Below are 72,089 nucleotides of genomic sequence, written 5' to 3' on the forward strand. Positions count from 1 at the left end.
GCAAGTAGACTCTACGAGTGCTACCAAACTGTCATTTTTAACGGTATTAACCGGAAGGCTCGACACCTATCCGCGCGGTTTTCTGGTCTTTCACCAAGGACACTCAAGCCAACTTATCAAATCATCTACACCCCCTATCCGGACTTACCACCGTATTTACCCCATACACATTGCCATAGTTCTTAATGCACATCACTTTCTTTCATGAAATAAATATCATTAATCAAAATTTACAATGCAAAAATAATAATTTAATGCATATGCAATGCAGCGATTTTCCATAACTCATAACATTTCCCATTTCCAAGTCTCTACAACAATGCCAACAGTCATATTTTCCATTTTCTCTTTTCATTACTCTTTCCCATGATAATCATGTGTCTTCAATACACAACATCAATTTCTCATCAATTTAATCCTTTCAAGCCACATATGAGGTTTTCAAATACTAACCTCCACCATTCAACATTCTCACCATCCATTATGTACAACAATTACCATTTCTCAATTAAATATTTTTCATGCATCTAACAACAACTTAAAGAAAATAATTCCTCCATTTAGCATAAGTAAATAAGTTATTCCGTAGATTTTTCATGTTATCAAAAAGTCCCAATTTTCTAGGTTTTCACAAAAACCCTAACATTGCTCACCTCTTTTATAAAATCTCATCCTACACTTCAATCCCAACTCAAGTTGTCCAAAATTTCAAGAAAATCTCTAAATGAACACAAGATAGAGTTTGTTTTATAAAATCACCAACCTCTTGAGCCACAAACCCATTTTCGAAATTTTCAAGGAGAGTTACAAAACCAACTAAAAACTTATATAAATATATGTATAACTCAAAGTAAAACCCTCTAGGATTTATAAAAGAGTTGAGGAACAACCCACATTTAAAACTCTCTACATTTTTGAAACACAAGATTGAAATCAACAAGGAACTAGAAGAAAACTCTTAAAACCATCATCAAATAGCAAAACTTGTATATATAACTCAAGAATGTCCCTACCTCAAGCTTAGAAGAGGAGATGAGCAAAAGGTTGTAACTCCAAAGTTGACAAAACCAACTTTTACTTGGATCAAAGTGAAGCTCTTGACGAGATCTACAATCTTTCTCAAAGGAGCTTGGCGAGGAGATGCCTCCAAGTGAGTAGATCTAAGGATCTTTGAGCAAAAAGTGATTTTGGAGAGGGTAAATGGGTTTCACGGCTTGGGGAAAGAAAAAGAGGGGAAAAAGTAAAGAAAAGGTTAGGTGAGGGACCTATTTATAGTACTAGGTCAACAAGAAATAAAGTCTCAAAGTCAACCGAAAAGACCAAGTCAAAATCCCCAAAAAGTTGAGCCAAAATCGGACGAAAATTTAAAAAAAAAATCTGCAGGGGTCGACCCTTTCAACACAGGGGTCGACCCTATGAAGAAGCTTATGTTTGACAGCATGCAAGAGGGTCGACCCTCTCCCAAACTGGTGTCTACCCAAATTTCCAGCAAGCAAACTTCAAAAACAAAGGGTAGACACTTCCCAGACTGGTGTCTACCCCAATTTCCAGCAAGCAAACTTCAGAAACAAAGGGTAGACACTTCCCAGACTGGTGTTGACCCTTGTGACCAGCAACAAAAGACGGTATCGACACCTCCAAAACCGGTGTCAACCCAGAACAAAATTTTAAGTTTCCAAACAACTTTTCAATGTAAACAAGCGTGAATGAGCAATCCCAACAAGTTTAAATCAATTTGTACTCCCCCAAAACTAAGGTACAACTACACCAAAGATTCCTAAAATAAAATAAAGGATTCAAATTTACTTCCCAAAAGGTTTTAAAGGACACGAGTGCTGCATGTTTTGTCATTAATTGTATATTCTAAATTCACAATAAGAAATAAATGTCACAGTTTAATTGGTAAAGAAGAAAAAAATAGAATAAATTAAAAAAAATTATATTTATGATAAAATAAAAATAAATTTTGCTTTATAAATTTTTTTAATTTTATTTTATTCTATGTTAAAGTTTGTCATAAAACTAAACATACTTTATAGAAATAAAACAATATCTATATTTTGATAAAATTGTTAAAATCGGTCAAAAGATCAACCAACTTACATAAAAATTAATTACTTAAAACTTTTAAATTTTATTTTATTTTATTTTAAAATTTAAACTGTTTTCAATTGACATATGCACAACATTACAATATTAAATGCGAGCATATATTTACTTTATATAAGTGAAACAACTTTCTTTTTCCTTCTTTTTCCTAATGTGAAATTATGTGAAATAAAAATTAACAATTGTTTGGGCGGGAAGTTTATTTTGAATCATATAATATCAGTCATTTAATCTTTAATTAGGTCAATCTTTAGTTTTTTTCTGAATCAAACAAATCTAACCAATATATTTTGATAAAACCACTATGATCACGATTAAATCAACGAATCAGTCAAACCGAAAATAGTTCAGCCTAATCGGCTAGGTCAAAAGACCAACCAATTTATATAAAAATTAAACAATTAAAACTTCTAAATGTTATTTTAATTTTAAAATTTAAATTGTCTTGAATTGAAGCATGCACAACACTACAATCTTAAATGGGAGCATAAGGTTTACTTTTATATAAGTGAAACAACTCACCTTTTCCTTCTTTTCCCGGTGTGAGATTATAAAATAAAAGTTAACAATTGTTTGGGCTAGAGGTTTATTTTTAATCAAGTGATCTTAGTCGTTCAATCTTTAATCAAATCAATCTTTAGTTTATTTCGAATCAAACAAATCTAATCAATATATTTTGATAAAACTGCAAAAATCGCGATTAAACCAACGAATTAGTCATGTAACACTTCATATTATTTGGACTAGTGGGATTGCTCTTGACACTCTTATTATTGTACTTGGAGCCTCTTTTATTCATTTTAGGGTATTGATTGGGGTGGTATCATAATGGTAAAGTAAGATTGAACCAAAAATATGATTCGGATAATGGTCCTATGAGCATTCTTCACTCTTTTACCTTTTTCTCTTTTCATACTTTGAATCTAGATGTGAGGCTAGAACCATTGAAAATCTTGTTTCCGGGGCTTCGATTTGGACACAAGAACGACCTAAAATAGAGTCCGAACAAGAGAGTTATACCCGTTTGAAATTTGAGTACATGTGCTAGAAGCAAATCCACTTAAGCGAACTTTTGACCGCTCGAGCGGTCTGTGCGGGATTCTGAGATTCTGGGAGCTTAACATCACCACTCAAGCCAAGCTTTGACTGCTCGAGTGGTTTGTTTGAAGTCAGGCACTTTTAAAGTCACTTTTTGGCTCAAACTTTTCATTCTTTCTTCATGTCTTCTCTCCCTCTCCTCAATACCCGAAATCCTAGATCTCTAAACCTTGATTTCATTTATTTTTCACCAAGAATACAACATAGATCTTGCATTAAAGATGAAGAACAAGTGAAGATTAACATTTTGACCGATTGAATTTTGAATTTTTCAAAGGAATCTCTTGATCTAGCTTCTCTACTTTTATCTTTGAGGTAGGATTACTTTTAATCTTGTATCTCTTTATTTTGAGGATGTTTATGTGGTGCTATTATGACATTGATGCTATAATTTAATGTTTGAGTTTACAAAATTGAATTTTGTTTCAAAAGTGAAATTTTCTCTACATTTTCTTAAGATTTCAATTAATGGCTATGGATTATGATGATTTTAGTTGGGAAATAGCATTTAACATGATTTAGGGGTAAAATCCCTAAATTTATGAAAACTTTAGTTGTTAAATTTGGGGAAAAGATGAAATTGATTTTTAATTCTTTAAAATTGATGAATGAATTATGATATTTTGAATATGTATTGATTGCGACTTGTCAAATTGGAACCTCTTGAGATTTTTTTTTTTTCCTTGAATTATGAATATTGTTACTCATTACTCCATTAAATTACTTGAGTGGTGTACATTACCCTTTGCCTAAAGAATGTATAAATATTTGAAAATCTTGGAAATGTTGTTTAAATGGGTGGTGGTAAATAACATGTGAGTCTGGGTGGGGAGTCGGTTTTTGGAAAGAGTTGTGTGTTGTTGGTACCCGTGCAAGGAAAATTTTAGGTGTCCAATTGCCCTGTCTTGAGCTTATTGCCGGACGAATGTGGGAAAGTGTTTTGGGGTGTCTACTGGTCCCGCCATATTGTAGTCGGTAAAAGTGGGAAAACGGATAATTTTGGGTGCCCAGTCCCTAGCATATTAATAGCTGGCAAATGTAGAGATATTTGGATATAAACTTATGTATATGTATGTATTGGAACTCTCCTTAAGGGCTTCATGGTGTATTTACCCCCGGTGTTGAAATGTGATTTTTTCATGAAAATTATAATATCTAAGTTTCGTTGCTTAAACCTTTAACATGAGTCCAATAAGAAAATGTTTTAGTTGTGATAATGCCATATGGATTTTTGAATAATTAGATACTTTGTTAAAAATATTTCTATTGGGCATCTAACTCATTCCTAGCTAACGATTTCAGGAATCGGTGATGTGCAACCACTCCTATGAGAAGGGAGTGGACTCTTTTGTTTTGTTGGGGCACGAAGGCTCATGGATGTGTTATGTGGCAACTCCGAGCATATGTGTTTTGGAACCACATGTCCATTTTGTTGTAACAAGGCCTTGCCTTGATGTTTGTATGCCATTAAGGCATATTATTTTTATCCTTTAGTTTCTTGAACTATGTTAATGTTGTTGTAACTAAGACAAGAATCTGAAAATTTGTAATATTTGATACATGTAGTTCAATGGAAAATAGGGCTTTTGGGATTAATGTTATTGTTTGGTATGGTAAGATTTTCGGATTAATCATGTTTTGAGTAATGTATTAATTTAATTAATTATGGGCGTTATAAGTCGAATAAAAAATGATTCAGCCTAATCAGTTAGGTCAAAAGACCAACCAACTTACACAAAAGTTAATTAATTAAAACTTTCAAATTTTATTTTAAAATTTAAATTGTCTTGAATTACAACATGCACAACACTACAATATTAAATGTATGTGGGATTATAAAATAAATCATAGACTAATAAGAGTTTTTATTTTAAAATTTAAACTGTTTTGAACTGAACTATGCACAATACTATAATATTAAATTGGAGTATAAGATTTACTTTATATAAGTTAAACAACTCACTTTTTTCTTCTTCTCCTGATGTGGGATTACAAAATAAATCATAGACTAATTAGAGTTTTATTTTTATATGGTAAATGGAAGTTAGCCAATAAAGATTTTTTTAATTGTTTAAAATTAAGAAAATCAATATGAGAAATTGCGGTTAAGCCGTTGAATCAGTCAAACCGAAAATGGTTTAGCATAATCAGTAGGTCAAAAGACCAGCCAACTTATATAAAAATTACTTAATTAAAACTTTTAAATGTTATTTTAATTTTAAAATTTAAATTATCTTGAATTGAAGCATGTATAACAGTACAATATTAAATGGGAGCATAAGATTCACTTTATATAAGTGAAATAACTCGCTTATATTAATCGGAGCATAAGGTTCACTTTACATAAGTGAAACAACTCACTTTTTCATTCTTTTTGCGATGTGAGATTATAAAATAAAATTTTAAAATTTTTTGGACAGAAAGTTTATTTCTAATCAATCAATCTTAGTCGTTTAATCATTAATCAAATCAATCTTTAGTTTATTTTGAATCAAACAAATCTAACTAATATATTTTGATAAAACTGTTAAAATTGTGGTTAAACCAATGAATCAATCAAACCAAAAATGATTGAGCCTAATCAGCTAGGTCAAGAAACCAATCAACTTATACAAAAATTAATTAATTAAAACTTTTAAATTTTATTTTAAAATTTAAACTATATTGAATTGAAACATGCACAGTACTACAATATTAAATAGGAGTATAAGATTCATTTTATATTAGTGAAACAACTTACTTTTTCCTTCTTTTCCTAATGTGGGATTATCAAATAAATCATAGACTAATTAGAGTTTTATTTTTATATGGTTAAATGGAAGGTAGCCAATGGAGATTTTTTAATTGTTTAAAATTAAGAAAATTAGTATAAGATATTGAAACTCTTACAATGCTCCTCACTAAAACCCTTTTTACTCATATAATATATATAGATAGATAGATTTTATAAAACAAATTCATAAATGTGAAACGTTTTAAATGTATGTAAATTGAGTAGATATAAACTAAAAACAAAGTGTTAAAATTTTCAAAACTTTCATAAAAAATATAAAATATAAAACACAGAGTGAAATAGATTAGACACGTCTAAAAATTATATTTAGATTAGGTATATAAAAAAAAGTAAACAAATTTGATTACAATATTGCAAAAAAAAAAAAATTTGACTACAAGATAAAATAAAATAAAAACACAAGACCCAAAAAGACTCAAAAATTAGTTTTGAAAACTCATAATCAAACAAGTTTTAAATTTTCAAATTTCTAAAAACTATTTCAAACTATACAACTCAAAAATTAGTTTTGAAAACTCATAACAAAACAATTTTTGAATTTTCAAAACTTTTTTCACAAAATGAGGGTGCGTTTGGTTAAATTTTTGAATCAAATTTTCAAAATCCAAAACCCAAAACCTATTTGGTTTAGGGTTTTTTGAAATCTCATTCTAAAACCCAAAACCTATTTGGTTTTGAAAACTCATTGCAAAACCTAAAACTTATTTGGTTTAGGATTTTCACAAAATTGATTTTGTTTTGTTTTCAAGTATTGGCTGAATCATTTTTTATATTTTAGATGTATATGATCTAGATAGACTTAAACAGTAAACAAAATATATAAAATATTAAAATTGCATTAATTTTTAAATTGGGCCTTTTTGTTTTTGTATATTTCTCATTATTCAGTAATTTTATTAAAAGTTACATTTAAATATGAAACATTTTAAATATATGTAAATTAAGCAAATATAAAACGAGAAAAGAAATGTTAAATTTTTAAAACGTTCATAAAAAATAAAAATAAAAATATGGTAATAGATTAGCTTAGATATATCTAAAATATAAATTTAGATTAGATTAGATATATCCAAAATATAAATTTAGATTAGGTATATGAAAGAAGTAAGCAAATTTCATTATAATATTACAAAAACATTTTAACTATAAGAGAACACAATCCAAAAAAAACTCAAAAACTAATTTTGAAAATTCATAACCAAATAAATTTTAAAATTTCTAATTTCTAAAAACTATTTTCAAAATATATAATTCAAAATTAATTAAAAAACTCATAATCAAAGTTAATTTTTTTTTTTAAATTTTGAAAACTATGTTCACAAATTTTCCTTCCAAAATTCAGTCTCAAAACTAAACAAAGGCAGCCCTAATCGCTCACAGAACCTATTGCCTCTCTCTCTCTCTCTCTCTCTCTCTCTCTCTCTCTCTCTCATTGTGCAATGTGTGGATTATCTCACATATCTACAGCGGAAGAGGAAGCAGCGATGGTGTGATTGTAGGCAGGTATGGTGTTTTGGACTCTGATAACAGTTTATTCCTCTTAACCAATGTCTTTTAAAATGTTAATTCGGAAATGGTGATGAGAATTGACTTTTTTCGATCCAATTTCTTGGAATTCTTATACAAGTGTATGTTTGGAAAGTAAAAAGCTACTTGTAAAGAAACGCTTACATTCCCCTGATCTTTTTAATCCTTTTACAATCAACCTTTCACATTAAGTCTAAAAACACAAAACTAATCTCACAAACCATAAATAGAATAATCTGAGAGTGAAATTGTCTTTTTCATAATGAGCTCTACAATATGATATGTATGGTGAAAATTATTTTATATGATTAATTCTCTGATGACTCTATGTTAGTAGTGTTGTTGATTTTTTTTATTATTTTATAGTCACTTACATTGTTTGGAACCAACCATCATTACAAATCCCTCATCATCTTTTTGTATCCTTAGATTTCTTTTTTCCCTTCTTGTTTATATGATATTTTTAAGGTTTTGTGTGTGATTTTGGGGAGTGGGGAGGAGGCTGGTGCTGTGGGTAGGAGAAGAGGAAATAGTGATAAGATGACTTCATCATACATAAACAAGAGGGGCAAAATAAGAAATGATGTAAAATAATTTGATCACTTAGCTAACTCTGTTAGTGTATTTAACTGTCAACTAACTAAAGGGGTAAATTGAAATGTAAAAGTGAACCTCTAGGCAGATTAATGTCATTTTAAAAACCTTCGGGTTCTGTGATTTTATCAAACCTCAGGAGAGGTTTGTGTAATTTATTCAAGAATTTATAGATTCAAAGTGTAGACCATGCTAAAATAAATAGACAAATAAAATTGTGAAAATTGAAGACTAAATTTGTAGTACCTATTTTAAATTGATAGTTTATTCAATTCATTAATCAGTTGGTGATGAAGAAATGAAATTGTAAAGAGATATGGATGCTACTTCATGTTTTTACTACAGGTAGATGTGTTCCAATTAAGAAAATTAATTACTATTAGTAGTTTGTTTGATACATAAAGAAAGGGTTTGCATCAATAACTACAATTCTAGAAAACATTTTGATGCTCAATATCGAAAATCACAACCAATTGAATCTCAACATAAATAACCAAAAGATTCAAAACAATTGACAAGGACTATTTGACGAAGCCCACATGGAAACATTACAAAATAACATCTAATAAACACAGACCATGACAAGCAACAACTTATCATTCACCAACCCCAAAATGTTTGGCTTAGTGGGAGGAGAAAACAACCAAAGGGCTTACCACCCAAGAGGTCGCAAGTTCGAATCTCACGAAAGCCAAACATCCTAAACCTTGGGGTCATTGGAGATTTTCCTAGTCGTTAACTTTAGGGTCACGGGATTAGACCAAGTACGTGTAAGTTGGCCCAGACACCCAGATATTTAAAAATATATATATATTAAAAAAAAAACACCTTATCTTCCACCATCAATTGGACAAATGATATGGTTTGCCATGCTATCATAAGCTGCTGAATTGCTTCTACTATCTAAAGAATTTGTATCAAAAATGAAAATATCTTTTGATAAAAGATCTTGAGTACAGAGTTTACTATTTATACAAGATTTGTGTTTGTTATGTAGCTATCTTATATCTAAATATGTAACAGAAAACAGTTATAACAGACTTGATACAACTCAACCAACTGAACTGAGCCTATCTAATTACAATGCTTGAGCTTTATTTGTTCAACTTGTTTGGCCTCAGCTTGTGTGGCTATGTCTGTTATCTCATCAGGCCCCCGCAAGTGAAGAGGGAAGGCACGAACCATGAGCTTGTGCTGAAGATAAGCAAAGCGAGTAGAGGAAAGAGGCTTAGTGAAGATATCAACAAGTTGGTCAGAAGAACCAACATGTTTGACAACAAGTTTCTTGGAAACAACCTGTTCACGCACATAATGATAATCCATAGCAATATGTTTTGTGCGGGCATGGAAAACAGGATTTGAGGCCAAGCTGATCGCTAAAAGATTATTGCAGCAAAGCGTAGGCACACTAGAAGGTAGATGTAACTCAGTAAGAAGCATTTGAAGCCAAGTCAGTTCAGAAGCAGCCTGAGCAAGAGCTCTGTATTCTACTTCAGTGGAGGAACGAGAGACAGTGCTCTGCTTATTAGCAACCGAAGATACAAGATTTGAACCGAGAAAAACACAATACCCAGTGGTAGATTTGCAATCATGCACACTACCAGTCCAATCTGCATCCGAAAAGGCATGAAGATCCAATGAACCAACAGTAAAAATAAGGCCATAATGCAGAGTACCATGAAGATAACATAGAAACCTCTTGACAAGATTAAAGTGAGCCACAGTTAGAGCATGCATAAATTGACACACATGATTGACAACAAATGCAATGTCAGGTCTGATAATGGTTAGATATTGTAAACCACCCACCTAAAGCAGGCTGAGCAAAGAGAGTGGAAAGATCAAGAGAAGAGGAAGGCTTAGTAGCCATAGGAGAAGGATAAGATTTACAGTTTGTCATGCCAACTTTGACAAGTATTTCAGAGGCATACTAGTGTTGAGACAAAAACAGACCATCTGAAGTAGGTAACACAGATATACTAAGAAAATAAGAAATAGGACCCAGTTCCTTCATGGAAAATACAGAATGCATATGGGTGATAAGCTTGGCAGTTTGAGCAGAGTCACTCCTAATAATAAGAATGTCATCCACATACACCAACAACAGAATGATTGAAGAAGAAGAGTTATGAATGAATAAAGATGAATCACAACGACTGTTAATAAAGCCAGAAGTGAGTAAAAATGACGAAAAAGTGGAGTACCATGCACGTAGAGCCTGTTTAAGACCATAAAAAGCTTTTTTTAATTTACACACATAGGAAGGATAAGTGGAATCTGCAAAACCAGGTGGTTGTTCCATAAACACTTCTTCATCAAGAATGCCATGAAGAAAGGCATTTGAGATATCCAATTGCTTAATTGGCCAGTTGAAGTGAAGAGCAACACTAAGAAAAATATGGATAGTAGATTGTTTAGCCACAAGGTTGAAAGTTTCATGATAATCAATGCCTTCCTCTTGAAGATATCCCTTAGCAACCAATCGAGCTTTATGGCGAGCAACAGAGCCATCAGAATTTTTCTTAAGACGAAAAACCCATTTACAACCAATAACATGTTTGTGACTAGGAGGAGGAACCAAAACCCAAGTCTTTTGGCGTTTAAGAGCTTGAAATTCTTCAAACATAACAGCAACCCAAGTAGGGATAGTAAGAGCCTCAGACCATGTGGAAGGTTCAATCAGAAAAGAATCAGGAGAAGAAGAAACAGTCAAATGAATGGGAAGATTATGTTTAGACCGAGTGACCATGGGATGAGTGTTAAGAGAAGAAACTAAAGGAGCATAAGCACTTAAATCAATGTGAACAGAATCAATAAGAAGGGAGGAGTGTGAAAGATCAGCAACTAAAGTGATAGGAGCAGTTGTAGGCACAGTAGAAGGAGGATCAAGAACAGTAAGAGCAGTGGCAGGAAGAACCAGAGTAGCAGCACCAGCTGGAGAGATAGGAGCAGTAGAAGATACAGTAGTAGCAGGAATAACATGAGCAGTGGTATGAATAGACACAGGAGCAGCTGTAGCCAGACAAAAAGTAGAAGGCCTAGGACTAAGAGCAGAGGAGTGAGACAAAGAGGATGGGCTGGAATGAGGTGGCCAAAAGAAATCATGAAGTTGAGATAAAGAATGAACAGTAGTGGGAGGTAGAGAAGAGTGAGAGACAAAAGAAAAAACAGTCTCATCAAAGATAACATGCCTAGAAAGAAGGACGTTTCCGAAAATAGGATCAAAACACCTATAACCCTTAATGGAATGATGATAGCCAGTAAACACACATGGCACAGACCTGGGTTGGAATTTATGGGAAGTGTAAGGTTTGAGCCAAGGAAAATATCGACAACCAAAACTTTTGAGAAAACCAAAATCAGGAGATTAATGAAACAACATCTCAAATGGAGTCTTATCATGTAATTTGGAACTAGGTAATCAATTGATAAGAAACACAGAAGTGGCTAAAGCATCAAACCAAAAGAAGAATGGTAGGGCTGATTGATGAATAAGAGCAATAGTAGTAGTAATTAAATGTCTATGTTTGCGCTCAGCTACTCCATTCTGAGGAGGAGTATGAGGACATGAGAGTTGATGAATAACACCATGGTTTTTAAGAAATTGCTCAAATTGAGTGCCAGTAAACTCACCACCACCATCAGTGCGAAACACTTTAAGTTAGTGTCAAATTGAGTCTCAACAAACACTTTAAACTCTTGATATTTGGAAAACACTTCACTTTTATTACACATAGGATATACCCAAGTAAACTTGCTAAACTTATAGCGACCCCGGTCTTTTCCCATTTAATTATTGTATCCGGACTGTTCCGTAGATTCTGTCATTGTATAATGGTTGTTGTTGTTATTCCTTATTTTCTCTTTTGGAATTATAGGATGTGTTGGGCAGGTTTGTTCAGGTTGGTTGGGTTTAGGAACCAAGTGTTGTTGTCTAGAATTTTGGTTATTCGCTCGAGCGAGGAGTTTGTCGCTCGAGCGAGATGTTGTTTTGGTTCTTCGCTCGAGCCGGGGGTTTGGTAGCTCGAGCGAGAGTTTGCGTCTGGGTTGGACCTGTAGCTTTGCATTCTTGGCTCGAGCGAGCTTTTCTTCGCTCGAGCGAGTTAGTTTGTTCTTCGCTCGAGCAATAGTTCCTTCGCTCGAGCGTGAGTCTGGTTTCATACCTGAGGGTTTGAGTTCTTCGCTCGATCGAGCTTTCTTTCGCTCGAGCGAGCTTTTGGGTTGTTGGCTCGAGCAAGGCTTCCTTGGCTCGAGCGTAGATTCTCTGTGTCTGGTCGCTCGAGCGACCAAGTCTTCGCTCGAGCGAGCCTGTCCAGTTTAAATACACAGCAGCGGGATTTGATCAGTCTTTTTCATATTCTTTTGATTCAAAACCCCAGGTTCGACCTCTCTCTCTCCCTACTCACCTTCTCTCTTAGGTTTGATCTGTTTAGAGAGTGTTTCAACCCTAGTTGCTTTATTAAAAAGATAGAGGGAGTCAAGAGCTTTCATTTAATCTGAGCATTTGGCAATTTGGAGCATTTTGGTCTTTGGGCACTCATCTCTGTCTTCACCATTTGGGTTGTTTTCTCTGAGGTAGGGATTTCCTACTCCATTTTATAGGTTATGTTCTAAGTTTTGGTATTTTAATATGTTGGGACTACTTTGGTAAATTTTGGGAAAAACCCTAATTGAATTATTGAATTGATTTGTATAAGTAATTCATGGAATTGGGAAAAGATGGTTAAATTCATGGAACTGGGGAATTCATTGATTAAATGGCATAATTGGATAATTTGAATCATTTGTCTATTGAATTGTGGACATAGTTATTTTCAGTTTAGAAATAACTGTTTTGGGCTATCGGTGGAGGATAGTCGTGATTGTTGTAGACATTGCATGTGGATTAGGAATAACTGGAACTAATCACATTGGTTAAGTCATTAATTTTGACTAGGGCATTGATACAGAAAATACATGTATTGGTTGAGCATTGCATTTGCATTCATTGTTTTGTGTGTGGGAGGAGATAGGGGATGTACTCCATGGTTTAGGGGAAGATAGGGGATGGACCTCTAAACCGGATTTTGTTTGGGAGGAGATAGGGGATGGACTCCATTAGCATCACTTTTATGTGTGCTTATTTGTATAGAAGTGTTTAATTGATACAGCACTAAAATGTGTATCAATCTGGAAGTATGAAGTGTTTGATTTGAGCATGAGTCTCATTTGTTTGTTGATATTGGAAGGATGTGAATATGATATATGTGATTCACTGTTGTAAGTTTGGCCAGGTTCTGAGCCATGTTGATAAAATTGGAAAGTAAAACGTATCTTAGACAATAGTGTCATGAGACTGTAAGATGAAGTAATTGATTATCTTGGTTAACCATCTGTTGAATGCTATTGCTTTATTCATTGCTTATATGTGGTTTAGTATATTTCTACTGGGCTGTGGCTCACCCTTTATGGGAACATCATTTTCAGGTTCAGAGGATAAGCTACCTCCAAGGACTTAGCTTGGAAGGACTTGGATTCCGAAGACTATTTTTCTGTTGTTTGCTTTTATTTGTTAGTACATGTAAAAACACAAGCCTAGGGCTTTTCTTGTATTGAGTTAGAACTCGTATTTTTGTATCCAAGTGTTGGCTTGGAAAGATGTAAGCCTGTAGGGCATTTTATTCGATTATTTAGTAGTACTCTGATGAATGAATTAATAAAATGTCTTCTTTAAATAATGCATGTCAATGATATATAATGGGTTATTTTTGAGGGCGTTACAACTTGGTATCAGAGCATACCGGGTTTGAATACTTTGGGTACGTGGGAAGTGATTAGTATCACATTGGGTTCGTCTCGTTTTGATAGAGACTTAGTGTAATGTTATATGCTTATGTGATAACATGTTTATGTGATTATGTGGGTATGGAATGTAGTTTCTAGGATGTTGATTGGACCCTTGAGTTTCTAGTAGTCTTGTTGGAAAGGCACTTGATCACTACTGCTTCCAACCGGAACTATAGTAACGCATTGGGACTATCATTATCCGGGAATGAAATTCGTAGGTGCTTATGTGATTATGTGCTTACGTGGATTGAATTATTGTTGTCCATTGTATTAGGACGCGAGTGTTTAGCTTCGGCACATTTATTAATGTGCTAATGTCTTTGTTTCCTTTATTAGGATGTCAGGACGAGGACGAGGACGCGGTAGGCGTGGTAGGCCGGGTAGGCAGGAGGTGCCTGTGCTAGAGGAGATTCCGGCAGTTCAAGAGGGAATTGGCCAGGCCAATGTGGCCGAGCCAGTAGGCCAGCAGGCTATGGGCGCTCTAGCCCGAGAGATAGCAGGGGCATTCAGGGAGTCAGTAGGCATTCTCAGAGCTGAGAATCAAGCTCAGGCTGTTATTGCTGATGCAGGACCTTCCTTTCTGAAGAGGGAGTTCTTCCGGTCTAATCCGGATGAATTTGTGGGCGATCCTAAAGAGCCACTTAAGGCAGATGAATGGCTCGAACAGACAACGAAGACGTTTGAGATGCTTGGCATCGAAGACGAGGGGTTGAAAGTGACCTTGGCATCTTTCCAGTTGAAGGGGGATGCGGGTCAATGGTGGAAGTTTACTAAGGGGCGTATAGGAGGTACGTGGGAGGCTTTTGTGAATGCATTCCAGGAGAAGTTTTTATCTCCGGCAGTCAGGGAGAAGCTGCGAGACCAGTTTTGTCAGCTTAAGTAGGCGAGTTCTTCAGTGGCCGAGTTTGAGGCTGCATTTACTAGTTTGTCTAGGTTTGCACCTGAGTTGGTGGCGTCTGAGGAACGCCGTTGTATTGAGTTTGAGAAGAAGTTGAGGCGTGGCCTCAAGCTGAGAGTTGGGGGAACTATGATTCGGGATTATGGGCGTATGGTTGATGCTGCAGCCCATATGGAGATCATGATGCAGGAGGAGGAGGAAGGGCAGAAGGGCTCCAAGAGGAGTCAGGATAGTCAGAGTGATGGTAGGAGACAGAAGGGTTTTAATCCCCAACAGTCTCAGGGTAGCTTTGCTAGATCGACTTTTCCTGTACCGAGTGCTAGTTCGGGGAAAGGCAGTCTGGGAGACATTACATGTTTCAAGTGTGGCCAGCTGGGCCACAAGTCTCCAGTTTGTCCTCAGAGGGGAGGAGTTCAGAGAGCAGCATCATCTTCGGCTCGATCTCAGAGCCAGAGTCAAGGTAGAGGTCAGTCACTCTCGTGTTATCAGTGTGGTCAGCCAGGGCACATGAAGAGGTATTGCCCACAGTTGGGTGGCACACCTGGTGCATCTGGTTTGAGGCCGATTCAGGGTCAGCAGCCAGCTCAGTCGGGTCAGGCCTCGAGGGCTAATCAGGGGGCTTCATCGTCCCAGACAGTGCAGCAATCTTATGCTCCTAGGGGAGAGCAGGTTGATCAGAGGTCGTCTGGGCGCGTGTACGCTGTTACCGCGCAGGATCTTGTACCGACTCCATCAGTTGTGAGAGGTACCTTCTTGTTTTGCAACTCGGTTGCTAATGTTTTGATTGATACGGGTGCATCTCATTCCTTTGTGTCTGCTGCATTTGCATCTGTTTTGGAATTGGAGTTAGCACAGTTAGCATCTCCTATATGTGTAGTGTCACCTCTTGGGGGTGAATTGATTTTGAAACAAGGTGTTAGGGGTTGTGATATAGAGGTTGATTATCATAGAATCCCATTTTCCTTTGTCGTTATGCCTATGAGGGGTTTCGATGTTATTTTGGGTATGGACTGGTTATCGTCATACCGGGCAGTTATTGATTGCTATCGCCAGAGGGTCACTTGTTGTACCGTGAGCGGAGAGTATTTTCATTTTCTGGGGGACCGGGTTGGTGATGTGTTGCCACCGGGGTATGTTCCGCGAGGAAGGAGTGAGCTTAGTGGGCTACTTGCTAACCTTTTGATTAGTGAGGATAATGAGACTCAGATTGTATTGCCAAGGGTGGTTTGTGAGTACTCGGATGTCTTTCCCGAGGATCTTGTTGGTTTGCCACCGCATCGGGAGATTGAGTTCTCTATTGACCTAGTGCCTGACACGGCGCCGATTTCCATGGCACCTTATCGTTTTGCCCCAGCCGAGTTAGTTGAGTTGAAGATCCAACTCCAGGAGTTGCTAGATAAGGGCTTTATACGTCCTAGCGTTTCGCCGTGGGGAGCACCGGCCCTCTTTGTTAAAAAGAAAGGTGGTGCTTTGAGACTTTGTATAGATTATCGAAAGTTGAATCGGGCTACGGTCAAGAATAAGTACCCTATGCCCCGTATAGATGACCTGTTTGACCAGTTGAAGGGTTCCCGTTGTTTCTCTAAGATAGACTTGAGATCGGGTTACCACCAGTTGAGGGTCAGGGAAGAGGATATTTCGAAGACGGCATTCCGTACGCGGTATGGCCATTATGAGTTTCTGGTGATGCCATTCGGACTCACCAATGCACCGGCAGTCTTTATGGACTTGATGAACCGGATCTTCCGGGAATTCTTGGATCGGTTTGTAGTCGTTTTTGTGGACGACATCCTTATCTATTCGCCTTCTGAGGAGGAGCACGAGGCACACTTGAGGGTGGTGCTTGAGTTACTTAGAGCCCATAGGCTGTATGCCAAGTTTGGGAAGTGTGAGTTCTGGCTGAGAGAAGTCAAATTCTTAGGCCATGTGGTATCCGGTGAAGGAGTGTCTGTTGATACATCCAAGGTAGAGGCAGTGCAGGATTGGGCACAGCCTAAGAGTGTATTTGAGATCCGCAGTTTTCTGGGATTAGCTGGGTATTACCGTCGGTTTGTGAAAGATTTCTCCAGGTTAGCATCACCGTTGACTAGACTGACTCGGAAGGGAGTCAAATTTGTATGGAGTGAGACTTGTGAAAAGTCGTTTCAGGAGTTGAAAGTTAGACTGACTACCGCTCCAGTATTGATTATTCCAGAGAGAGGAGTGGGTTATGCAGTCTATTGTGACGCCTCACGAGAGGGTCTGGGTTGTGTACTAATGCAAGAAGGGAAAGTAGTTGCCTATGGTTCACGTCAGTTGAAAATTCACGAGCAAAATTACCCTACACATGATTTAGAGTTAGCAGCTGTGATTTTTGCCTTGAAGATTTGGAGGCATTATCTTTATGGTGAGAGGTTCGAGGTGTTCTCGGATCATAAGAGTCTGAAGTATTTGTTTACACAGAAAGACTTGAACTTGAGGCAGAGAAGGTGGATGGAATTTATAGAGGATTATGACTTTGAGTTGCATTATCATCCGGGAAAGGCCAATGTGGTGGCCGATGCCCTTAGCAGGAAACCTGTTGGTGACATAGCTAGTATTGCCATCCGAGAATGGGAGATGTTGGGTGCACTTGGGGAGTTTGATTTACATCTGGGCGAATCCGTTGAGGCTGCGGCCTTGTTTTCTGTTATTGCACAGCCTTCACTTGTGACTCGAGTGTTAGAGGCTCAGAGAGGTGACTTTGAGGTAGAATCTCTCCGTGAGAAGATTTCCGGTGGGAAGGTTGAGAAGGGTTTGATGGTATTTTCCGACCTGAGTGTGAGATACCGTGACCGTCTGTTTGTGCCGGAGTCTTGCCGAGAGGAGGTACTCCGAGAGTTTCATCATTCACGCCTTGCGGTGCATCCGGGAGGCACTAAGATGTATCGGGATTTGGGTCGCCAGTTTTGGTGGCGGGGTATGAAGAGAGATGTGGCAGCTTTCGTATCTAAGTGCCTTACTTGCCAGCAAGTGAAGGCCGAGCATCAGAGGCCAGCGGGTTTGTTGCAACCCTTGCCTATTGCCGAGTGGAAGTGGGAGCATGTCACTATGGACTTCGTTGTAGGTCTTCCGAGGACTCAGCGGGGTAGTGATGCTATTTGGGTGGTTGTAGACCGGTTGACTAAGTCGGCGCACTTTATTTCTATGCGCGTGAGAGATTCGGTAGATCATCTTGCCGACTTGTATATTCGGGACATAGTGAGATTGCACGGGGTCCCAGTGACGATCGTCTCAGATAGAGATCCTCGTTTTACTGCCAGGTTGTGGCAGAGTTTGCAGAGTGCCTTAGGCACTAGGTTGACCTTTAGTACGGCTTATCATCCTCAGACTGACGGACAGTCCGAGCGTACTATTCAGATACTTGAGGATATGCTTCGGGGTTGTGTTCTAGACTTTAGTGGGTCGTGGGAGAGGCACTTACCGTTGGTGGAGTATGCCTACAACAACAGTTTCCAGTCTAGTATCGGTATGGCACCATTTGAGGCCTTGTATGGCCGACCGTGTAGATCTCCTGTGTGTTGGGCCGAGGTGGGTGATGCACCTCTGTTGGGTCCAGAGTTGGTGAGGGAAACGACGGAGAAATTTGAGCTTATCCGTAAGAGGCTTGTTACAGCACAGAGTCGTCAGAAATCGTACGCCGACCGTAGGAGGAGACCTTTGGTGTTTGAGGTGGGTGATCATGTCTTTCTGAAGATATCACCTAGACGGGGTTTGATGAGGTTTGGGAAGAGTGGGAAGTTGTCCCCTCGATTCATTGGTCCGTTTGAGATCCTTGAGAGGATTGGCGAGGCTGCTTATCGTTTAGCTTTGCCGCCGCAGTTGTCCGGAGTACATGACGTGTTTCATGTGAGTACGCTTCGGAAGTATGAGCCGGATCCATCACATGTGTTGGATTGGACCGATTTAGTAGTTGATGAGGATGTTTCATATGAGGAGAGACCGATTCGAGTCTTGGATAGGCGGGATCAAGTTTTGCGAGGCAAGACCATCCCTTTGGTCAAAGTTTTGTGGAAACACCACGGAATGGAGGAAGCCACTTGGGAATGTGAATTGGAAGTCCGCGAGAAATATCCGGACATGTTTGTTGATTTGTAATCTTATAATTAGATTCTGTTATATTGTTGAACTTAAGAGCTTTACATATGTCTTAAGTTGTAAAACATTGAGTATGTTTTGGTAAATGGGTGTATCTTGAAACTTGTTTCATTATAGAAAGATTAGTGTAACATTGTATATGTTGATTACATTGTTGGATGTGGTATATATATCATGCAGTTGAATATGATATGGAAATTGTTAACATTGAAAGGAATAATGCATAATAGTGGTGCAGGTTGAAATATATGTTGTTTTATATATATTGTGGGATGCCTCTTGATAAAGAGATAAAGTGACCAGTATTAGGTCAAGTTGTTTATTATTGTTATATACTATCTTAGGGTATTGAGAAAAAAAAAAAAAAAAACCTGTTTTCAAATTTGTGCCTAATTTCGGGGACGAAATTCTTTGAAGGGGGGGAGGTTATAGCGACCCCGGTCTTTTCCCATTTAATTATTGTATCCGGACTGTTCCGTAGATTCTGTCATTGTATAATGGTTGTTGTTGTTATTCCTTATTTTCTCTTTTGGAATTATAGGATGTGTTGGGCAGGTTTGTTCAGGTTGGTTGGGTTTAGGAACCAAGTGTTATTGTCCAGAATTTTGGTTATTCGCTCGAGCGAGGAGTTTGTCGCTCGAGCGAGATGTTGTTTTGGTTCTTCGCTCGAGCCGGGGGTTTGGTAGCTCGAGCGAGAGTTTGCGTCTGGGTTGGACCTGTAGCTTTGCATTCTTGGCTCGAGCGAGCTTTTCTTCGCTCGAGCGAGTTAGTTTGTTCTTCGCTCGAGCAATAGTTCCTTCGCTCGAGCGTGAGTCTGGTTTCATACCTGAGGGTTTGAGTTCTTCGCTCGATCGAGCTTTCTTTCGCTCGAGCGAGCTTTTGGGTTGTTGGCTCGAGCAAGGCTTCCTTGGCTCGAGCGTAGATTCTCTGTGTCTGGTCGCTCGAGCGACCAAGTCTTCGCTCGAGCGAGCCTGTCCAGTTTAAATACACAGCAGCGGGATTTGATCAGTCTTTTTCATATTCTTTTGATTCAAAACCCCAGGTTCGACCTCTCTCTCTCCCTACTCACCTTCTCTCTTAGGTTTGATCTGTTTAGAGAGTGTTTCAACCCTAGTTGCTTTATTAAAAAGATAGAGGGAGTCAAGAGCTTTCATTTAATCTGAGCATTTGGCAATTTGGAGCATTTTGGTCTTTGGGCACTCATCTCTGTCTTCACCATTTGGGTTGTTTTCTCTGAGGTAGGGATTTCCTACTCCATTTTATAGGTTATGTTCTAAGTTTTGGTATTTTAATATGTTGGGACTACTTTGGTAAATTTTGGGAAAAACCCTAATTGAATTATTGAATTGATTTGTATAAGTAATTCATGGAATTGGGAAAAGATGGTTAAATTCATGGAACTGGGGAATTCATTGATTAAATGGCATAATTGGATAATTTGAATCATTTGTCTATTGAATTGTGGACATAGTTATTTTCAGTTTAGAAATAACTGTTTTGGGCTATCGGTGGAGGATAGTCGTGATTGTTGTAGACATTGCATGTGGATTAGGAATAACTGGAACTAATCACATTGGTTAAGTCATTAATTTTGACTAGGGCATTGATACAGAAAATATGTGTATTGGTTGAGCATTGCATTTGCATACATTGTTTTGTGTGTGGGAGGAGATAGGGGATGTACTCCACGGTTTAGGGGAAGATAGGGGATGGACCTCTAAACCGGATTTTGTTTGGGAGGAGATAGGGGATGGACTCCATTAGCATCACTTTTATGTGTGCTTATTTGTATAGAAGTGTTTAATTGATACAGCACTAAAATGTGTATCAATCTAGAAGTATGAAGTGTTTGATTTGAGCATGAGTCTCATTTGTTTGTTGATATTGGAAGGATGTGAATATGATATATGTGATTCACTGTTGTAAGTTTGGCCAGGTTCTGAGCCATGTTGATAAAATTGGAAAGTAAAACGTATCTTAGACAATAGTGTCATGAGACTGTAAGATGAAGTAATTGATTATCTTGGTTAACCATCTGTTGAATGCTATTGCTTTATTCATTGCTTATATGTGGTTTAGTATATTTCTACTGGGCTGTGGCTCACCCTTTATGGGAACATCATTTTCAGGTTCAGAGGATAAGCTACCTCCAAGGACTTAGCTTGGAAGGACTTGGATTCCGAAGACTATTTTTCTGTTGTTTGCTTTTATTTGTTAGTACATGTAAAAACACAAGCCTAGGGCTTTTCTTGTATTGAGTTAGAACTCGTATTTTTGTATCCAAGTGTTGGCTTGGAAAGATGTAAGCCTGTAGGGCATTTTATTCGATTATTTAGTAGTACTCTGATGAATGAATTAATAAAATGTCTTCTTTAAATAATGCATGTCAATGATATATAATGGGTTATTTTTTAGGGCGTTACAAAACTCATCCATAGACAGAACATAGTATTTAAAACTAGAATTAGAATAGAAGAATGGACCCCATACATTACTATGAATGAGAGAGAGGCTTATTAATAGAGGAATTTGATAAAGTAAAAGGGACTACAGCACAATGTGTGCATAAGATTTTATTACAATGAGAGGAAATAGGTAACTGATAGTTCTGAAGCAACACATGAAGCTTTTGGAAAGAAGGATGACCTAGCATTGTGTGCCAAACAGTTGTTGAAGCAGAATTAGTGGCAATACAATCAGCTGGAGATGAAACTGGCTTGTGTTGGAGAGAAGATTTGGGAGAAGGAATGGTGAGTGGAAATTGATAAAGGCCATGACTATGGACCCCTTTGTAAAGAGGGATCTGAGTAGTCTTGTCCTGAATCACAAAAGACTTGTCATCAAAAGTAATAGTACAATCATTATCAGATGTGAGCTGATGAATAGAAAGAAGATTGGAGGATAGAGAAGGTACATGAAGAATATTATTAAGCTTGAAAGGATGAGAAGGAGTTGGAATAATACCTTGACTTGTATGTTGTATGGGAATGGAGTTACCATTGCCCATAGTGACTTGGTCAGAACCATAATATGGTTGATAGTGATGTAGATTCTCAAGATCTGGAGTAACATGAGTTGTAGCTGCAGAATCAACATACCAATTGGCAGTTGATGAAGATGAAGGTGCACTAGCAACAAAAGCAATTTTAGGAGAAGAATTACAAGAAGGAGCTGCTGTATAAGAAAAATCCATCCTATACCAGCAATTGATGGCTGTGTGCTTAGGCTTGCCACAGATTTGACATATCAAAGAATTAGAAGAGGAATTTTGTTGTGAAAGCTGGTACTGAGATGAAGAGACAGATCTGCCTCCTCCATTTCTACGATTGAAAGGACCTCCTCTTTGAAAATATCGTCCACCTCTATTAGAAGATCCTCCTCTGTAACCAGTGGATTTATGTCCTCGAAAACCAAAATGAGATTTAGATCCTTGATCTTTGGTTGCAGAATATGCAACAATGAGGTCTAAAAGAGACGAAGACAGTTGTGATTTAGATTCAACATGCAAAGCCTCTGAACACAAAAAAGAGGCCAAATCTGACATAGTGATTAGTTCAGGTCTTGCTCGTATTACTGTCTTCAAAGAGTTATACCATTTAAAACAATGAGAATCAAATCCTCTTCCTCAACCGGAGAAGAAACAAGAGCTAATTGATCTGATATTGTTTTGATCTAGAGTAGATAATCCTCCATTGATAAGGATTTCTTGGAAACAGCATTGAGTTTGTTCTTGAGTTGATGAATATGTGATCTGGATAATGAGGTAAATCTTGTAGTGAGAAGAGTCCAAACTTGACAACTTGTAGAACAGTGTAGAACATATTAGGCCTCACGGGCTCCCGCCATAATTCCGGCCGGGCTGGGCCACGAGGCAAAAAATTAGGCCTAGGCCCAAGCCCAAGCCCAAGGGTATTTCGAGCTTTGGGCAGACTGGTGGGCCAGGCCTGGGCTTGGGCTTGGGCTTGGGCTTGGGCAGGCCTAAACAATTTTTTTTTTTTTTCTACCAAAAGTTTATTATTTTCTACTAAAAAAAACACTGGGCCTTAGGTGGGCTAGGCCTTGAGTGGGCCGATGGGTCGGGCCCGCGGAACGGGCCAGACAGTCTTCAAAATGATGCCCCAAGCCTTGGCCCAGGGTCTTGGGCTGGGCTTGGACCCGGCCTAAACCGTCCGGGCTCGCCCCGGGTCGTCTACGGGCCGCGGGTCATTTTTACACTCCTAGAAACAAACTAAATTCTAAATTGTTTTTCACCATTTCCACAAGAAAAATGATATACAAGTCCACATTTTAGACATATTTTCTAGACCTAATGATGTGTAAGGTATATGATCGGTTGATGATTGGAGATATGAGAGAGTATTGATTTAGATATCCTAATTGATTGGCACATCATTTGATATGTTATTAGGTTTGAAAAATGAGTCTAATTTTTGAAAAAGTCTACTAACTCAGACTTATCCATCTAAAATTTTTTGGGTGAGTAATTATATGGTGAAAATTAACTTATGTAATGTGAAATTTATGTATAATATATGTAAAATAAAATGTGATAACGATTAATATTTTAATAATTTATAAATATTAATAAGAATGAATTTATAATAAATTTTTAGAGTTGAATAGTAACACTCTTTTCACAAAGGCGCAAATTGTTGCTATTGGACCGGAATGAGTGGCTATGACTGACGCCTCTGAACCCAGAATGATCCATTCAGTAGGTCTTTCATTTTACAAATCAATCAGCGGCGCTAAAACAGTTTATATTTGCCTGGAATTTTAGACTTTAATGTGCGAAATGTGAAAAAAAGTTATATATTTATTAGAATAATGTTATAAATAAAAATTTATACATAATAATTTGACTTATTATAAACATTTTATTTTATGATAAAATATTATTGAAGATGTATTTATTTATAACAATAGTATTACTATATTATTCTTATTAAATTTTTTGTATAAATTTTATATATGAATAGAATTTTTCTATTGTTATCCTTTTTGGATTTTTTTATTTTTATTTTTATAGCAAAACCTAGTGTAAAAATATAAAAAGTGAAATGATGAAACGATGATGGTATTCAAGATGTAGTGGCCATTTTTTTTTTTTTTTAAATGATCTGCTAACAGGTATCATTAAGATAATAAAAGAAACATAATACATTTTTGTTAATTAATTTTTTTAAACATTTTTATTACTATTAAAATATATTTTAAATTGCAATATTAAGGGATTGTTTAGAATGATTTAAATAAGTGTGATTTTTGACTTTTTACGAAAAGATATTCAAAAAAGTAAAAATGTGATGTGATCCAAATATGTGCACTTATTTAGAGAATGCCAAACAAACTCCAAATAGAATAATGTTTGATCCACCAAATTTTACTCTGTCCAAATTACCCAAATGAATATCTTACATGTAAGATATTTATTTTTACCTAGTCAAAATAAATATCTTACATACAAGATATTTATTCAATTCAAACTAAACAAAATTTGATAGGTGTAACAGTACTGCACTAAATAATACTTTAGAAAGCACTTGGACATTTTTTTACCATCAACTTAACCAATACTAACCTCAAGGTTTTGCCAGGTGAATATGGCTGGGATTTGAGGATTCGTTCTCTTCAAGGTTTTATAAGGTTTTATGTTTAACTGCCCTTGTTAGTATATAAAAATTTTTAGATCATGTTTGTTTTGCAAGGTAGGGGTCGGATTAGATTAGTTTGAGTGTAGGTCTCACCTACATATTGTTTGGTGATGATTTGAGAGGGGGATTAATAATGTGAGGGGCTTAGTAATCCCCCTCAAGAGAGGGATTAGTTTGGTTAGATTTTAAGTAGGATTAGAAAAACACTAAGTTGATTGAGTCTATTTTATATAAAAAAAAAAATTATTTTTTAAAATTTATTTATTTTTTATCAAGTGCACATGTTTATTTTAATATTTGTTTTAGTTTTTTTTAATATAGAAATATTTTATTTATTTATTTTATATAAAAATAATTTAGCAATCTCGTCACTAACCATCTGTTACACTATCATCAAAACAAACACGCTTTTATTTAATTCCCTCACTAACAATCCCCACATTAATCATCTATTTACTAACCATCCTCTCACTAACAATCTCATCCAACCTAATCTGTCAGACAAACATAACCTTAGGGTCATAGACACTTCGCAAGGTGAAACTTAATATGGTGTAAAAAAAATTATCATTAATATGGTGTAAATTGATCCAGAATATTCTATTTATAAAAGGGCAAATTACAAATAAAACCCCAATATTTAGCGTGTTTTGCAAATTAAATCTCAAGTTTTTAATTTTGACAATTAAAACCTTGGAGTTTATTCTGTGTCACAATGTAAGCCCCCTCGCCCATATCTGTTTCATGAAATAACAAAAAAAAGCTATTTTTGGCGCCTACACCAACCCAAAACGACATCGCTCCTTATTAGACTCATATAAAAGGCCCCAAATCCTTAATTTCACTAATTAGAGCTACAATTTGCCCTAATTTTTTTGATTTCGTCGATTTAGGGGAAAGGGGGTTGTTGCAATTTGGAAGAAAATCTAGACCAGGGTTTGAAGTACTGCTGCTTACTATTATTTGGAGTGTTGGTAAGTAATTTATACGATTTCTTTTGTTTCTTTCTTCTTGTAATTTGTATATGAAGTTTTGTTTTTTCTTTTTCTGATTCTGTGAATAAAGTAATGGCAAACTCTGTGTTTGTATCTTACTTTATTGCATGGATATGTGTGTGTGTGTGTTGGTTACTTTATTGTCTTGGATGCTTTATCAAATTTTTTATCTCCATTAATAGACCATTGCATTGACTGAGTGGTTGAATCACTACATTGACTAAGTGATGGACCACTGAATTATCAAATTTTTATCTCCATTGTTGGTTGCATGCCACATGTTCAATCCACTGATTTTTGCAACATTTTTGTTTGTTTGTGATATATTTATTTATTTGTGAATGAAGCAATGGATGATATAAATATGAAATTGGTTTTACATCATAGTAGGTACTTTATAGATAGTGATGGTGGGCCTAGGAGTTAGTTTGGGGGTAAAGTACATGTGTTTGATACTGTTGATGTTGATGCCTTTTCTGTGCCTGAGCTAATATTCATGGTCAAGAAGTTGGGATATGTGATTAAAAACAGTTTTTTTTTTTTATAGGATTTCCACAGAAGATCTAGTTAGAGGGTTAAGCAGATTAGGTACTGACCAAGATGTTTTAGACATGTTTCAATATCTGGGCTCTGCAAGCACCTTAGAATTATTTGTTAAGCATCATGTGCCACACAATGTAGACATTCCTTATCCTGTTTTGTTCCTTACTGATGTCCTTGTAAATGAGGATGAAAATGCTCAACATCCTCAGTATCATGACTATGAAGATGAAGCAAACAGTGAAAATGAGAAAAATGATGACTCATCAAATAGTGATTTCTTAGCTAGTAATGAGGATAAGGATGACCCTACTAAGGATGATATCATGTTTGATGGTAATGTAGAGAAGGAACCAAATGGAGAAGGAGGCAATGCATTTGAGGAATGTGTTATGAATGATGGGATTCATCTAAGGAAGAATTACTAACCCCTGAACGATCTAATGAGGATGAGGAGGGTAATGGGAAGCCAAACTACCCCGAATTTAGGCTTGAGGTTGATATGGCTAAGTTTGAATTTAAAATTAGAACGTTGTCTAATAATGCTATTGAATTTAAAGAAGCTGTGAGGAAATATGTAGTGAAAGGGGGTTATGATGTCAAATTCACAAAAAGTGAGACATGAAAGATTCAAATCAACTGTAGTGATGGGTGTGAGTGGAGGCTTTGTGGCTCTAAGATGAGTGGAGAGAACACAATACAGATTAAGACATACAAACCTACACACACTTGCAACAGAAGTTACAAGAACGGACAAGTAACTGATGCATTTTTGGCATCTAAGTATGTGAACAAATTTAGGACCACCCCTACCTGGAAAATAAATGAGTTTAAGGACACTGTGAAAGATGACTGTGTTGTAAAAGTATCCAAAATGAAATGTTACAGAGCTAGGAAACAAGCATTGGTGCAACTTGAGGGAACAAATGCTGAACAATATACAAAACTGTGGGATTATGTTACTGAGTTGATAAAGACTAATCCAAGTTCAAGAGTTGACATCAATATATGAAGGCCTCAACTTGAAATTAAGCCTAGGTTCCAAAGAATGTTTGTGTGCCTTGATGGAATCAGAAGAGGGTTTTTAGCTGGTGTGAGGTCATTGATTGGCTTGGATGCTTGTCATTTGAAAGGACCTTGCCAAGGACAATTGTTTGGTGCTGTGGGATGGGATGGAAACAACATGATTTATCCAATTGCTTATGTAGTGGCTAAAAGTGAGAATAAAGAAAGTTGGACTTGGTTTTTAGAGAATTTGTTTGAATGTATTGGCACAAGTGCAGAGCATGGATGGACTTTCACCACTGATCAACAAAAGGTATATTTATGTTTAATGGTTTTTTCATTACTCTGTTATGTTCCTTAATGTTTTTCATTAGTCATGGTTTTGACATTTATGTTTTGCAGGGACTGGTTCCAACTCTTGAAGAATTGTGCCCTGAAAACAATTATAGGTTTTGTTTCAGACATCTTTATGCAAATTTTAAAAAGGAGTTTAGAGGGAATGAGCTAAAAAGTTGTGTATGGAAAGCTGCAAAGGCGTATACAAGGGTTGATTGGAAGAAGCATATGACTAAGTTGAATAGTGTAGACAGTAGAGCATATGATTGGATGATGAGATTTAATCCAGCTCAGTAGTGTAGGCATGCATTCAATCCCAAAACAAAGTGTAATAGATTGTTAAACAATATTTCAAAGTCTTTTAACAATTGGGTCTTACCAGCTAAAGATAGATCCATTCTCACCATGTTAGAGTGGATCAGGAGGGCTTTGATGATGAGGCTACATGAATGTAGGGATAAAATGATCAAGTACCAAGGGCCAATATGTGCAAATATACAAACTAAGATTGAGAGGTCAAAGGTAAAATCTGGAGTATAGATACCTACTTGGTCAAGGGGTGCTCTATTTGAAGTTAGATATGGTGTAAGTGGTTATGTTGTCAACTTAAAGAATAGGACATGCAATTGTTTCAAGTGGGATCTAACTGGAATCCCTTGTCCTCATGTTGTGGTTGCTATTTTCTTTCAAAAAGAGAGAGTTAAGGATTATGTGCATGTGGCTTTCAAAAAGAAACATACTTGAGAACTTATGAGGCACTCATAAATCCACTAAATGGCCAAGGTCAGTGGCCTAAGACAGGTTGTGACCCTTTACTTCCTCCTAAGTTCAAAAAGCCAACTAGTAGGCCTAAAAAACAAAGAATTAGAGACCCAGATGAGCCTCAGAACCAATTCAAGTTGCAGAGGAAGTGCACCAACCTGAAATGCTCCAAGTGTGGTGTACATGGTCATAATCAAATAACATACAAGGGGCCTGTCAAGGGTAAAAAGGATGGAGTTGCAAGTTCATCAAAGAATGTAAGCAATGTATTGGTATACTCTACTTGAAATTGATTTCCATGTATGCTCAAACTGTGGTTTAACAATTTTTTGTTAACAGATGAGGAGTCGACAAACTTTCATAGGATTCAGATCAAATGCAATAGCTGGGAAAGTATCAACTGGTGGACAACAGCAGCAGCCACCACAGAAGGCATCAACAAAAAGGACATGAACACCAGTAGCAACCATGAGAAGGGATGAAGTTGAACAAGTCTTAGGTAGTCAAGCTAGTGTTAATAGAGACATAGTGAACTGAATGTTGTAATTATGAATTGCTTTTTTTTGTAATGGTCATGTGACCTGAAGACAGATTATGGATAGTGAACTGCTTATTTTTGTAATGGTGAAAGATGTACAGTGGTTTGGAGCAATATATGGATGGTTATCATACATGCTTGACATCAATGATGTACCCAATTGGATGGTTATTATACATGCTTGGAATGTGTAGTATATTGGTTTGGAGCAGGTTGAACAGTGGCCTCTAATCTGTTTTTACATACTTGGTTTTTTACATGCTTGAAACAAGTTGAACAGGTGGAACAGGTTGACCAATTGAATGTTTATTATACATGCTTGGATTGTGCTGTATATTGGTTTGAAACATGTTGAACAATGGCTTGTAATCTATATTTTACATGCTTGTAATTTGTTTTCCCTTCACTTGGACATTTTGTCAAACACATTCAGAGCATTGGCAAAACAAATGCATCAAATTCATTACAAAATGTATATAACCAAACAAACATTACCACAATCTAAACACATATTAAAAACAAAACAAGTATTTATCATTTCATTCAAAATTATACATTAATTTCAAATTAGCAAATGCATAGTTGCATTACATTTCCTAAACCAGAAATGCTAACTAACCTACATTCCCTAACTGCTCACTGTTAACATTCCAATTACAATCACTGCAACAATCAATCCACCTACAATCCATTTTTTTCTACGATGATAAGTTTGAACATCTTCCTCCAATCTTGCAATCTCAGTTACAATTTCCTCTAAGCTTGCAACCTTGTCCACCAATTTCAGCAACACTTGTCTACCACGAGAACAAGTGGGTGGATCATATCAAGAGAAGAAGCCACAAGCCCCGTTTTTTTGAAAAATCCAAAAAAAAAAAAACGTAAATAAATTACAAAATACTAATCAAAGCTAGGTTTTACGGAACAATAATATACACAAACATATTATTCACGGGAGTGGGAAACTTACTCCATAATTTGGACAACCAAGAAACCTCCTAGCTATGTTTGCATGGGTCCATGAAGTTTAGATTTTTGCTCTCATTCCATAACTACAACAAGTCGATTCACCCCAATTGTTTCCACCCCAACTGTTTCTTTCACCCATATTTCGCAATAGCTGGAAATGGAGCTTCATTCAGCAATGGATTCGTCGTTCATATTGCCCTAAATCGACGAAATCGAAGAAATTAGGGCAAATTGTAGCCCTAATCGGTAAAATGAAGGATTTAGGGCCTTTTATATGGATCTAATAAGGAACGACGTCGTTTTGGGTTGGTTTAGGAGCCAAAAATGGCTTTCTCTGTTACTTCATGAAACAAAGATAGACGGAGGGCTTACATTGTGACACGGAATAAATTTCAGGGTTTTAATGGTCAAAATTAAAAACTTGGGGTTTAATTTGCAAAACACGCTAAACTTTGGAATTTTATTTGTAATTTGCCCAATAAAATAATATATAAACTTACTTTTTAGACTCAAAACATTTAAATAATATGATTGATTGATAATTAAAATATGTATAAAAGAGTATTATCTTTAATAGTTTAATTAATTACTACATTATTGAACTTAAAAATTAAATTAAAATTTTAATTTTGAATAACATTTTTAAAACAAAAAATTAACCAAATACACGATGTTCAGAAAATACGCGCTAAATGAGAGCAGTAGAATGGAGCACATCTGATCCTTACAGTTGTCACTTTACTCAACCTTTTCAAATCCCAATGAAACCTCCTCCAACTAGGGGTGAGCAGCATATATACCAATCTGCCTAAACTGACCGAACCAAATCGATCCGCCACATTTTGGACGGATGCGTGACGACGAGCGGACGATTGCAGATTGATTTTTTCCAATCCACATAGTTTTGGACGGATGGTGGATTTGAGGTCCCTTTAGCCGCTACCGAACCGCCAAACCGCAAGCACCCCTAGTAATTTATAAGACTTTGTGTTTTCAATTTGTTTAGATATTCTGTTTATGTTTTCAATTGAAAAAAAAAGTTTAAATATTCTATTGAATATATTCTATTGAAAAAAAGTTTTCAACTTGAATATATTTTTTTAATTGAAAAAAATAAATGTATCATTTATCTATATTTTTTGATTTTTAAATCCAAACTCTAAAAATAATAAATAAAAAAGATAATATATGCTGATTAGTTTTTGTTTTCAAGAAATAGATATAGTTGTAACAATACAGAGGCATATAATCTCTATTACTGCTCTGTTCATGATTTTAGTGGTTTAAATTGTTTTTATATTTTAATAACTGCAGATTGTAATACTTCATGTAATACTTTATGTGGATAAGGTATGTTGTGATTATAATATGTGGATAAGGCATGCAGTAATTGTAATATTCTAAAGTTTTTCTTTCTTTGAATGAGGCATGCAATGATTGTAATACTTTTTTAAGTCATTGACGGTAATACTTTCTTCTTTTTTTTTTTTGAAGAAGTGCATAAGTTGAATTATGTTGAAAATTTATAAAATTTTAAACTGCCAAACCGATTGCATCCATCTGTCAATCCCCTCAATCCATATCCGCCGGATTGATGGACGGATGAGGATTGATTTGCTCCAATCTGGTGAACGAATGGTGGATTGGAGGTTTCATGGCTGCAACCGCCCCGCGCCCACTCATACCTCCGACATTGCCTTGCCAGTTGTACACATATTAGCTCCTCTACAGTTGTCATATTTATTTAAGTTTAAAAAAATATTAAAAATCTCAAAAATTTTAATAAATATCTCACATAAATATGAGATTCATATAAGACTCGTGGTCTTATATCCATATGAAATATTTAGTAAAAGTTTTAATAAAATTTTTGAGATCTTTAAGTATATTTCTTTACATTATCTACAATTGCCTTAAGGTCCGTTTGTTTGTCGCTATAGCAAAAACAATGATGAACAGTAACCATATATCATGTTTGTTTCATTTATGATTTTCCAGATTGATAGTCCGTTCGGATTGCGAAAGGCTTTGGCGAGAGGATTATCAATCTCTTTCATTCTGCTTCTAAAAACAAACCACATTAAACCGCACTCCTTTTGTTGACTCTTGATTGACGCAGTGACTCCTGATTGGAATGATGCAACTTCCAGAAAGCTAAGCTGGACGCGTGCTAAGCGCACCAAATTCAACCCTCCCTCGCCAACATCTCTTTTCCCCTCCATTTTCTTTCCTCCACGGTCCACACACAGTTCACACTTTTTTTACTCACTTTACTCTTTCGGCTCCTCTCTCTCTCTCTCTCTCTCTCTCTCTCTCTCTCTCTGTATATATATATAGATATATGATGTTGAAGGAAGAGAAGGAAGCAACAATGGCGAGAATGATGTTGATGGTGGCACTCTGTCTACTGCCGGCTGTCGTTAGCGCTATTCGGCCGGTGGCGAATCCGTTAATCGTGGAGGGTAGAGTGTACTGCGACACATGCCGTGCCGGGTATGAGACCAACGCCACAACCCCCATTCCCGGTATACTGAACTTCCTCTTATCACTCCTTTCCTCAATGCATTTTCATTTCTCTTCCGCTCGTTTTCCATTAATTTCCGTACTCTTGGGATTATAATGTATCTGCAATGGGGTGGGCATCGGTCTTTTTTTTTTTTTTAAGGCATACAAAGATTATTTTAGCTCATCAGGTCGGGTTGGACGGACATTTTCAACCCCAATATATTAATGGAATAGACTCGAGAGATATATTTTTAATCTATTCTGGCTAAGTCATTATTAAATTAATTAATTAATTAATTATAATGTATTAATATATATATATATATATATTTGTTAAGATTTAAACTTTATTTTTGTTAATTTATTAAATTTCACATTTATGGTGATATTTGATTGAATTTATTTAAGAAATTTTTTAATTTATATGCAAAATTCTTTAATTTTTAATATTATTAATATATTTATTTAAAAAATATAATGTATAATTAAATTTAATTATGGAATGTTTTGAAAAAAAAATTGACATATAGCATGATGGGTGGACTTGGGATTTATAATTATTTTTTGGACTGAATTTGGGCAAATATAGAGGCCCGATGTTAGGACCGGGCTAGACTTTGACAAACATAAAATATCTTATTATGTAGTATCAGACCAACCCAAACCCGGTCCGGCCTAACAAATGTCCACTCCTAATCTACATTAATAATACTATATGCATCAATTAGTATATCAATTATTATAAAATGGGTGAGGCCAGCAATAATATGAATTGTTTTGGGAATATGGTTAAAAGTTGATTTTTTGATTTTATTTTTTCTAAAAAAACGTGTGAAAGTTGTGAGAGATGATATAACTCAAAATAGGTAAAAATTGGAAGATGGCTTTTAATCATCTTTTCAAAATAGTCCATAATATATATTAATACATTCATTAATATATCAATTCGTATATATATCACTACCAAATCTGTATACATTCATCATTGATCCTAGTACAAATTCATGCATATATGTGTATGTTTAAAGGGGCATCCCAATTACTAACTACTGTTTGTTTAAATTTTTAAATAGTAATAAATTTTTTATTTAATTTTGATTTTTCTTAATTTTCAAAATGCAAAAGTAATAATTAATTAGAGTAATATTTTACGATGTAGTTTTTCTAATATACTTTTTTATTTAGAACATTCTAGCACAGGTACAAATATTTTTCTATTTGATCCCAGTACAAATATAGGAGATAAAAACAAAAACAAAAACAAACAAACAAGTATATGAGGCTTCACTTTTTTTTATTATTTTTTTTATTTTTAATTATGATTTAAACATATGAACTCAAATCAGCTTTACTTTTAGGCCTATATAAGTAACGATTTTTTTTTATTTTTGTCTATTTATTTAGGACTAATAATATATTCTGTCATAATCCGTTATCATCCCGTTCGTTCAAACAATTTGTCTAATACAGTAACTACAATTTATTCGCTGATATATTCCTATTCTTTGGTTTAACTTATTATTAGTTAAAACTGATAATTAAAAAAGCACGTGACCTGATTGTGTAGGCCTATGCTTATTGTGTTTCTCTGTTTCGGTTAGGCATTATTCTAGTGTGATGAGTGAGGTAACCAACCCAAATAATTACAAGAAGAGCGTTGCTATTCAGGCACAAAAGTTAGACTTACTTTCTAGACTCAGTGATGTGTGAAGAAGATAATTTGTTGATAATTAAATATTCTCTAATTATCAACTAATCACCTTCTTAACACATCACTCGGTCTATAAAATGGGTCTAAGAAGTAAACTTGTATATCATTCTCCTTGCAAGAATTGGTATAAAATTATCTACTGAACTAACGTATTTAGATTTGACTACAAAATAATTTAAATTGTGTCATTGAGTCCTTTTAACTTTATCACCAAATTCTTTATTGAGAGAGAAATTGATAATAAAACAATGAAGGTAGAGATTATGCAGGGTAAGGACCAGGGTGGTTGCATATATATGATTTTCAGATGTTCTGATTAGAAAAGCAATAATATGATTGAAACATTTTGTGAACCCATAGGTTTTTATGAGAAGAAAGGAAAGCCTATTTGTCGTAAGAATTAGTCATTACTGTCAATGTATTCTCAGAAGCCATGGATAGTTATTTATGATTCCTGTTACATCTGTTAAATAGGTACCAAGGTTAAAATCGATGCAATGACAGGGACACACACAAACTCTTATACAGCATTGATGGAACAACAGACTCAACAGGAAAGTACATGATCATGATCAAAGAGGACCATGGCGACCAGCTCTGTGATGCCATGCTAGTTAGCAGCCCACAGAGAGACTGCAACGGCAGATCCAGGGCGTGACCGTGCTCGTGTGATACTTACCCGAAACAATGGGATTGCTTCAAACAACCGTTTCGCCAATGCAATGGGTTTTGTGAGGGATCAGCGCATGTCCGGGTGCAAGCAACTGCTCCAGCAATACGAGCAGGAGTATGAAGAGTAAATATTGTTTATGGTTCTCAACATTGATCTTTGATACGCGTATTCTATGATATTGTTATATTTATTTTGATGATTTTTTTTTTTTTATTTATATAAAGCAACTGGAGTGAATTGATTATAAAGTAACTGGAGTAAATTGATTAAACTTTGCATGTTTATATGCGCTTGTCTTGTCTATATGTTTCCTTGAAATTTGCGGAGAGATTATTTTTATTTAAATATATGATTCAAATACAACTTCAAGAAATAAATAAATAAATGATAAATGAGAAAAATAAATGCAAATCAATAAAATGGAAGTGAGAAGTGTATTTTAATATAAGTAAGAACTGTGATCGGAAGACACATTTCTCACTGATAATCCATTGATTTACAATTACTTTCTTCTTTTCCATCTATACGGGATATTTGCCCCTCTTCTAAAGAGTTTCATATGCTTACAAAATAAATAATATGCAACATCAGAAACATGTAAAATCGAAAAATATGTAATTGTGACGTTTGCGGATGGAGAGCTCTTTTTCATAAGAGTGTTGCTATTAGTACTTCATTAATTATTTTAAACTTCTAATTTTTTTGGACTTCTATTAATAAATTTTAAAACTCTTAAAATTTCATTTTACCTCTCAAATAATATCAAAATTATTCTTGTGAAAACATTTCACGCATTCAACTGAATGCACACCCCCACACCCCAAAAAGCCTCTCTCTCCCAAAATCCTAACAAATCCATGAAGGTAATTACTTCATCTCTACATATTTGTTCATGACTTGAGCAAATAAATGTAGGATTTTTTTGTTGTTGAATCAAAATTCTCTTTTTGTGAATTCTGCAATCTCCACGAGTTTCGGTTATCTGTTCCCGAACAAATAAGAAATATTCAATCACCTGTTCCCAAACAAATGAACAATGTTTGAGCATGTGTTCCCGAATTTCGGTCATATGTTCGGGAGTTCAGTCCTGAAAAAATGACTAATATTTTTTTATTATTTTTGTCTTTTTTTTCAAAAACTTACTCTTACAAGGCCAATCTCCTCTGAACTAAGAACACTATCAAAACTATGAATCTCCTCTGAATTTTTATTATTATACTCCTCTCATCTCATGGAGTTGTGATTACCGGAAAAAACTTTCACTCATTGTCATTGTCGGAGAAGTATAGGTAATCAAATGATTGTCACCGTTATTGTCGGATTATTGCCGCCAAAAGATTTTCAAGGTTTTGAAAGTGAGATTTGGAAAAGATGGATGAGTAGTGATAGAGGTGGGTGATCTCATAAGTCTGAATTCATGAATAATATGCAATATAAGAAACATGTAAATGCAAAAAATATGTAATTGCGACGTTTATGGAGAGCTCTTTTTCATAATATATATATATATATATATTTGAATACGAATTATGAAACCTAATTGTTTTTGACACAACCCTTTTAAGCCTTCACTATACTGTTTTTTTAGAGGGTGTTGAGCCTTCTCTATTGGAAGGGCAGCAATTACAAATTATAATGGATAAATTATAAATAGATCCTTTGAAATTTATTTAAAATACAAATTATCTCTTGTAGTTTAAAAAATTACAAATATTTCTTTGTTAGAATTTTTTATTTGGTAAAATTTATTGAAAAAATAAAATTCGTAATTGCTCTCCTATATAATGATAAAATTACCTACATTATTATTTGAAATAAATTGCGGACATCATTAAAACTATTAATTGATTTGATAATTTATTAATAAAATATGTCATTTGTTATGAAATTAGAAATTTTAAGAGCGGGATGTAATTTTCAAAATGATAATAGACAAATAGTATCTTAAAAAGAATTTAGAATGTGCATTTATAATTTATCCAATATATATATATATATATATATATTATAAAAAGACTTAATAAATTACACGAAATGTGACCAATGCCCGTAAGGATAAGAGAAATTAATACAATTACAAACGTTAAGAAAAATAATTTACAAATAAAAATTTCATATAAAATTTTATATAAGAATGATATAATGATGATATTTTAGAAAATAAAAATTATTCTAATTAAATTTTTTGATTTTAAAATAAAAGAATTTAAAGACTATCACATTATTTTAGATAATTTTTTATTTATATATTACTACTCAAATGAGAAAAGAAGATATATTTTGCATCTCAACACCCCCCCCCCCCGGGCGGGGTTTGTCCAAAGAAAAAGAAGAAAAATGCCAATGCATATTCTTATGCGACACCTTGTGCATTTGATTAGTAGCTTGTCTGTAGGGGTGTAAATTTCGTCCAACTCGGCCTCTGTCGAACCTTTTGGGCTCTTGCCAAAATCGGGCTAAGCCGGGCTAGCCCACCGACTAAAAAATTAGGCCCAGGCCCCAGGGGTATTCGGGCCTTGAGCGGGTCGATTGGTCGGGCCAGTTGGCCTAGGCTTGGGTTAAGGCTTGGGCGGGCCTAAACAATTTTTTTTGTTTTTTTTTTATTTTTTTAACCAAAATTTTATTATTTTTCACTAAAAAAGGCGTTGGGCCTCGAGCTGGGCCGGGCCTTGAGTGGGCCTTAAGCGGGTCAATGGACCAGGTCCACGGGCCAAGGCGGACTTCAAAAAGATGGCCCAATGTCTCAGCTCGGGCCCAAACAAGTCGGGCCCACCCCGGGACATTTTTACACTCTTACCTACCTACTCCCAATAACTAGTCTATCTAGAGCCAGCCCTGGCTAAGGCCACTAAGACCTGCGCCTAGGGCCCCCAAATTTTGGCCCGAAGTAAGGTCTCAAATTTATTTGTTTTATATTAGATTAAAAGTTTAAAGCCTAATCTTTTTTTATTGTTTGAGACCCACTCTAAAAGGCCCCTTAAAAAAATCTATTGGGTCAAATTAAAAATATATATAATCATTGTGAGGCACAATTAAAATTTAATATAATTAATCTAGACAAATAAATATGATATAATGAGTCTAAATAGAATCTAATGTCAAGCATTTAATAGAACAAATAATTTTATCTTAATTTTTTTACCATCTTTCTTTATCATATTTTAATTGAATAATTTTATCCTAATTTCTTTTCCTTAATTTTGTTTGCCCTGATTTTTTTACCCTCTCTCTTTATCATAATTTAATTGAATTATTTTACCTTAATTTTTTCTCCCAATTTTTTTCCAATAATTTGTGTTTTGTTATCAAATAATTAGTGGATTGTGATTTGTGTGGATTATAATTGTGTTATCAGATATCATATTACAATAATATAATCATTTCATTATCAAATATCAATGCTAAACTGTAAAACAATTAGACCCTATTTTATCTTTCTTGAGTCTTTGTAATATTTTTTTATATCTTAATATATGAAAATAAATTTTAATGATTATATGTATAAGGAAACTTTTTGTAAAAATTAAATAATAAAACAATTATTGGTAACTTTTTATTTTATCCATAATTTTTTTTATAAAAATTATATGTATGAGAGCCCCACTTTCAAAGCCCGCCTAAGGCCCTATAAATCTCAAGGCCGGCCTTGAGTCTGTCCCACGTGTTCTTTTTTTTTTTTTTTTTTGCTTTGAAGTACGAAAGGAAAATGTGGGTAACGTTTGGTAGAGTTTTAGAATCATGATTTAATAATAGAGTTGTATTTTGAGTTTATGAGTTTCAGAATTATGATTTGAAAAGAAAAAATTTGTTTGATTATGAGTTTTAAAAAGAGTTTTGAATTGAGTTTTGAATTTTTAATGTGACATGAAATTAGAAAAGTTGTTTGGTTATGAGTTTTGAAAAAAATTTCAGTCGTTTAGGAACAGGCTAATTTAGTAACTTTTTGGCTATTTGGCTAAAATATTAACTAAAAAAAACTAGTATGTTTGAGATGATTTTTTGAATTTTTACGAAAAGATGTGAAAAAAGTAGAGAGAAAATAGAATCTTTGACTTTTTGGTATGAGTTGTTGGCTTTTTGGCTAATTTAGTAACTTTTTGACTTTTTTGCTAAAATTGAAGGTTCCCAAACGAGGCCTATTGAAAAACTTATAACTCATAACCAAATACTGTAAGAATTTTTCCTAAATATGGCTTAATGTGGCTTATGCATGATTATACTAGATTCATCTCATTAAATAAGATACATGTACATCAATTAGGATGGTGACTAATTATGGATGAATGCACCTATATATACATAATGTATAGAAGACTAATGATAATGCATTAAATGTGATAGATTCATTATGAATGAATCTTAAAGATGCATTATTTATCTATTATGAATATATAAGATACATTAATCTATCTAATGAATTCATTAATATAGAAGATGCATTATATATCATGAATGCATAAGATACATTAATCTATTTAATGAAATTCATTGAATGAATGGATTCTTTGTTGGAAAGAATACTAGTATAAATATTGTAAGGTCCCAAACCACACTCTCCATCAAAAACTCAAGTTGTCATCACAAGAAGGCTCACATCGCCTAAAGAGAGAGAAGTGGTTTGAAGATCTTAGACAAGTAAAGAACTTAAAGATCAAGGTCTTCCATTCAAGGTTTCTCGTTTTGCAAGAGGATTTCATACTATCATGGATCAAGGTATGTATTTACTTATTTTGTATAGTAGAAATTCATATAGTTTTCATGTATAGAATTGAATCTTTAATGATTTTTAGTTTATGTTCCGCAAAGTTTTCTATCAAATACACAATTCAAAACTCCATTAAAAAATCTATATTTAAAACTCATAACCAAACTCTTTTTAAAATTCAATTCAAAAAAATAATTTGTCATTTTGGTCTAAAAAAATAATTTCTATATTTAAAAATTATCAAAAATAAATATATTTTTTTTTCCAAATAACAAATGGCGATTGGCAATTGCAAAAAAAAAAAAAACAAAAAAAAAAAAAAAAAAGAAGTTACTGTTACAGTCAACCGGCCGGACGGGCGGATGATCGGGTAGACCAAAAATTCAAAAATTGTCTAGTTTACTAAACATGTTTTTAAAATGTGTTTTAAAATTGATTTTGAATTATGATTTAAAAACTTAAACCAAGCATAACATTCAAATATAAGAGTGAAAAATTAATTAGAAACTCACACCAAACACAGCCTTGATTTTTTTCTTCTTCTTCAAAACTTGTAGTCTATACCTAAATTCACAGAAGAAAAAAATACAATGAAACAAAAATTATTGATGAATCTTACATATACACATCATATTTATTGCGTAAATTCGTATATAAGAGGTGAAAATATCAGTAAAATTTGTCTGGAATCCAATACATACATAACATCCCTCAAGTAAAAACAGATTATCTGAAAACAAAAAATAACATTTGTACAATATACATATATATATATAGGTTTTATTATTCAAAAAAATTTGCACAAGAGGAGAAAATTTCCAAAATACTGTTGTTAATAATATATAGTAGCAGTGTGTGAAAAGAAAATAAATAAATAAATAATTAGTTCCAATGTGGATGATCTATCTTTAATCGAATTAAGAAAGAGATTAATAAAACATTCTGATCGCTAAAAAAAAAAGTGTATGAAAAATTGATGATGTGGTATATGAGGACTCGTCCGGTAGTGTGGGAGGGGAGTTAGGTTAGTTGGGGGCTTGCGTTTACATGGTGGTTGCCAAACTTTAATAGCAAAGAATTAATGGTAATATCAAAACACAACCTCCACGCACTTGGGAGGTGGTGTTGTTAGGTGTTGTTAATTGGTGACTTTGAAATGATGCATTGTTTTGGATTTCTTTCAGCAACAGTGTTTTATCAACGGGAGATGTTACAATATGTACCTTTAAAAAGGTGCATCTGATATCTTTTCATAATTTTTTAATAAAATTTCATAACTTAAACCCAAAATATCATTTTTCACTACAAAAATATAGCTTTTTTTCACTGAAAAATATCATAACAAAATCTCAAAGTGTCATAACAAAAATCATAAAATGTTATAATATTTTCATTCCTAATTTTAGGATACACATCATAAATTTGCTATTCATAACTTTACAACAAAATAGCATAACTTTATTATAAAATGTCATAACACACATCACAAACAATCATAGCGTTTATCATAAAAATCTTAACTTTTTTACAATGTGCACCATTTGAAAATGTGCATATTGTAAATTTCTCCTTTATAAACATATACAGTACTACTACATTCTTAATTTTGCCCCTCTAATTTACCCTCAACGACGTGGTTTATTCCTATATAAAACAGTCTCACACTTTTCTCTCTCTCTTTCTCTCTCTCTCTCTCATCTTTAGTTTCTCTAATTTCACATTATTGAAGGTGAAATTAAGGTAACAAAATTAAGGGGGTGAATTATTATTAGCATTTCTAATTTTTAATTAGAACGGTGGGATAGTCTTGGGGACCTATCATTTTATAAATAAATTGTATTTTCGAGAATGTTATTGTCTTTAAAACTAAAAAGTTCATTAAGATGACTTCTATTTTAACAATGTCATTGTCAAACAATTGTTGTCATAAAATTCTATATATAAATTCTGTAAGCGTATCAATTTTTATAAAATTGTGTATAAATTTTATTGTGGATCATTTTGCTTATTTCATATTGTTAGGTTTTATTTCTTAGCAATCCCGTTTGACAAAACTCCTTTGAGTTGTAATTTTATTCGCATTTTTATTTCAGTGAGACTATGAGTTGTTAGATGCGAATCCAACCCGAATCAAGTATTTCAAAGAAGTTTGTGATGATAAAGCTTTCAAGATTGCCACTTCGCTGATTATGACGGGGATCGAGCTGCCCGGTCAGCTCGCGAGGGTCCAGGGGGCAGCGCCCCTTGGCGGGTCCGGGGCAGCGCCACGGCGGGGTTGAGGGGCAGCGCCCCCGAAGCAAAATGCAAAAATGCATTCAAAGTTGCCTGTCTGATCATGTTATTTTTTTCCAGTTTTTCCATTTTTGGCCTTCCCGCTCGAGCGAGGAAATGGACGCTCGAGCGGGGATTGGAAGCTCTCAGCATCTCTGCAGTCGCCTGTAAAAATACTGGAAGGTGTGATTTTACGCTCGAGCGGATTCTCCTACGCTCGAGCGCATCTCAGTTTATTCGCACGCAGTTTTTGGTCAGTCCGCTCGAGCGGGCTGTGTTGAGCTCGAGCGGAGATCGCGGGACAGATTCTATAAATTCGCGTATTGGGTCAGATTTTTAGTATAACTGCTCCAGATCTTCTTTTTGGTTTCTAGGGTTTATATCTGGGGATACTTTGAGAGTTTTCTTTGATGTTTTTATTGAGTATTCAACTCATGATCTAAAGAGAGTACATCAAAGGTTTGTTTGTTATACACAAAAGAGAGAGTTATTCTTCAGTTGTGGATTCTGAAGAATTCGAGCCTGAAGCTTTGGTGGAATCCGGAGTGGCTCATCAGAAAGACAATTCCGTGGTGAAGATGGGGTTGGAAGAGGCACATAGAGGTTGGTTCAATTAGGCGTTGTGGATTCGCTAGGTAATTGAGAGTATACCTGTGTAATTCCTTTAATTCTTCTTAGTGGATTGTTCTTGTGGCTGTTGCCCGTGGTTTTTTGATCACAGTTGGAGGTGTCCAATTGTGGTTTTTTCCACGTTAAATCGCTGTGTCTCTTTGTCTTGATTGTTTGATTGGGATTGTTATATTCTGCTTAAAATTGATACATAATCACAAATCAACATCTAGGGGATTTCTAAATTTTTCACATATATTTATTCAATTTAGAAGAAAACAATAATAAATTATCAAAAAATTTATACAAAATTTGTTACGAAAATGAAGTAACAATAATAAATGTATCAAAAAAATTTAAACGTACAACTATTTAAAATTTGTCAACAAGTGTTTTCTTTTTTTTTTCTTCAATTTTTTTAACGTAAATTTACACAACAAACATGTGCATATCATTTACTGTGTTAATCAACATAGAAAAGTGAAAAAAAAATTATAAAATTCATCTAATAATATATTTCTTATGTGTGGATTCCTAAAGATATGAAATTTTCTGTTACTTTATCTCAATATATCTTAAGTCATATATAATTATACCATGAAAATTTTATGTTTTGACGTTCTCACATTATGCTAAGAAATGCATTAAGACAGAGACAATTTGGGACACAAGATCTGTGGCCTCATATAGGAGGTAAACAATAATAAAAATTAAAAAATCATATGATTATATATAATAACTTCTATAGATATGGATATACAAATCAATAAGGCCTTGTTTGGCATGTCATCATCTTAGCCTAAAAGTCAAAAAGTCTATAACCTATACCAAAAAGTCAAAGATTCTCTTTTCTCTCTACTTTTTGTACATCTTTTCGTAAAAAAATTAAAAAGTCATTCTAAATATACTAATTTTTACCTCATATTTTAACTAAAAAGTCAAAAAATTACTAAAATTGTCTATTCCCAAACGATGCCTAAGTCTTTGTTTGGGATGCCATGAATAAGAGATGGTTTAATCCATCCTCCTACAAGGAGCCAGCCTCCAAGGTTAACACCTCGGACACGAAAATGGGGATCGGCCTTCCCGCAGGCAACATATACCAAACAAGAAGCAAAAATGCTAATTAATAGCTTCCTTGTCGACCATATTTTTGTCATTTTTATTTAAAAACCACTCCTAGCTCTTTGTTAATGGAGTGGCAAAAACTACCACATATGTATGTATGTGTACATATATGTCTTTATAGGATGTGATGCTTTAATTGAAAAATTTTGTAACGTTCTTGATATCAATTCATTAAATATATGACGACCGTTTGTATTTGTTTTAATTGATTGTGAGAGGAAGATGCTTTATTTTGCTGCCTATTTTAGGAGTAGCCAAACAATGAATAGTACTAAATTTTTGCCAATTTGTGTTATTAATTGTGCTATAGAAACGCCAATTTTGTATGCTCTTATTATAATAATAATTATTATTATTTAACATTCATGGTAAACTGGTATTATTTGTTACTAATTGTTAGGATTGAATTTTACTTTCACTGAAAAAATAAAATAAAATAAAAGCTTCACTGATACATTTAACTCTAACAAAACGCAAATAACCAATGGGCCAAGCCCACCATGAAAAAGTCAAATTCACCCAAATTACAATCATTCCCCCCCCCCCCCCCCTCCCCACCATGAAAAAGTCAAATTCACCCAAATTACAATCATCCCCCCCCCCCCCCCCCCCCCCCCCCACACACACACACAATTAAAGCTTGATATAACCATTGTTGATCATCCATTTCAGACTCCAGTGATTGTTCACATTCTTCAGGGTCCAATAAGCCCACCCAAACGAAGCCCTCCCATACACTTCCAACTGGGCCTTACCAAACCTTTGGTAATCCTTTTTTGCTACCCCACTTACTTTCCACTCAGCAACCCATTCCCCTGCAAATTCAAATCATACAAATACGAAAAAAATGGAAAGAAAAAACAAAACAGATTATTTTGGCATTTTGGGATTGTATACCTATAAAAGTGAGGGGTCCATTCGATGTAGTAACTTGATTCAACTGTGCTGATCGGTTGTTGTAGATAAAATCAATGTTTTGTTGAACACTCATGTTGTTAAAGCTATTGGAGAAGAGATTGTAGTAATGGATATCAATGACCGAGCCCTCTAAGCTGCTGGCAATAGGAAAAAGTTCTTGTGGGTCGATTGCTCCTAGACGGTTTGACATGATCACATAAGCCGTGGAGGAGTACTTTCGAACAACGTTGTAACCAGCACTATAGTACTTGTTCAGGCTATCGAGAGATGCTCCAGGTGAGAGAGGCTCATTGATCAGCTCAACTGCATAAAAGGTTGGATTATTAGCATACCTATATGTGTGCAAAACAAAAAATTATAAGAGACCAATTGTTACCATATTGTTCTATGAAGGTCAAGTATGGTCCAAAAAGCAAGAAATTAAGAATGGCTGTACCTGGAGGTCAGAAAATCTATAACATTAGCTGTTTCTTGTATGTTTTGATCCGATAGCCCCCATTCTTGAGACCCATCTCTAGAAGAGCTATGCTCGTTGCCATTTTGAGAACCAGGTGCAGCGTGTAGATCAATAATGACATTAATTCCATATTTTCTACAAACAGAAGACCTTTATGAATCAAATATCACCAGGGATATATATATATATATATATGTTTAGGGTGTTGATTTGTCCATGGCTAGCCTATCATGCTTAGAAATATGCCTAATTTAATTTTACAGTGTCTAATGCAGAAACAAATAATTTTTTGGACAAGTCAGTATTGAAACACTCAAAATTGATGCTTAGCTAAGCCCATTGTGTTTCAAAATTCTCACCACGATTGCGAATGCGTTGGGGATAGGGCAACATGAAATTTTGTACAAAGATTCATTTGTTGTGATTTGTAGGTTTTTAGTTTTAGATCAATCGAGGGTTAAGAGACATACTGTGCCCAAATGAAAGCATTATCCAAGGCTTGCAAGGATCCCCCAACATAAGGCTGTGGAGGGGTTGGATCACAAGCTATCCACCACCCTATAGGAATTCTTACTGCATTTATTCCGTTGCTTGATATGAAATTGAAGTCATCTTCAACTATGAATGTATTCCAATGCTCCTGAGATGTACACAACTCATAAAATTTTCTTGACATATAATTATGATGGTAATTATATGCATCCCTCTAATCAGTTCTTTTATTTATTTTAAATACACCTCCTTCCAAGCAATAAACCACTTTTTAGTGGCATTTTTACCCTGCCTCAACAACAAACTAATTATTTAATTAAATAAATAACGTACTACTTACTGTCATAACTTGTGGTGCATTCACTGGACCATAACCATTCGTTAATTGAAATTCACCATGTAGCCCCCCAGTGTTTGTAACAATGAAAACATATTGATCGTCATTTCCCCAACTACCATCTCCTTTTGAATCAGCTGTCACGAGATTCTCTGTCTTTACCTACAAATTCTTATTGAGAAAGTCAATAAGTAACAATTTTTGTAAATAATGAGATTTATGTGGCTATGTGTTTGAAAATGCCATTGTAGTCCTTCGTAATTTATCAATGTTAAAATAAAACCGTGTCATTATTCTTACATTTTTAACATTTTTTTTCCCTCTCCTGAACTCTTAGACAAACTAGCAATTTTTTTAGAAAAATGCTTCAGAGCTCGAAATTTTTGAGGCTCGAGTGGCCCGAAATCAAAATGACGTTGTTTTGATTTTTTTTTTCCTCTCTTTTATCTGTGAAACCGAGGGAGGAAGGAAGAGAGAGAGAGAGAGAGAGAGAGAAAAGAGGGAGGGGGAGTTGATCTTCTCACGTCGCTGCCGTCATCATCACCCTACCCTTTCTCTTTCGTCACTGTTGCACTGTCGCCAGTACACCACTTCCGTCGCCGCCTTCTCTCTTCTCCTTTTCTCTTTTTATATATAGATATATGTGTGTGTGTGTGTGTGTGTGTTTCATAGATGGGTATGGAATTCAGAGGAATCAAGTTCTTGTTGTTGTTGGGTTTGTAGGATGGAGTGAGAGCGTTGATTAGCAAGCTCTGCTGAGAGAAGGCTATAAACATTTTGCTATGCTATGCCGATTGTCTAATGCTATACAACTTCCTACTAGTATGTGTTATAAATTAATATGTTCTTTCTCTTTTGAGTTTTGTTATCTCTGTGCTCTTACTCAAAGAGGGGATGGATGACCCAATCTGTCTAGAATTTTTTTATTTTTAATAATTTTATGTTCCTTATATATAGGTATAAATGGATAAGTATATATAGGTATAAATGTGTGTGTGTGTATTTTATGGATTTGACTTTTGATTTTCCAGATCTATATGTGTGTGTGTGTGTGTTTCATGGATTTGTGGGTTTGATTTTTGGGTTTGAATCTCTCTGCTCTATTTCTTTCCTCTCCTTTCCTCTCCTCTTCTCTTCTTCTTCTGCAAGTAATGGAAAGGAAGAAGAAAAGAACAGAAAGACAAAAAAAAAAAACAAAAAAAAAAAGAGGCAAAACGACATCGTTTTGTGATTTCAGGCCACTCGAGCCTCTAATTTTTCGAGCTACCTAGCGGGGTTGTTTTTTGAAGTCATCACAATCCATTGCCCTCACTATTTTATGAAGTTTGGCCTTCTAAGGTATGTTTAGATAATTTATGAATAAACAAATAAAATAAAGTGCAAAAAACTATTTTTTTCCATTTCTGGTTGGGTTAGGATAACAAAAAGGAGGATGGAGGCTGTTTAGGTGGTTAGGATAACAAAAAAGGAGGATGGGGCTATTTGGGCTTGTGGACCCTTACGGGTTCTGTTTTGATAATCTGAACCGTTGATTTTGTTGAGCATTTCATGTATTTCATCTACAAAAAAAATTAGGTTGATCTGATAATTGTAACTTATTCACGTTATCATGTTTTTCATTAGAAAATGAGCAATAATTGTATTTTTAAAAAATAAATCATACATTTTTTTATGATAAAAATAATAAATTGAACAAGTTGTAATTATCATAACGATCTAATTTTTTTATGGATGAAATATATAAGGTGCCCGACAAAATGAATTGTTCGGATCATCGAAATAAGATCCATGACCCACAGACCCAAACATTCCCCTCCAATTTAGATTTTAGATTTGAGAGAATCCTCCTTTTAATGAAAATAATATATATTTATATTTATCAAAACGATTCCTTTTTTTTTTTCAACGATTCTATTAACACGTGTTCTTAAACACATGTTAAAAAATTCAGTGGTGCTACATGTACCAATTAGTATACCAATTAGTGTAACATATGCTTGAATATTGTCACTTCAAAACTATGGACTCACCCATTATACAAATTATAAAAATTCAAAACTTTTAAAATTATATCACATCACTAATGGAAAATGAGTTGGACCCCCAATGGGGGTGCTGGGGGTCAACTCTGATTGGCTGAAAAATTGTTTTTTTTTTTTTTTTTTTTTTTTTGAGCCAGTGGACAGTTGCCAACTGTCACTGGGGGTGCTAGGGGTCGCCCCCCACTGGGGGTCCCCAGCATTGCCCTTTAATTAGTATACCAATTAGTGCATATAACTTTATTCTAAAAAAATTAAAATATTTATACATTTTATATAAAAATATATATAATAAAAATTGTATGAATATTTTAAGTCACATAACTTTTAGTTATGCTCTCTAAAACAAAACAAACCAAAAACAAAAAAACAAAACAAAACAAAAATATTTTTGTATCACATCACTAATTAGTATATCAATTGGTACATATGACTTTATTCTAAAAAAATTAAAATATTTATACATTTTATATAAATATATATATATATATATATAAAATAAAAATTGTATGAATATTTTAAGTCACATAACTTTTAGTTATGTTCTCTAAAACAAAACAAACCAAAAAAAATAATAATAAAACAAAACAAAATATTTTTATATCACATCACTAATTAGTATATCAATTGATGCATATAACTTTATTCTAAAAAAATTAAAATATTTATACATTTTATATAAAAATATATATATATATATATATATATATATATAATAAAAATTGTATGAATATTTTAAGTCACATAACTTTTAGTTATGTTCTCTTTAAAAAAATAAAAAAACTTTTAGTTATAAAATTTTTGTTGTCACGTTAGTTTGGGAAGATTTTTGGTATTACTTTTTGGAAAGAGTAATCTTGAAGATTTTAAATATTTTATTAATATTTTTATCAAATATCTCATATGACTGTAAGATTTACATGGTGTGAGTCTCACACTTATATAAAATATTTGGTAGAAATATTAATAAAATATTTTAATCCTTAACATTTTTCTTTTGAAAAAGCTATAAATACAGAAATCTTTTTACAGAATTATTCATAGATGAGACATTTTATTCTTGTGTCTCTCATCTGTGAACAATTCTATGAAAATTTTCTATGTTTATAGCACAACTCTTACTTTTCAAAATACCCTGACTTATTTAAGGATGGTTTGGAATTTCTAAATAAGTATACTTTTTGACTTTTAAAAAAAATTGTACAAAAAGTATAGAAAGTGATTAGAAAAATAGAGAAGAGATGTTGATTAATGTGACCCAAATAAATATATGTATATAAAAAAAAAGTACACTTTTTTAGTTCTGTCCAAGCAAGCACTTAGGCCTCGTTTGGAAACAAGCTTTTTTAATAACTTTTTGGCTTTTCGACTAAAATATGATGTAAAAAAAATTAGTATGTTTATGATGAATTTTTAATTTTTTACGAAAAGATATGCAAAAAATAAAAAGAAAGAAAATATTTAGCTTTTAAATATAAATTGTTAACTTTTTAATTTTTTTAATAATTTTTTAACTTTTTAACTAAAAAAATCATTTACGAAACGGGACTTTATTATTTTTATTTTTATTTTTTTAAAAAGTACAGGGGAAAGAAAATCCCTTTCAAATGCCACCAACTTTATGAATTTTCAGTTGACACATACATTGAATGAGACCCATTCGCGGAAGTTGCTGAATCTGATTCTTATCTGGTTGCCCCAGTGATGCTGACAACCAATAACATAGGCTTTAACTTTATGCTTTTCTGTAACTCCATAGAATTATCTTGTTTGAAGTGGATGCATATAGTTAATTACATAAAATTACACACACAAAATATATATATATATAATTTATAATTTAGATTAAAGCAACAAAGACAAATTATACTATTCGTTTTGCTTTTATTATCTTTTTAAAATTGTGACTATCAATCTTTTACACTTTTGGCCAAACTATAATTTGAATTTACTCCGAGTTTCAAAAAATGTATGCAAAGTTTAAATTATTGAAGAAATAAAGGGAAACCTGTAAGAAGAAGCCATTAGGAGTTTTTATCCGAACACGGTTCAAATCATCAGAATTTCTGACAATCTCAAACGTTTCGAATCTACCTGGAGTGTCTGCAACCATAGCTACCATGTCGATCCCATTTCCACCACTATCTACTCTCACAAATTGTTTGTTGAACACCCTTAATTGATAGCTCGTCTCATTGATCCTCCACAACTTCACCACAACAATGACAACAAACAGAGAAATTAAAGTAATTTTACAAAATTTAATTCACACCCATCAAAGAAAACATAAAGTCATCTGTGTTTTTCGACAAAAAAAAAAATTTACTGTGAATGTTTCCCAACTAGAAGCAACAGTCCTGTTGGCAACTATGATTGAACCTCTGCCTGTTTCGGCGCAAAGGTATTTTCCGGCCGTTACCGATTTAAACTGCAGCCCAGTGCCATCCTAATCGTCAAAATTCAAAACAAGATTGAGCCGTTAGAAGATGAGAATCAAAACCAAGAAATTTTGGATGTTTTTGTTTGTGTACAAACCAAGAAATCTTTGTTTGGGATGCCATCGAAGAGAGATGGGTTTGATCCATCCTTCTGTGACCAACCAACCTCCAAGATTAACGGCTCGGATTTTGAAATTGGGAGTAAGCCTCCCATGAGAAAGAGAGAGCATAGAACTGAGGAAGATACAAAAGCATAGGAGTGGGTGTCTTCTTGTTGAATGTGCTGTTGCCATTTTGATCCTTCTCCAACTTCTAGTAGGAATGGCAACGGGGCAGGGCGGGGCGGGGCCGGGGATCGCACTCCCCGTCCCCGATCTCCGATTTGGAAAATCTCCCCGGCCCCAGCCCCAATCCCCGACGAGGAACCTACCACCATCCCCATCCCTGCCCCCAATGGGGATCGGGTTTCCCCGACCCCGAAGATTCCCCGCCCTCCATCTGTTTCAACAGCAACACAATCAACAACAACATCATTCATCATCATCCCCTATCAACAACATCCCCAGATTCATCAACAGATCATAAAAAAAAAAAAAAAATGCAAACAGATCTGAGATCTGTGTCACAGAGAGAGAGAGAGAGAGTGGACTATCGGCGGAAATGGACAACGGAGGAGGCGATGGTGGACGAAGGAGGACGGTCGGCGTCGACGACAGTGGCGATGGACGACGGAGGACGATCGGAGATTCGGAGGCGATGGGTGGCTGTGAGTGCGACGACGGAGGAGGACGATCGGAAGAGGAGAACGAGGAGGAGGAGGCGACGGTAGAGGATCGGCTCTCTCTCCCTCCCTCAGGCGGCAGAGGACCCTCCCTCCCTCTCTCCATTTTTCTCAGGCCAACAGCCTCCCTCCCTCTTTCTCAATTTTTCTGCCAACAGGAGCAAAGTGATTGTGTGAGCAACATAAAGACACTCATATATTATATATATATATATATACGGGGGTAAAGTAGTAATTTTATTTCGGGGAGAATCGGGGCGGGGGGTCGGGCGGGGATCGGGGCCGGGGACGGGGACGGGGCTGGGAAACGTATCCCCGTCCCCGACCCGAAAGTCATCGGGGATTCATTTTTAATTACCATTCCCGACCCGTGGGAGTATTTTTCGTGGAAAAACCGCTCAAATCGGGGTCGGGGATCCCCGTCGGGTCGGTTTCAAATTGCCATCCCTAACTTCTAGTGCTAGTCTCTCTCCTTTTTTTTTTTTTCTGTGGGTTTCACTCTCACGTTCCTTGCACAGGCGCACATACATACATATATACATATGAAAAAGTATTTCGTTGCCCATGAGTATCACATTGTCATATCCTTAATTAATTATAAATTATTATATCACTTAATGTTCGTCAATCACCTAGTATAAAATTATAAGCTCTGCCTTCTCCACAATCAAAACGCACTTGAGATATTATGCGATCATATTTAAGACTATCAAATAACTTTTCATATATATATATATATATATACCTATCCTAATTTGATAAGGGAAAGGAAAATGGTTTAGGAACAAAAATTTTATGAGTTTATCACTAGCATAATATCATAATGTGACTTTTGTAATTAAATAATACATCAATTATGAGTGTTTGAGATTGACTTTTTGTTAATTTTAGTTTTGTTTTTAATAATTTTTTAAAAAATATTTACACATTTAGGTTTTATTTGACCAAACAAACCTGAAAAGAAAAAAATTTAAGAAATTAAGAAAAAAATTCCTGAAGACAAAAAGACAATTAAAAAATGTTGATTTTTTTAGCTTTTTGGTTGACCTCTTTTTTAGATTTTCTTTAAAAAATCAAGATTGAAAAGTTTTAAACAAAATGTAATGAGTTTAAGTTCAAGGGAAAGATAGCTAAAGTTGGCATGAACTTTACCAACAAACTATTTGGAAAAGTACTCAATAAACTACATTAATGCAACATTTTTTTTCTTTTTTTGGGTGTGATTAGCACATTAATTTTTGTTCCTTTCTTTTTTAATTTTTGCTAATTTCATTAACAATAGATAAACAAAAAAGTAACATTACAATTTGATTTAAATTATAAAAGATTGACTGTCACAATTAAAAGTGAAGAGTCTAAAATAATGTTATGATAAAAATATATGAATACTAAGTGTAATTAACCTTTTTTTTTAATTAATAAAATATACAAGCCCCTCAAAGTGGTTAATTAATGGAAAGTAATCCCACTTGTAACATGTCGATCGGCGTCAAGAGTCAAGATGATTGCAGTGGCATATGTGGGCATTTCAACCAACAGATGATCGTCATTGCGATATGATATGAGCATCTAACTGCATACATAAGAATCCATTTATCAATCACCTTTATGACGATGCTTACAGTTGGTTTTTTTTATTTATTTTTTATTTTTTTACAGATAATCTATATATATAAGGAAAAAGATCTTTTTAAGAATAATGATTGTCCCAAACTAATTTTGTTAATTTGTTAATTTTTAAAAAAATAAAAAATAAATAAATAATCTATTGGTTAGTTCCTTAAGTCAAAAATCCAAAAACACAAAAAAAAAAAAATGGGTATTTTTTTTAAGGTCCTTGATATTATGATTTTATAGTATAAAGGACATCAAATATTTTCATGATGTCTAAGGTCCCTCAACATCAATCCAGAGAAAATTGGTCCAGAGAAATTTCAATCCAGAGAAAATTGATCCAGAGAAATTTCATCCAAAGAAATTCTGAATTTCTCTGGATTCAACCCAGAGAAAATTCAAATTTCTCTGAAAATTGTGAATATATATATATATATATATAACTATGATTGCCAAGGTGTGAAACATTAGAATTGCTCTAAAGCAAAGTGACCATTCATTGACCAGTGACCATGTGTTTAGCAGTATCACAATCATACTCCCAGCAAAAGTGACAGTATTGAACACCAAGAAATAGAAGATTTTTGGTAATCGATGAGAAGCCGATATAAGATCTTTAAAGCTTATTGTTGCCAACTCAACACCACGGTTTTCCCCGTGGATAAATATTTGTCAAACTGAACAGACATGAGTAGGTAGCCCCGGCTAAGAAGATGAAGACGACCAACAACACAGATTTGGTCATTGAGGAGAGAGATAAGACCATCATTTCTATCAAACTTACATCAATAACTTGCCTTGAAAGAAACCGGTCAAAATTGAATCCAGAGAAATTTGAATTTTCTCTGGGTTAAATCAAGAGGAAATTCAAATTTCTCTAGACAATCATACTCCCGGCAAACTGAACAGACATGTGTAGGTAGCCCCGGCTAAGAAGATGAAGATGGCCAACAACACAGATTTGGTCATTGAAGAGAGAGATAAGACCATCATTTCTTTGAACTTGGGTGATTTTGGGATTGGAGGTGGTGGTGGTTGGGGATGATGATGTGTTTGGATTTCAAAACTTTGTAGTGCATATCCTTCTTTGGCTCCAGCTTGAAGAAGTAGTTGACTAATATCATTGTCAATACTATCAGAGAAATTTTGGTTAAGGAGGTCTAAGGTTGTGAAACCTTTTTTGCAGGTGATGGTCTTGTCCTCCGCCGACTTCTTCTTGCAGATCATGCAAATGGCGTCTCCATCGCAGGGGAGGTTGCTAGAGTGCGCCATTGGAGAAGGAAAGGCAGGCCGGGTCGCAGATCCGGGCGGCGCGGAGGTCTGCCACGGTGGCAAAGCGGAGGGAGGAGTCGGAGGAGAAGGTGTTGAGGAAGAAGCTCAAATCGCAGAGCTGTTACAGTATTTCAGAAACAGAGTGATGATGATTACGTTTCCGATCACACCACCGATTCAAGCTCAAGACAACGTGGATGGAGAGAGGATGGGGTGAGGGACCTTAAACTACAAAAGAACAGATTGTGGACCTAATTCATTACTAAAAGTTGGATAGGGACCTTAGACCGATTTTCCCAAAAAAAAAAATGTTCTAATTATCTGCAATTTTGAATTTTAAAATTCAAAATAATATGATAAAGTCACCTTCACTCTTTACAAAAATAATATTGATCAAAACAATTCATATAAAAAAAATAAAGACACTAATTATCTATAATTTTGAATTTCAAAATTCAAAATAATATTGTAAACCACCTTCATGAAAATAATATAAATTTAAAATTTTAAAAACTCAATCAAATGCCGTTTGGTAACACTTACGTTTTCAGTTTTCTGTTTATATTTACAAAAATTTTAAAAACTCAAATAAAAACTTGTTTGGTAAATTTTTGATTTATAAATCAGTGATATCAATTTATAAATTTGGCCAAAAAATGTAAACTCAAAAAATGTGTTTCCGTTTTGAGTTTTTTTTTTTTTTTACCACCCAACACTAGTCACCACCCGCCACCATTTTCTACCACCGTCTTCTGCCACCACCACTCACTACCCACCTGCCATCCACCCGCCACCACTCGTCACCACCACTCACGACCCACCACCCGCCACCACCAGCCACTTGCCACCCACCCACCACTACCACCAACACCACCCACCAGCCACCCACCTGCCACCAACACCACCACCACCACCCACCACCCACCACCGTCACCCACGCACCTACCACCACCACCACCCGCCACCTACCCGCCACCGTCACCCACCCACCCACCCACCATCACCACCTGCCACCCACCTGCCACCACCACCCACCACCCGCCATCCGCCACCCACCTACCACCACCACCCGTCACCGTCACCCACCCACCTGCCACCACCACCCACCACCGTCACCAACCCACCCACCCACCCACCCACCACCACTACCACCCGCCACCTACCCGCCACCGTCACCCACCCACCCACCCACCATCACCACCCGCCACCCACCTGCCACCACCACCCGCCATCCGCCACCCACCTGTCACCACCACCTGCCACCGTCACCCACCCACCAGCCATCAGCCACCCACCTGCCACCACCACCCGCCATTCGCCTGCCACCGCCACCCACCACCCGCCGCCACCACCACCACCACCCACTCGCTACCACCCACCACCCGCCATCCACTCACCACCACTACCACCCACCCGCCACCACCCACCACCACCCGCTACCCACCACCCACCGTCACCACTTTCCACCACCGTCTTCCGCTGCCACTTGCCACCACTTGTCATTTCTCACTCTTTTTTTATTTTTAAATTTTTTTTAAACATTTTATCAATTACCAAACGCGTTTGTAGATTATGTTTTTCTAAAAATAAATAAAAAATAAACAAAAATCAGTTTATAAAATTTTTGTAAATATAAACTAAAAACGTAAACGTTACCAAATAGACAACAATTCTCTCTTTAAAATACTCAATATTTGATATTTTTTCCAGCTCAGCCAACTCCTCCCCAAATGTAATGATGCAATGGTTATTCTCTCTCCTTGCCAATAGTCCAAAACTTATTTCAAGTTTGTTTGTTTGTGTGTGATTTTTTTTTTTTTTTTGTGTAAATTTATATTTTCGTGTAAGTATTTTTTTCTCTCTATATGACTTTTTTTTTTCCAATGTATTCATTTTTCAACTAAATTGATAATAAATATATATATGTTAACTATCTTTATTTTGAGAGTTGATTTGAATTTTTTTTTTTTGTGGATGTTTGTGTATTTTTTATATTGTTGTTATTATTTCTTTTGATATATATGAATTGATAATATATTTATGATATATATATATATATATATAGAATAAGGCATCTTACATTGTTCTTTATGATTTGGCCATTTTTAAAATTTCTTAAACAAAATTTTCAAATTTTTTATTTGTAAAAAATTAAAAACATTTAAAAACTTGCCCATCAACAAATAAAATTTTAAATAATGAACACTATTTCATAATTTATGGATTTAAAAAAAAAATTCAGCACCCATATATGGAATAAGAAAACCTAAAAACACACATTTTTTTATTTTTTATTTTTAACTCTTTAAAACTCTAACGGTACCTTTTTATTTCCACAATATTGTCTTTTTATATTTACAAAGATAAAAAAACTAGACCGGAGTTGTATATGGTTAGTAGAGGTGATGAGCATGGCAACAACAAGAGTGATGATGAGCTCGGCCAAAGCATTGTTTGGGTGGATTTTGAAAAGGTAAATATTAAAAAAATAGTAGATAGTTTGGGTAATGAATTAATTTAGAAAACTAATGTGTGGTTGAGATTAAGTGTGAATTTTACCATATAAAAATAGAATATGGATCATATATTATTTTTTATATATAATTTTGGGTACTTTTGTATAACTATAAAAAATTATTGTGATCACATGTTACTTATCATTTGATCTATTATTGTTGTATTATCGTAATGAATTTTATTATTAATGTCTATTATCAATGCAGTAGTGAAATGTTACATGATAAATAAAAATATGTTTTGTTATTATTATTATTGATAATATAATTCTTTATTTACCTTTTTATAGTGTTCAAAAAATTAATTTATGTTTATTGTTAGTTTTTATAGATGAGAAGTCAAAAATAAATTTTAACCAATTTTATATGTATAAGGAAAAAGGTCTTTTTAAGAATAATGATTGTGGAAGCTCCAAGCTCTCAAACTAATTGTGTTAATTTGTTAATTTTTAAAGAAATAAAAAAAAAAATCTATTGGTTAGTTCCTTAAGTCAAAAATCTAAAAACAAAAAAAGTTGTAATTATCTACAAATTTGAATTTTAAAAATTTAAAACAATATGATAAGTTACCCTCACTCTTGTCAAAAATAATGTTGATCAAAACAATTCAAATAAAAAAAAAATAAAGACAATAATTATCTATGATTTTGAATTTCAAAATTCAAAATAATATGGTAAGCCACCTTCATCCCACTCTCACTTTTTCTGAAACTAATATAAATCTAAAATTTAAAAAACCCAATCAAATTAAAAATTTAATACATTTCTCTCTTTAAAATACTCAATATTTGATCTTTTTTTTAGCCCGGCCAACTCCTCCCCAAATGTAATGATGCAATGGTTATTCTCTCTCTTTTTCAATAGTCCAAACTTATTTCAAGTTTGTTTGTTTGTGATTTTTTTTTTTTTTTGTAAATTTATATTTTCGTGTGAGTATTCTTTTTTCTTTTTTTTTTCCTTTTTTCTATATGATTTTTTTTCCAATGTATTTTTTTCCAACTAAATTGATAATAAATATATATCTATCAACTATCTTTGTTTTGGGAGTTGATTTGAAGGTTTTTTTTTTTTGGTGGATGTTTGTGTATATTTTATATTGTTATTATTATTTCTTTTGATATATGTGAATTGATAATATAGTTATGAGTTTTTTTTTTCTTTTTTTTTTTTATAAAATAAGTCGTCTTATATTGTTCTTTATGATTTGGCTATTTTTTAAATTTTTTGAACAAAATTTTCAAATTTTTTATTTGTAAAAAATTAAAAACATTTAATTGACTTGCCCATCAATAAATAAAATTTTAAAATGAACACTATTTCATAATTTATGGATTTAAAAAAAAAATTAACACCCATATATGGAATAAGAAAACCTAAAATCACACATTTTTTTATTTTTCATTTTTAACACTTTAAAACTCTAACGGTACCTTTTTATTTTCACAACATTATCTTTTTATATTTACAAAGATCAAAAAAAAAAAAAAACCTAGATGGGGGTTGCATAATGGTTAGTGGAGGTGGTGAATATAGAGATCCCGGGTTTATCCTTGTTGTACAAGTGATCCGGACATGTGTCCGTGGATGTTGGTAGTTGTTTATTATTTTGTTTACATCCTTTTTACTTCGTAATTGAGTTATAGGATGTGTTGGGCAGGTTTGTTACAGGTTGGTTGAGTTTAGAAACCAAAACTAGTTGCCCAGGTTTTGGCCTGTACGCTCGAGCGGGGGTTTTGGCGCTCGAGCGGAGATTACACCCATTCAGTATTTTCCTGTGCAGCGTTGTACGCTCGAGCGTGGTATTGGCCGCTCGAGCAGGGTTGTCTGAGTGCCGCTCGAGCGTAGAGTTGGAAGCTCGAGCGGAGGCCTGGTTCTGTATAAATGCTGGGAGAGTGCATTTGGACGCTCGAGCGGGAGTCTGTGAGTGACGCTCGAGCGGGGTGTTTTACGCTCGAGCGGGCGACTGGGTTTAAGTCCCGAAATTGTGACTTTTCAAATCACTTTTTACTTTCTCTTCTCTCTCTTACTTTTCCAAAATCACCATTGTTGAGCCGCTCACTCTAGACTCTACCTTCTCTCTAGGTTTTGATCTAGTAGGAGTGATTTGCTCACCTTTGGCCTTTACAAAAAAGTTGTTGATCGTCGAGGGCTTCATTTTAATCTGAAAATCTCGGGTTTTGGAGCACGTTGGGTTTTGTCGTCTTCTCCCTTGGAACTCCGAATTTGAGGTAGGGATATCCTACTCCTCTCTATGGATTTTGTCTTTAAATTTTGGTATTTTGAGATGTTGGGCTTGGTTTGGTAAATTTGTGAAAGTTTGGGGCTTTTGCGTAATTTTACAAAAGTTGGGGTTTTATTCATAATAAACCTGGATGCATGTTTGGCATAGAGAAATTGAATGAATGTTAAATCATTGATGAAAATGGGACCTAAGGGTTGAAATGGTAATTATGGATAATGACCTAATTACATTATTGATTAATTGGGATAATTAATGGCGAGAAGTGAGGGAATGAAATGTTGATTGAATATCCATTTGTGCATTTATATTCTGTTTAGAAATAACTGCTTTGGGCTATCGGTGGAGGATAGTCGTGATTGTTGTAGACAATGCATGATGATTAGGCAAACTGAAACTAATCAATGAAGTATGTCATGGAACTTGAGGGTTGATAGAATACATTAACTGTATGTATTGGGTGATTGTATATAGAACCATTGTGTTTGTATACGTTATGTGTAGAGGAGGAGAAAGGGGATGTACTCCGCGGTTTAGGGGAAGATAGGGGATGTACCTCTAAACCGGATAGTGTTGGGAGAAGATAGGGGATGAACTCCGTAGATACAGCTCATATGCTTGTCTAGAGAAGTGAAGATAGAGCTTATATGCTTATCTTTGTGAAGTGTGGATATAGCTTACATGCTTATCTGTGGATATTGTGGTTATACATATCTGTATAGAATGTGGATATGGCTCATATGCTTATCTGTGAATGTGGATAATGTTTTTATACATATCTGTTGAAATGATGATAGTGCTAGCATGCTTATCTGTTGAAAAAGGGAAAATGAAAGGTAACTTGGACTCGTAAGTTGTATGACATAAATGTGTAATTTATGTGAATGTATCTGTGTTAGCCATCTATCAATTGCTAATCTTTTAGTCATTGTTCATGGTTGGTTTAGTGTATTTCTACTGGGCTGTGGCTCACCCTATATGGGAATATCATTTTCAGGTGCAGGAAGCATGCCACCTCCAAGGACATAGCTTGGGAGGCTAAGACGGACATAATGGTGTCGTTTTACTTTTTGATGTATTACATGTAAATACAAGCCAAGGGCTTAATGTGTATGAGTTAGTACTCTTTTGGTTGTAACCAAGTGTTAACTTGGAAAGCTGTAAGCCTGTAGGGCATTTGCTTTTGTTGTTAACATGTAATACTTTTTATAACGAAACTCTGAGAAATGAAAGAATGTGGAACTTTTGAATATCAATGCCTGTCTTATTTGTAGGGTTTAATGTTCTTATTTTGAGGGCGTTACAACTTGGTATCAGAGCGTACCGGGTTCGAATACTTTGGGTACGTGGGAAGTGATTAGTATCACAATGGGTTTGTCTCGCTTGATAGAGATTTAGATGTAGTATCATATGCTATGTGCTTAATTAATAACATGCTTATGTGACTATGTGGGTATGGGATTTAATTTCTAGGATGTTGATTGGATCCTTGAGTTTCTGGGAGTCTTGTTGGAAAAGCACTTGATCAATGCTATTTCTAACCGGAACTCTAGTAACGCCTTGGGACTATCATTATCCGGGAATGAAATTCGTAAGTGCTTATGTGTTTATGTGCTTATGTGGAGTGAATTACAGTTGTCCATGTATTAGGACGTGAGTGTTTAGTTTCGGCACATTTGTGAATGTGCTAACGTTCTGTGTTGCCTTTATTAGGATGTCAGGACGAGGAAGAGGAGCTAGGCGTGGTAGACCTGCGAGGCAGGAAGTACCGTTACCGGGTGAGATTCCGGCAGTGCAGGAGGGAGTTGGGCAGGCCAATGTGGCTGAGCCAGTAGGTCAGCAGGCTATGGGTGCCTTGGCCAGAGAGATAGCAGGAGCTTTGGGTATTCTTAGAGCTGGGAATCAGGCCGCTGAAGCAGGGCCTTCTTTCTTGAAGAGGGAGTTCTTTCGGTCTAATCCGGATGAGTTTATCGGGGATCCGAAGGAGCCACTGAAGGCTGATGAGTGGCTAGAGCAAATGAGTAAGACGTTCGAGATGCTTGGCATCGAGGACGGAGCACTGAAAGTGACCTTGGCATCCTTCCAACTGAAGGGAGATGCGGGTCAATGGTGGAAGTACGAGAAGGCTCGTGTTGGTGGTACTTGGGAGGCATTTGTGAATGCTTTTCAGGAGAGGTTTTTGTCTGCAGCAGCTAGGGAGAAGCTGAGGGATCAGTTCAGCTAGCTTAATCAACAGGGCTTGTCAGTGGCCGAGTTTGAGGCTACTTTTACCAGTCTGTCCAGGTTTGCACCTGAACTGGTGGCGTCTGAGGAACACCGTTGCTATGAGTTTGAGCGGAAGTTGAGGCGGGGCCTCAAGTTGAGAGTTGGTGGGTCATATATCCGAGAGTATAGACACCTGGTAGATGCTGCAGCTCACATGGAGCTTATGATGCAGGAGGAGGATGAGGGGCAGAGAGGCTCCAAGAGGAGCCAGGATAGTCAAAGTGATGGCAGGAGGCAGAGGGATTCTAACCCTCAGCAGTCGCAGGATGGTGTTGCTAGATCGACCTTCCCAGTGCCGAGTGTAGGCTCCGGGAGAGGTGGTCAGGGGGAATTCACTTGTTACAAGTGTGGCCAGCTGGGTCACAAGGTTTCAGTTTGCCCGCAGAAGGGTGGGGGTCAGAAAGCTGCTTCTTCTTCAGCTAGACCGCAGAGTCAGAGTTTGGGCAGAGGGCAGCCCTTGACTTGTTATCAGTGTGGACAGCCTGGGCACCTGAAGAGGTTTTGCCCGCAGTTGAGTGCCACTTCGGGAGCGTCTGGTTCTAGGCAGACGCAGGGTTTTCAGCCAGCTCAGTCTGTGCAGGCCTCAAGGGCCAATCCGGGAGCTTCGTCATCCCAGTCTGTGCAACAGTCTTTTGTTCCGAGAGGTGAGCAGGTAGACCATGGGCCTACGGGGCGCATGTATGCTGTTACCGCGCAGGATTTAGTGCCAGCTCCATCAGTAGTGAGAGGTACTTTTCTGTTTTGCAACTCGGTTACTAATGTGTTAATAGACACGGGTGCATCTCATTCTTTTGTATCTGCTGCATTTGCATTGGTTTTTGAATTGGAGTTAGCACAGTTAGCATCTCCTATTTTTGTGGTATCACCTTTGGGTGGTGAGTTGATCCTGAAACAGGGTGTTAGAGGATGTGATATAGAGGTCGCCGACTATAGGCTTCCTTTTCCGTTTGTTGTCATGCCCATGAAGGGTTTTGATGTTATTTTGGGTATGGACTGGTTATCGTCATACCGGGCTGTTATTGATTGCTACCGCCAGAGGGTCACGTTATGTACCTTGAGCGGGGAGTGGTTCCATTTCTTGGGAGACCGGGTTGGTAGTGTTTTGCCACCGGGGTATGATTCGCGAGGGCGAGGTGAGCTTAGTAGTCTACTTGCCAACTTTGAGAGTGGTGAGAGTGGTGAGACCCAGCTTGTGTTGCCGAGGGTGGTTTGTGAGTATTCGGATGTCTTTCCCGAAGATCTTGTTAGTTTGCCACCTCACCGAGAGATAGAGTTCTCTATTGATTTAGTGCCTGGTACGGCGCCGATTTCTATGGCACCTTACCGTTTTGCTCCAGCAGAGTTGGTTGAGTTGAAAGTTCAGCTCCAGGAATTGCTCGATAAGGGTTTTGTTCGCCCTAGTGTTTCGCCGTGGGGAGCACCGGCCCTCTTTGTTAAAAAGAAAGATGGTGCCTTGAGATTGTGTATTGACTATCGGAAGTTGAATCGGGCTACGGTTAAGAATAAGTATCCTATGCCCCGTATAGATGATTTGTTTGACCAGTTGAAGGGTTCCCGTTGTTTCTCAAAGATAGACTTGAGATCGGGTTACCACCAGTTGAGGGTCAGGGAAGAGGATATTCCGAAGACGGCATTCCGTACGCGGTATGGCCATTACGAGTTTCTGGTGATGCCATTTGGGCTTACCAATGCACCGGCAGTCTTTATGGACTTGATGAACCAGATTTTCCTGGAGTTCTTAGACCGATTTGTGGTTGTCTTTGTGGACGACATTCTTATCTATTCACCTTCAGAGGAGGAGCACGAGGCACACTTGAGAATGGTGCTTGAGTTGCTTAGAGCCCATAGGCTGTATCCCAAGTTTGGGAAGTGTGAGTTCTGGCTGAGGGAAGTCAAATTCTTAGGCCACGTGGTATCCGGGGAAGGAGTGTCTGTTGATACATCCAAGGTTGAGGCAGTGCAAGATTGGGCACAGCCTAAGAGTGTGTTTGAGATCCGCAGTTTTCTGGGATTAGCTGGGTATTACCGTCGGTTTGTGAAAGATTTCTCCAGGTTAGCGTCACCGTTGACTAGACTGACTCGAAAGGGAGTCAAGTTTGTGTGGAGTGAGACTTGTGAAAAGTCGTTCCAAGAGTTGAAAGTTAGATTGACCACCGCTCCGGTGTTGATTATTCCGGAGAGAGGGTTGGGTTATGCGGTTTATTGTGATGCCTCACGAGAGGGTTTGGGTTGTGTGTTAATGCAAGAAGGGAATGTGGTAGCTTATGGCTCATGTCAGTTGAAAATACACGAGAAGAATTACCCCACACACGACCTAGAGTTAGCAGCAGTGATCTTTGCCTTGAAAATCTGGAGGCACTACCTTTATGGTGAGAAGTTCGAGGTGTTCTCAGACCACAAGAGTTTGAAGTATCTGTTTACACAGAGAGACTTGAATTTGAGGCAGAGGAGATGGATGGAGTTCATCGAGGATTATGATTTTGAGTTGCACTATCATCCGGGAAAGGCTAATGTTGTGGCCGATGCCCTTAGTAGGAAATCCATTAGTGATGTAGCTTGTATAGCCATCCGGGAATGGGAGATGTTGGGAGCACTTGGCGAGTTTGATTTGCTACTGGGCGAATCTGTTGGGGCTGCGGCCCTGTTTTCTGTTGTTGCGCAGCCTACACTTGTGATTAGAGTGTTAGAGGCACAGAGAGGTGACCTTGAGGTAGAATCTCTCCGAGAGAAGATCTCCAGTGGGAAAGTTGAGAAGGGTTTGACGGTGTATCCCGACCTGAGTGTGAGATACCGAGACCGTTTGTTTGTACCGGAGTCTTGCCGAGAGGAAGTACTCCGAGAGTTTCATCATTCGCGCCTTGCGGTGCATCCGGGAGGTACTAAAATGTATCAGGATTTGGGTCGCCAGTTTTGGTGGCGGGGTATGAAGAGAGATGTGGCTGTTTTCGTATCGAAGTGCCTTACTTGCCAGCAAGTGAAGGCCGAGCATCAGAGGCCAGCGGGTTTGTTGCAACCCTTGCCTATTGCCAAGTGGAAATGGGAGCATGTCATTATGGACTTCGTTGTAGGTCTTCCGAGGACTCAGCGGGGTAGTGATGCTATTTGGGTGGTTGTAGACCGGTTGACTAAGTCGGCGCACTTTATTCCTATGCGCGTGAGAGATTCGGTAGATCATCTTGCCGATTTGTATATTCGGGACGTAATGAGATTACACGGGGTCCCAGTGACGATCGTCTCAGATAGAGATCCTCATTTTACTGCTAGGTTGTGGCAGAGTTTGCAGAGTGCCCTGGGCACTAAGTTGACCTTTAGTACGGCCTATCATCCTCAGACTGACGGGCAGTCCGAGCATACTATTCAGATCCTCGAGGATATGCTTCGGGGTTGTGTCCTTGATTTCAGTGGGACGTGGGAGAGGCACCTACCTTTGGTAGAGTTTGCCTACAACAACAGCTTTCAGTCTAGCATCGGTATGGCACCGTTTGAGGCCTTGTATGGCCGACCATGTAGGTCTCCAGTTTGTTGGGCCGAGGTAGGTGATGCACCTTTGTTGGGTCCGGAGTTGGTTAGGGAGACGACGGAGAAAGTTGAGCTTATCCGTAGGAGGCTTGTTACAGCCCAGAGTCGACAAAAGAGTTATGCCGACCGTAGGAGGAGGCCTTTGGCGTTTGATGTAGGTGATCATGTCTTTCTGAAGATATCACCTAGGCGAGGCTTGATGAGGTTTGGGAAGAGTGGGAAGTTATCCCCTCGGTTTGTTGGTCCTTTTGAGATTCTTGAGAGGATTGATGAGGTTGCTTATCGGTTAGCCTTACCGCCGCAGTTGTCCGGAGTGCATGACGTGTTTCATGTGAGTATACTTCGGAAGTATGAGCCAGATCCATCACATGTGTTGGATTGGACCGATTTAGAGGTAGATGAGGATGCCTCGTATGAGGAGAGACCGGTTCGGGTCTTGGATAGGCGGGATCAGGTCCTGCGTGGCAAGACCATTCCTTTAGTGAAAGTCTTGTGGAAACATCACGAAGTGGAGGAAGCCACTTGGGAACGTGAGTTGGAAGTCCGAGAGAAATATCCGGACTTGTTTGTTGATATGTAATCTTGTATTTAAATTTTGAGCTATTGTTGAACTTAAGAGCTTTTATATATGTCTTAAGTTGTGAAACATTGAAAATGTTTGGTTTATTGGAAGTATGTTTTGGGAACTTGCCTCATATGGGAGTTGAATGTAACATTGTATATGTTGAATATATTGTTGAAATTGGAAAGATAATGCATAATGTTGATGCATGTTGAAAGTACATATGTTGTTTACATATTGTGATATGTCTCTTGTTAAAGGGATGGGATGACCGATAATGGGTCGAATTGTTGAATGTTAAAGTGTAACATTGTCTAAAATGAAGAAAAACTTGTTTTTGAAAACTTGTGCTTAATTTCGGGGACGAAATTCTTTAAGGGGGGAGGTTATAGCGATCCCGGGTTTATCCTTGTTGTACAAGTGATCCGGACATGTGTCCGTGGATGTTGGTAGTTGTTTATTATTTTGTTTACATCCTTTTTACTTCGTAATTGAGTTATAGGATGTGTTGGGCAGGTTTGTTACAGGTTGGTTGAGTTTAGAAACCAAAACTAGTTGCCCAGGTTTTGGCCTGTACGCTCGAGCGGGGGTTTTGGCGCTCGAGCGGAGATTACACCCATTCAGTATTTTCCTGTGCAGCGTTGTACGCTCGAGCGTGGTATTGGCCGCTCGAGCAGGGTTGTCTGAGTGCCGCTCGAGCGTAGAGTTGGAAGCTCGAGCGGAGGCCTGGTTCTGTATAAATGCTGGGAGAGTGCATTTGGACGCTCGAGCGGGAGTCTGTGAGTGACGCTCGAGCGGGGTGTTTTACGCTCGAGCGGGCGACTGGGTTTAAGTCCCGAAATTGTGACTTTTCAAATCACTTTTTACTTTCTCTTCTCTCTCTTACTTTTCCAAAATCACCATTGTTGAGCCTCTCACTCTAGACTCTACCTTCTCTCTAGGTTTTGATCTAGTAGGAGTGATTTGCTCACCTTTGGCCTTTACAAAAAAGTTGTTGATCGTCGATGGCTTCATTTTAATCTGAAAATCTCGAGTTTTGGAGCACGTTGGGTTTTGTCGTCTTCTCCCTTGGAACTCCGAATTTGAGGTAGGGATATCCTACTCCTCTCTATGGATTTTGTCTTTAAATTTTGGTATTTTGAGATGTTGGGCTTGGTTTGGTAAATTTGTGAAAGTTTGGGGCTTTTGCGTAATTTTACAAAAGTTGGGGTTTTATTCATAATAAACCTGGATGCATGTTTGGCATAGAGAAATTGAATGAATGTTAAATCATTGATGAAAATGGGACCTAAGGGTTGAAATGGTAATTATGGATAATGACCTAATTACATTATTGATTAATTGGGATAATTAATGGCGAGAAGTGAGGGAATGAAATGTTGATTGAATATCCATTTGTGCATTTATATTCTGTTTAGAAATAACTGCTTTGGGCTATCGGTGGAGGATAGTCGTGATTGTTGTAGACAATGCATGATGATTAGGCAAACTGAAACTAATCAATGAAGTATGTCATGGAACTTGAGGGTTGATAGAATACATTAACTGTATGTATTGGGTGATTGTATATAGAACCATTGTGTTTGTATACGTTATGTGTAGAGGAGGAGAAAGGGGATGTACTCCGCGGTTTAGGGGAAGATAGGGGATGTACCTCTAAACCGGATAGTGTTGGGAGAAGATAGGGGATGAACTCCGTAGATACAGCTCATATGCTTGTCTAGAGAAGTGAAGATAGAGCTTATATGCTTATCTTTGTGAAGTGTGGATATAGCTTACATGCTTATCTGTGGATATTGTGGTTATACATATCTGTATAGAATGTGGATATGGCTCATATGCTTATCTGTGAATGTGGATAATGTTTTTACACATATCTGTTGAAATGATGATAGAGCTAGCATGCTTATCTGTTGAAAAAGGGAAAATGAAAGGTAACTTGGACTCGTAAGTTGTATGACATAAATGTGTAATTTATGTGAATGTATCTGTGTTAGCCATCTATCAATTGCTAATCTTTTAGTCATTGTTCATGGTTGGTTTAGTGTATTTCTACTGGGCTGTGGCTCACCCTATATGGGAATATCATTTTCAGGTGCAGGAAGCATGCCACCTCCAAGGACATAGCTTGGGAGGCTAAGACGGACATAATGGTGTCGTTTTACTTTTTGATGTATTACATGTAAATACAAGCCAAGGGCTTAATGTGTATAAGTTAGTACTCTTTTGGTTGTAACCAAGTGTTAACTTGGAAAGCTGTAAGCCTGTAGGGCATTTGCTTTTGTTGTTAACATGTAATACTTTTTATAACGAAACTCTGAGAAATGAAAGAATGTGGAACTTTTGAATATCAATGCCTGTCTTATTTGTAGGGTTTAATGTTCTTATTTTGAGGGCGTTACAGTGAACATGACAACAACAAAGGTGATGATAAGCTCGGCCAGAGCATTATTTGAGTGGATTTTGAAAAGGTGAATATTAAAAAAATAGTAGATAGTTTGGGTGATGAATTGATTTAGAAAACTAATGTGTGGTTGAGATTAAGTGTGAATTTTACCATATAAAAATTGAATATGGATCATATATTATTTTTTATATATAATTTTGGGTACTTCTGTATAACTATCAAAAAATATTGTGATCACATGTTACTTATCATTTAATATATTATTGTTGTATTATCGTAATGAATTTTATTATTAATGTTTATTATCAATGCAATGGCGAGACGTCGCATGATAAATAAAAATATATTTTGTTCTTATTATTATTGATAATATATTTCTTTATTTACCTTTTTACAATGTTCAAAAAATTAATTTATGTTTATTGTTAGTTTTTGTAGATGTGATGTCAAAAATAAATTTTAACCAAATTCAAGTTATGACTAATTAGAGATTGAAAAGGAAATTTCAAAAGAAATTATAATTATATATAATTTTTAAATATTTTTAAAAAAATATAAGGAAAAATTGGAACTATAAATTAAAATTATCAAACAACCTAATTCTATGAAAAAATTTAAATGAAAAATTGATCAAATTTGAATTTATAATTATTAAATATTTTTAATAAGTCATTAATTTTTTATTTAGGTTGTAACCTGTAATGCCCCCCCCCCAAAAAAAAAATATATATATATATAACACCATTAAAGTGTGTCAACCAATGCTCTTCATGATAATAGAAATACTTCTCTAATATTGGTGTATTTAATCATAAAGTGTTTACAAAAAATAGTTCACATATGTATATACATTTAATGACTTCGGTACATGAATCTATAGCATGTGAAATATTAAGTCAAAATAAATAACGCCCTCAAGGGGCTACAAAGTCCAAGGCTTAAGCCTAATTACATAAAATGGTTTCTTGAACCTATATAAATATAGCCCTTGGCTTACAAACAAAAAAATTCATTCACAACAAAACGAAAGTCTTATGCTCTCAACACGCACATCCACGCCCTTAGTTAGGCGAAACCACCACATCTTTTCCTGCAACAAAATCCCATAAGGTAAGCATAAAACCCAGTAAGAAATTCTTAACAAAGTATATACATTTTATGCAAGCCTCACGAAATGAAATACACATGACATGCTATGCTTTTTGAAAGAAAATCCCATCTTCATCTTTTGAAAACCATCATACTCAATGATATCCTGAAATTTCAAGAATTTAAAAATTTATCAATTCAACTCGAGGGGCAGTAAATACAGCACAGGTAATCCCTAGGTTGGTGTCTGCAAGTAGGCATAACTAGCACTACCAAAACCCCACTTTACCGGTAACTAACCAGAAGGGACGTGGTATCTCCTCCGCACGTGTTTTCGGTCTTTCACTTCGGACACTCAAGCCAACTTAATTAATTTCATCTACACCTCTTATCCGGACTTACCAACGTATTTACCCTAAAGCAATTCCATAAAAATTTATTTACAAACTTTCTTTTCTCAATGCAAAAGTTTCCAAAATTCAAGTTCAAAATTTGTAACAACCAATTGAATGGGTATGTGATTGCAACAATTAACAATACCACATAGCGTTCCTCTATTTTCAATTATCCCGCACAATATTTCCATAATAATCAAAATCCTCATTTCTCCTTTCAATGCCATTTCACAAGATAACCACATAATCATTTAAATCCATCAATAAGTAGCAACATTTTCACACTTCATGCATTCCCAACAATTTACTCATTTCAAGACTATATCAACATTTTGAACAACAACTTCTAAAATCAACAATTCTCATATTCCATGAAATTCGTCATTTATATATAAATATAAGAAATTTTCCAATCAATCATTCATTTTGGCACAAAAAAAATAATACAATAACAATGTCGTCCATGGGTTCTCAACATCTTTCAATCCCAAATTTCTAGGTTTTCTCACCACAACTACACACACCCAAAACATTTGAAAGAATCTCTTCAAAAATCATATTTCCTCATTCAATGTAGTTTAAAACCTTCACGAGATTATTTCAAAAGAAACAAGAGATAAACCCACTTTCAAAATCACTCACATTCTTGAACCAAAAATCGAGTTTCAATACTATCAAAGGGGGTTTCGAAAATCAACTAAATCTTGCAAAAATATATATATAACTCTAAGAAAAATCTCTACCTCAAGTTTTGGAGAAGAAAAGAGATGAAAGCCCCAAATCCAACGGTCTCGAAACTCTATCTTCACCGCACACAACGAAGCCCTCAAGAAGTTATCCAACTTTGGTGAAGGAACAATGATCAAAATCCCAATGGATTTTAAGAAATCAAGGCTTTAATCTAATTTGGTGTATGAAATGCAGAGAGGAGGGAGAGAAAAGTGCTTTTAGAGAGAGTGTAACGCCCTCAAAATAATAACAATAAACCCATCAGGTAAGACATGCATTAACATTTAAACTAACTGCATTCCTTTCATTCATTAGAATTCCAAGACATAAGTATTACATGTTAATCTCATAACAAAATGCCCTACGGGCTTACAGCTTTCCAAGTTAACACTTGGTTACAACAAAGAGTTCTAACTCGTTTACACATTAAGCCCTTGGCTTGAAATTACATGTAATACATCAACAGTAAAACGACAAAACTATGTCCGCCACTAGCCTCCCAGCTATGTCCTTGGAGGTGGCATGCTTCCTGCACCTGAAAATGATATTCCCATATAGGGTGAGCCACAGCCCAGTAGAAATACACTAAACCAACCATGGACAATGACTAAAACATTAGCAATTGATAGTTGGTCAACACTGATACAATCACATAAATTACATATTTATGTCAACGACTTACAAGTCCCAATTACTTTTCATTTTCCCTTTTTCAACAGATAAGCATGCTAGCTCTATCGTCATTTCCACAGATATGTATAAAAACTATATCTCACATTCAGATAAGCATAAAAGCTATATCCACATTCTACAACAGATATGTATATCAACAATATCCACAGATAAGCATACAAGCTGTATCCACACTCTACAACAGATATGTATATCAACAATATCCACAGATAAGCATACAAGCTGTATCCACACTTCACTTCACAAAGATAAGCATATGAGCTCTATCTTCACTTCTCTAGACAAGCATATGAGCTCTGTCTACGGAGTACATCCCCTATCTCCTCCAAATACCTATCCGGTTTAGAGGTCCATCCCCTATCTTCCCCTAAACCGCGGAGTACATCCCCTATCTCCTCCTCTACACATAACGTATATAAACACATTGGTTCTATATACAATCACACAATACAAACAATTAATGTATTCTAGCAACTGTCAAGTTCCATAACACATTCCATTGATTAGTTTCAGTTTGCCTAATCAACATACATTGTCTACAACAATCTCGACTATCCTCCACCGATAGCCCCAAGCAGTTATTTCTAAAACAGAAATTAAATGCGCAAATGGATATTCAATCAACATTTCATCTCCTCATTTCTCACCAATTAATTATCCCAATTAATTAAACAATGTAATTAGGCCATTTTCCATAATTACCATTTCAACCCTTAGGTCCCATTTTCATCAATGATTCAACAATCATTCCATTTTCTTCATGCCAAACATGCATCTAGGTTTATTATGAATGAAACCCCAACCTTTGTAAAATTACACAAAAGCCCCAAACTTTCACAAAATTACCAAACCAAGCCCAACATCTCAAAATACCAAAATTTAAAGACAAAACCCATAGAGAAGAGTAGGTTATCCCTACCTCAAATTCGGAGTCCCAAAGGAGAAGACGACAAAACCCAACGTGCTCCAAAACCCGAGATTTTCAGATTAAAAAGAAGCCCTCGACGATCAATAACTATTTTGTAAAGGCCAAAGGTGAGTAAATCACTCCTACTAGATCAAAACCTAGAGAGAAGGTAGAGTCTAGAGTGAGAGGCTCAACAATGGTGATTTAGGAAAAGTAAGAGAGAGAAGAGAAAGTGAAAAAGTGATTTGAAAAGTCACAATTTCGGGACTTTAACCCAGGTCTCCGCTCGAGCGTAAAACACCCCGCTCGAGCGGCCACTCACAGACTTCCGCTCGAGCGGCCAACCTCCCGCTCGAGCGCAGAATGCACTCGCCCAGCACTTTTGCAGAACCAGACCTCCGCTCGAGCTCCCAACCCTACGCTCGAGCTCACAACACTGCACAACAAGATACTGGATGGATGTATTCCCCGCTCGAGCGCCAACACCTCCGCTCGAGCGGACAGGCCAAAAATCTGGGCAACTAGTTTTGGTTTCTAAACTCAACCAACCTGAAACAAAACCACCCAACACATCCTATAACTCAAATACGAAGTAAAAGGATGTAAACACAATAATAAACAACTACCAACATCCACGGACACATGTCCGGATCACGGTATAACAAGGGTAAACCCGGGATCGCTATAACCTCCCCCCCTTAAAGAATTTCGCCCCCGAAATTAAGCACAAGTTTTCAAAAACAAGTTTTCCTCCAATTTAGACAATGTTACACTTGAACATTCAACAATTCGACCCATTACCGGTCATCCCATCCCTTAAACAAGAGACAAATCACAATATGTAAACAACATATGTACTTTCAACATGCATCAACGTTATGCACTATCCTTCCAATTTCAACAATATATTCAACAGATATAATGTTACATTCAACTTCCATATGAGGCAAGTTCCAAAACATACTTTCAATAAACCAAACATTTTCAATGTTTCACAACTTAAGACATATATAAAAGCTCTTAAGTTCAACAGAACGGAAAATTTAAATACAAGATC

The 72,089-nt window shown here is 35.8% G+C and overlaps 2 protein-coding genes across 2 annotated transcripts; one reads left to right on the forward strand and one right to left on the reverse strand.

Annotated features, from left to right (window-relative positions):
- The first annotated feature begins 31,981 nt into the window (after positions 1-31,981).
- Positions 31,982-34,921, forward strand: LOC114279410 (protein DOWNSTREAM OF FLC). Its single transcript, XM_082921561.1, is given in 4 exon segments — positions 31,982-32,286; positions 34,452-34,466; positions 34,469-34,613; positions 34,615-34,921. Coding segments are annotated over 4 exon segments (507 nt in total). The 5' UTR covers positions 31,982-32,102; the 3' UTR covers positions 34,778-34,921.
- Positions 34,922-43,795: 8,874 nt separating this feature from the next.
- LOC114293147 (putative glucan 1,3-beta-glucosidase A) lies at positions 43,796-50,355 on the reverse strand. The gene is made up of 8 exons (XM_028237179.2): positions 50,142-50,355; positions 49,933-50,052; positions 49,615-49,815; positions 45,571-45,729; positions 45,209-45,378; positions 44,718-44,873; positions 44,261-44,613; positions 43,796-44,178 (listed from the first exon to the last, which is right to left on the reverse strand). The coding sequence occupies exons 1-8, from the start codon at positions 50,256-50,258 to the stop codon at positions 43,997-43,999; spliced, it is 1,458 nt and encodes a 485-aa protein (XP_028092980.2). The 5' UTR covers positions 50,259-50,355; the 3' UTR covers positions 43,796-43,996.
- Between the last annotated feature and the right edge of the window lie 21,734 nt (positions 50,356-72,089).

This window comes from Camellia sinensis, chromosome 3 (genome assembly GCF_055761805.1).
Source record: "Camellia sinensis isolate YWXY chromosome 3, ASM5576180v1, whole genome shotgun sequence".
Classification (NCBI taxonomy): Eukaryota; Viridiplantae; Streptophyta; class Magnoliopsida; order Ericales; family Theaceae; genus Camellia; species Camellia sinensis.

Coding starts and splice junctions, on each gene's coding strand:
- LOC114293147 (XM_028237179.2), bottom strand. CDS start 50,258: ATGGGAGGCTTACTCCCAATTTCAAAATCCGAGCCGTTAATCTTGGAG. Junction 45,730..49,614: donor CTAATGGCTTCTTCTTACAG/GTTTCCCTTTAT, acceptor AAGAATTTGTAG/GTAAAGACAGAGAATCTCGT. Junction 44,179..44,260: donor TGGACCCCTCACTTTTATAG/GTATACAATCCC, acceptor TTGAATTTGCAG/GGGAATGGGTTGCTGAGTGG.